Raw genomic sequence first — 60,948 nt, 5'->3', positions numbered from 1 at the left:
AAGAAGTGTGCATGCACACGAAAGCTTATACCCAGAACAAACTTAGTTGGTCTCTAAGGTGCTACTGGACAATTTTGTTATTTATATTTATTTCGACTTTGTTCCTATTGCGATTGTTGCTGTTATTATTATTATTATTATTATTACAGCGTGACCTGGCGGACTGAAATGTTCCCCTACTGGCTTAGGGTTATATTGCCACTGATTTCTCCTGCCAGGCTTGCGGCTCTAGGGAAACCCTCTCTCACCTGCCACACAACACAGCTGCCACCCTGGGGCTCCCACGCACTCTGTATATACAGAGCCGGTGACTGTCCTACTTCCTCACCCGCTCACTCGTCAGAGGAGGGAAGTGACCTGCGCGGCCTCATCCGCAAGGGGCGCTAGAGCGCCCACACCAACCCGCGAGCCCCATCCCTCCCTTTCCGTTCCGGCCGCGCATCTCAGCCTTGGCTCCTCCCACCTCCGGCGCCGCTTCTACGCCCCTCCCTCCTTGCGTGCTGACGTCTCCGGAGCTCGAGCGCCTGCTCGCTGCCCCTCACGCGGAGGGAGGGGGGGCGGCGGCGGCGGCGGCGCAGAGCAGTCTCTAATCGCCAGGCAGAGAGAGAGAGAAAGGCAGACGACAGCCGGCAGGAGGAGGAGGCAGAGGAGGAGGCGGGAGCAGAGTGGCGACGGCAACGACGCTGCTCCTTCGGCTTCAACCGCCTGCGGAGGGATCAGGCACAGCGGGAAGGCGACTCCCTTGAGGGAGGTGAGTACGCGAGTGAACGCTGCCCTTCGGGGGATGATGGAGGAGTCGGCGCTGTCGGCTCTATTGTGTCCGGGGCCTTCTTCGCTCGCCCCCCCCCCCAGCGCCAAATCCCCGCCTCTCCGCGGCCGCTTCGCTTCTTCCGGGCAGCGGCAGACCCGAACAAAGGCCCCGTGTCGTCGTCGTCGTCGTTGTCCGCGCGCCCCGAGTGCACGAGCCGGCCTCTTTTTTTGGGGGGGTGGGGAGAGGAGGTTCGCTCGCCAGCCCTCCCTCCCTCTGGGTCACCTATTGGCTCCGGCCTCTCGTCTCCCTCTCCCCTCGGATAGTCACTTGTTTGGGGAGCCATTAGCTCCCTCCCTCCAGCCCCCGACACGCGCAGCCACACTGGGGAGGTGCGTGGGGTATCCTCCTCCTCCTCCCTTTTTAATAGTGTTATGGGGAGGGGGGGTGTTTCTCTGCCTGACCATCCTTGCTGTCAACTGCGCATTTATTTCCTAGAGATGTTTTTCTTCCTCTCTCATACATAGCCTCAGTCGCTGCTGCTGCTGTTGCTGCTGTTGTTTTTCCTGGAGGTGGGGGGAAGAGTAAAAAACAAACAAAAACCGATTCCCTCCCCCTCCAGGCAGAATTTGGGGAAAGGCTGTCGTACTTGATACCCGTAGTAGTAGTAGTAATAATAATAATAATAATAATAATAATAATGTGCGATGACAACTTCTTGTTGGGCCGATTGTTGTTTACCGTGGAAAGCTCTCTTCCAGGATTTTAAATACTGGTTGGTGGAAAGAGATATTGTTCCACTTGTGCTTTTCCTCTCAAATGAACGGGGGGGGGGGGTGTATGAAAAAACACACACTGCCCTGGCTCTCCCGTTGCTGCGCCACCTTTGAGGGGAGGGGACTAGAACAAAGAGCCACATGATACCATCGCTTGACAGCAGCTGATATTCAGGAACTGTCATTGTGAGGGGTAAAATAATCCGTATGAATATGATATTGTTATAAACTGAGAGAACGGCTGTAGTTGAAAAGCAGTACACAAATGCTTTTAAATGACCGTGTCATTTGTATGCTTTTAATTTTACTTTTTTTCAAAATGTTTTTCAGTTAAGAGAAAATGAGATGCTTGGCTAAACATATGTATTTGGCCATGGGGCCTATTGGTAATTGTTTCTAATTTGAAAGGACTGCAGTTGGAAAACTTAACATTTAAGTACTGTAGTAGCTGCTGCGTAGGGTATCAAAATCTAACCTTGTTTACGTATTTTTGTCACAACCACATTTTTTTTTGTATTGAGATCAAATTGTTTCCTGCTTGGCATGGGGTTGGACTCGATGGCCCTTGTGGTCTATTCCAACTCTATCATTCTATGATTCTATTCTATGAAGCTAGCTCAATTTGAAATAGTTCAAAATATGTAATTTAATTTTCAGGTAACATAGCCACAGCTTTTGGAACAAGAGGTTTGAAGTTTAAAAAAAGTGAAATGATACAGTTTGCTGGACAAATTACTTAGGTCATAGCTTTTTTAATGTTGATGGATGTAATTGGAGGTGTACTCATTGACAATGTGAGTATGTAAAGGTGCTTCATAAGTCCTAGAAGTATTAAATACTAAATGAAGAGAGGGCTATCCTGACCTGGAAATCATTGAATGTGGTTCATTGTAGCCCATAAGAGATGGGTGAAAACATCAGAGGTGCCCTGATCCAGGTAACTGTAGATACAGTATGCTGCTTCATGTCCATTGCTGCCCTTTGCACTGCACTCAACACAGCTCAGTTGAATGCAGTAATGCATGTTAGCCCACAGGTGCTGGCCCATAACTAGATTTGTACCATTTCACCCTTCATCTTTTGCACCTCAGAACAGTAGACATGCAAGTGGAAGCTCAATAACACTAGCTTTGGATTGAGAATATTGGTTTGATAGTTCATGTCCTGATCCTAAATTTATATTGTTAACATGAAAACATGGCCTCATGTTAGGGGTACTGTATCTAGCCTTTTCTTTCAGCCTTTCTCAATGACTTTACAAGACTCCTGATAATATTTTCAATGCTTTTTCTTTACTTAAAGTTAAATTGCAATGAGATAACATGGATAGAAAGCACCCAGAAGTACTTTGCTTCCATGATTCACAACTCTGAAATCTGACAACTAAGTGCTTTTAATACTGCTCTTTATAGCAGTCAGTTTGAGTCTTGCTGTTTGTGTATAAATGGGAGGTGAAAATAAGTTCCTGGTCTACTTTGTAACAAACACAGGAGATTGCTTCTGTGCTGAATCTGGAATACTATTGGGAATAGATAGTAAGGAGATCTTATATTTGCACAGCAGCAAATTGGGTAATCTAGGCCAGAATAATAATTATATGCAGTGTGCCTATTAGGATGCTTTAATGTGCTTTATACATAGTTTTTTTGTTTTTTTTTACCAGAAGTAAGATGGGCTTCTATGTTTTCGCTTTGTTCATATTTGATCTAGATGACAGAGTCCAAATGAAGAACAACACAACAACAGACACATGGGTTAAAATCTGGTGGCCACTGAGAATACATGATCAGAACCAAAAAACATTTAAGAACTTCCGTAAGCAGCACAATAAAGTGAATTGAAATGGAACCAGTATTTTCCCACTGGAACACATCACAGTAGGATATATTCTGTATCTGAATTTAGAATTGAACATTCTGGGTCTGTAATCAGTTTCTGCTGAAATGAGAGGGCAAATTGCTTTTGCTCCTACTAAGTAATAAATTGATTTGACTGTGATTGTTGAAATTTATTCTGTTTTAGAGAAATGCCATAGCATGTTTTTCCTGATGCCTCTTGGTCCACAAGGCCTTTCAGTTGTACATGTTCCATCAATTTAGTCTTTTTAAAAAATAGGGCACATTATTTTTAAGCTTTTTAGAAATTTGAGATGAGATACCCAATGATATTCAGCTTTAGAACTGTGGCTGCATATGGGAAATCAGGTTGGTATCAAGGAATATCAACTCAAAATATATGCAAATAAATTTATTGTGCATAAAAAGATGAACACACATATCCTTATGAAAGATAGTTAAAAATGTTTTTACCTACAACCCTACTAAAGGGTAAAGGGACCCCTGACCATTAGGTCCAGTCGTGGCTGACTCTGGGTTTGCGGCGCTCATCTCGCTTTATTTGCCAAGGGAGCCGGCATACAGCTTCCGGGTCATGTGGTCAGCATGACTAAGCCACTTCTGGCAAACCAGAGCAGTGCACGGAAACGCTGTTTACCTTCCCACCGGAGCGGTACCTATTTATCTATTTGCACTTTGACGTGCTTTCGAACTGCTAGGTTGGCAGGAGCAGGGACCGAGCAATGGGAGCTCACCCTGTTGCGGGGATTTGAACTGCCGACCTTCCGATCGGCAAGTCCTAGGCTCTGTGGTTTAACTCACAGCACCACCTACATATCCAAAGGAAACAGTCATTTATCAAATGCAGATGTGCAAACAACTCCTGGTATCTTATGCATTCTTTCCTGAGAAAAGTAATAGCATGTTTTTATTAATGCCTATTGGTCTGTAAGTGCTTAGACTGGAGCATAAGGTATATGAGAGCATCCGATATGAGTGTAGTGCCTCATATTGGGGGACTTAATGGCAGTGATATTAGACAGTAGTAATTTCAAAAGAGAGAGACTCTAATCTCATGGATTTCACTGGGTCCACTAGCTGTATGCCAGTGCCCTTGATCTAGAGAAGTTGGCAAATATCAGAGTGAGCACCTGAGTGCAGGTGCTATTCGCACAGCACTGTTTTCAGTGGGATGTTAATCCTCTCCCTATAATAAACTTTTGTAGGAAAGCAATTACAGATGCCAGTTTTCACTTGTATGACATAGAAGTCATAGTTTGGAAGGAAAACTAATGAATAGGCAAAATGTCCAGGTTGGCATAAGCTATTTTCCAGAAGTGCTGCTGGCTGTCATTGTGCAGTACCTCTTATGAACCATGGCACATATATTTGCAAAAAGTTTGTCAAGCTGTAAGATTGGGGGTGTTTTAAGAATGGCTGGTGTAATATATTATTATTTATATTTATTGCCAAAGTTCATGGACTCCCAAAAAAGTTTCATGACACCACAAATCATACACATGTCCAGAATAGTGTCCTTTTGACATGGCAATGAATTATGTCTTTTCCAGCAATTTGGGTGCAAGACACTATCAAAAGTATCACTTTATCATATAACAGACAAAATATGTAAACAGGAGCTGGAGTTGTGCACTCCACAATAAGGAGACTGTTTCCTACAATATGACATAAAATAAACTTTGAGAGTCTCATTGAGAATTGTTTCCAGGAGATGTAGATATATACGTTATAGTGGCCCAAAGCTGAACTTTGTTCTCTCTATTTCAGCAATTATTGGCATTATTATATTATATGCACAAGGAACTTTAAAAACTTTGATTCACCTCAAGTGGTACAGGAGAGTGTCTTCTACAAGATGACTTAAAATATGTCAAAATATGTAGAATATAGTCAAAATATGTAGAAGAGAATAAGGAACTGGGGGCTGTGTACCCCATAATATATTTGTCCTATATAAATATAAAACATACTCAAGATATATGTCCTGTATAAGGTGGCATAGATTCTAATAGGCTTCATATTGGGCACAATATGTTTTCTAGTGTATGGGTTCACACCAATAACTACAAAAGGGGTATAAACTAACTCAAGATGGTTTGAGTGTATTTTTGGGGGTGGTCCAAGGATTGTTGTGGGAGTGCTTACTCCACCCCTGTTCCTTGCTAATTTATAGGTACAATCTCCAGGACATTTGAGTGTATTATTTGAGGTGGCATAAAGCTTTTTGTAGGATAAACCCCCCCCCCCCCGTTCTTCCTTTTTCATATTTGGGCTATTATTGACCTTTGATGTGTTTAGCATCCAGAGTTTTAGTCAAGATACAGTTCACTGCTGTGTTATAGAGGTCAGTGTTCTCAATCTGTTTGATTTCTAGTGGCCCACAGACCCACCCTTGCTTATTTTCTATGTATTTCGGCATGGGGTGTGTCCAAATGAAGAATTGGCCAGGAGTCAATATAGTTCTATCTCATTAAGGTCACCTCGCCTGGAGATGTGAATATATGATTTGTGGTGACCTAAAGCTTATTTTGGGGTGCATGCCCTCAGTTTCTTGTTCTCATCTACAAACAGTATTTTGGCAATGCTTTTGTCATTATAATTTAATTTAATAGGCTATTTTAGAACTCCTCCCCCACAAGCATATTCAATATACATCCCATTGAAAGCAATTTAATGTGGAAGATAAGTCACATAAAGATGTATGTTTTGAAATGTGTCTGAATTATGCACATACAAGCATCTTGCTCATACTTGTCTCCTCCAGATTGTGGAAGTGGCTGTGTTTTCGTGGATATGGTATTTTATACTTGATAGATGTGGCATTGTGATTCGACATGGCTGTGGCCAAATAGTAGAAGTATACGATTGTGCCCAACCTAGCTATGTTGATGGTTCTTAGATGTGATGGTGTCTATCTTCCATACTGTTTTCAGTGTAATGCCTTGACTTTAGATCTAAGAGAATTACTTTAGTTGAAGTTCATCTGCCAACACATTTTTTTCTGTGAAATTTCAAATGAGCTACACAGTCATATTTGGTTTTTCTGTGTCAACTGGGGAAGGGAAACTTTGGGGTTCTAGGACGAACTTTTGTTCTGTACAGCAGCTCACTTGACAATAAGGAATTACATTCCCAAGGTTACTAGCTAAGGTGCTTTTGTTGCATTTATATAGCACCATTCTAGTTTTCAGCCTTCTTATTTCTCTCTTCCTGACCTATTTTATTGCTCATTTGTGCCCCTTTCATGCCTTAATAGATGAATAGCTTACCTTTTCTGGGTGTCACCAAATGACCTAGGAACTGCAGAAAAGTAACTCACAACTTACGTGCGTTTAACTTGTGCACATTCAGCTTTATGCACTTGACAAAAAATTTTTAAAAGGGGGCAGGCATCTGGGAATGAAGACTTTGGGAATCCCACTCGCCATTGAACCCAATGTGTTTTGAGTATATGTGATTTTCATTTTATGCACTGTCCCTAGAATGTAACCCCAGCAATAAGTTGAGATTCACCTGTATCTAATACACCTCTTCCTCTGTGTCCTACACTTTCTTGGTGGTTAATCCCTATTTGTCAACCCCTCTATCCTGACAATCTCCAAGACTGAGAATGTTCAGATGTCCTGTAAGACTTTCCTGATTTAACCAGTGTTTAGTGAGTGGAAGTAAATAAGCAGTGGTCCACAAAATAAAGCACACAGTTCCTTTATATAAAGATAGATGAACATGTAATTGAAGTATTTTAATCTTGCTAGGAGAATTTGTAAGTACTGGATCATCAGTGCATCATAGGTTAAATGCATAGGTGATTGAGTGAAATCATTTTCTAAACTTGCCTTTAAAACATTTATAGCCTTTAAAAATATCATTACTTCAATCTTATAATTATACTGTGGTCCGTTTCCTAAAGATAATTACATACTTATTTCAATAAAAAGCACACTTTCTTAACTCTATGATAAATCTTTAATTTTTTATCTCCTCTTTTAATCATCCATCTTCCTTCCATTCTGTCCATTGGAGGGTGGTTTATCCTTGCAGGTGGAAAACATTTTGACTTTCAAGTAGCATGCACTTATGATTCAAAGGCTGTTGCACTGCAACATTTTTCAGAACAAATTTGTTCTGTCTGATAGGCAACTTATGAGGTTGTCGGTGGTTAATGGTATTAACCTTGATGTACAACGTAAGGCCAAGTGGACTGGTTTTATTTCTCCTGGGGGAATTCCAAATGCCATTTGTTTGCAACCTTTTCCTGTGCTTTTTGGGGAAACAAGGCCTGCAAGTATGTATCAAAATTCGAGATGGGAGAATGACTATATGTACCTTGTTTCTTCCTGAATTTAGAAGCATGTTACAGAGTTTGTGACAGTTTTTCTAGCCTCATACAGCCACCAGTTACATTGCAGAGCACCTGAGGCACATTTACCATATGAATTTCTGGGAGAATGAAAAGCTAGTATGCTTCTGAAGCAGAACACTGGAAGAAGGGGATAGGGATCAGGGATGAGAAAGAAATGGAGCAAAACAAGACAGTGAATAAAGGCAGAACTGAGACCTGGTTGAGAAAAATAGGGCCTTCAGCAAGACAGTACTGTTACATTAGATCTGGGAGTGCAGGAACCTGCAGTGTTGCAGATAACGAACAGTTGTGGGATACAGAAAAAGGGGTAAGATACTGGGGACAAGAGAGTGCCCTATGAGGAGTTCAGACAGATCTGTGTGGATGCAGAGAGGAGAGCCCACTGTGAGGTGCAGAGAGAAATGGGAAGTTGTATGATAGATTAAAAAACATACGGAGTTACAATTTTAACTTAATTTTTTTTTTACTGTTAACATAGCACCCGGCTCTCATGAGTTAGTAGAAATCTAAAAGTGGCACTCCAAGTGAATTGTGTGTCTCTGCCCTAAAGTAATGTTTTAAAAAGAAAAATCACATGACACCTGTCTGCCTGGTTATAGCCTTTTTATTTTTTAAAAAAGGGAAAAGGTTGTGAAACAATTACATGCAGCACACAAGGGACTTCAGTGCAGAGGTTATTACTCAAAAGTTTTAATTGGAAGTTCAGCCAAAATCTTCCCAAAGCTCTTTTACAATTATGTACATTACCATTAACCTCTCTGCAGGACTTGTCGATTTCTTGACTTTATTTAGCTGTATTCATATGAGATGAATTTAATGTATGCAGTAAAATTTCACTTAAATAGATCTGCTTAGGCAATTGAAAGTTCTGCATCCTCAAGTTCAATAAAAAGTGCCTTTCAGTGTAACCTCTCTAGCAGAAAATGAAATGTAATGCATCTTGGTTAGATAGCCGTCTAGACATTGTGTTTTAAAACTCTAACTGCACAGGACTGGTAAATGCTGTGACGCAGAACCTTTCAGTTTGGGGTGAGTTTGAGGTTTGCCATGAGAGAAGTCTAAATATGATGAGGAGAAAGGAGAGCATTGTATTAGGTTAAGTGGTAGGATTTGAATTTTGGGTGCCTTTGCCCTGGAACCTGTAGACCTCAAAATATCCTGCCCTAATAGTCCAATAGAATATTCAAGAAATAATATGATGGCTTTTGACGTTCAACAGACTGGTTCCCCAGGCTTCCAGTGGACCAACATATTCTAGAGCAGCTTACTTTAATTGCCAGCATGAATTGATTGATTTTTATTTTATTTAGCAAAATTAATTGTATACTGCTTGATCGTTTTATTTTTGTAAACCACTTAGCAGTTCTACCGGCAAACATCAAAACTGTCAAGAAAATACAAAGTTAAATCAGGTACTTTTAAAAATTCAAAATGGAAATAAAATAAGCAGTTAAGCAATAAAAATAGATTAAAACACATGTCAGTTCTACATATCTGGATAGGCTTGTCTGAAGAGAAATGTTTTTAGCCGGTACTGAGAAGAGTAAAGTGAAGCCTCCTGCCTGATGTCAATAGGCAGGGAGTTTCAAAGTGCAGGTGCTGCTAAACCTAAAGACTGATTTCTTACTAGTGCAGAATGAATGTTTTGTGATGTTAGTCCTGCAGATCAAAGTGGTCAGGTAGATATATAGGGTAAGTCAATCGCTCAGGTAAACTCGTCCCAAGCTATTATATATGCTGATAGTAACACCTTGAAACTTGCCTGGTAACAAACAGAGAAGCAGTGCAGATCTCTGAGCAAGGGTATTATATGTTGACAATGTCTCTCTTCTGCCAGCAACTTTACTGCATCATTCAGCACTAACTGCATTTTCCAGTTCAAGCTCAAGGGAAGACCCACATTGAGTGCATTGCAGTAATCCAGTTTTGAAGTTACTAATGCTTGAACTGGGACGCAGAAGTTACTAATGCTTGAACTGGGACCACAGAGCCTAGGACTTGCCGATCAGAAGGTCAGCAGTTCAAATCCCCGCGACAGGGTGAGCTCCCGTTGCTTGGTCCCTGCTCCTGCCAACCTAGCAGTTTGAAAGCACGTCAAAGTGCAAGTAGATAAATAGGTACCACTCTGGCGGGGAGGTAAACGCCGTTTCCGTGTGCTGCTCTGGTTCGCCAGAAATGGCTTAGTCATGCTGGCCACATGACCCGGAAGCTGTACGCCGGCTCCCTTGGCCAATAAAGCGAGATGAGCGCTGCAACCCCAGAGTCAGTCACGACTGGACCTAATGGTCATGGGCCCCTTTACCTTTACCTTAATGCTTGAACTACTATGGAAAAGTTCTCCCTGGCTGTAGGTGTTGTACAGGCTGCAGTTGGTAAAGGGCACTTCTAGCCACTTAAGTTGCCTGGACCTCCAGTAACAAAGATAGATCCAGACTGCAAACCTGTTGCTTCAGAGGGAGTGCAACCTGTCCAGAGCTGATCAGTTTCTCAGACACGAGAACCACTCACCTACACAGTCTCTTTGATCTCAAAACTGTTTGCTACTTTGATCTTAAAATGACTTAAGAGAACATATCTATGAAATAAAAGAAAATGCTTCAGATGTAATAACTGAGTAACTGAGTTCACTGTGGAAGAACCTCCAGCTGGAAGGCTATTGGCTTAACTGAAACTTTTGCCATTGCCTCCTCTGTTCCCAGAACCAATTCCATTCACATCTGTTCTGTCTCATTGAAGCAGCAGGAGAGGCAAGACGGTGTACATAATGCCATCCATTGAACTGACTGGGACCAGCTGCCATTTGGCTCCTTCTCTCCCAGAACTGTTTTGTTCACTGATTCTGACATCCTTGTCTATGGCACAGTGGGTCAGTGTGGCTAGCTGCTAGCCACAATGTTGGCAGATACAGGCCACTCAGAGATGGCTGTGGGCAGGATTGCAAGGGGTTGGTCTAGATGACCCTTGGGGTCTCCTTCAGCTCTACAATAAAATAGCTGATTACTAAATTTGCTTATTTTCATCCCCATCTCTTTTTGTACTTGTATTGTAAGCCACTATTATCATTGTGTGTTATCATGGCTAGTTGGACAGAAAGCTGCTATTTATAAATATAGTTCATATTTATAGTTCATAAATATATTTGTATTATATTTATAGTTCATAAATATAAATAATTGGTTACTCTTAAGTCTGATAGCTCTTTATTTTCTCCTTAACTTGCAGTGGGACGCTGATATTGCCCATGTCCAGAAAGCAACATGCAAGAAGAATAAGTTGTTAACTGGGAAACAAGACACTTAGCTCTGATTAGATACATATAAAGATGGTTTAATTTTGCAATATGTTCCAAGAAGAGTGATAAGAAGAAAAAAAGAAGGTAAGGTCAATGTGATGTAGATCTTGTATGTTTCCAAGTATGGAGTTGGCATTTCAAATGTGACTTGTACTTGATACGGTAAACTACAAGTGCATGGTAAAAATTCATCCCCTCTCAGACATCAAGCTAGAGAGAGGTTAAAACTAGCTGTTTTGTCAGTAGGTGGCTGAGGAACTCTGAGAACCTTGGCTGCCCACTGCCAAAACAAGCTCCATTCTTTTGTTCTGTTTTCAGGTGGGAAGGGTGGGCTGGCTTTTGAAAATGAGCAGCTGAGGTATTTGGAGTAAGTGGGCAGGCCAGTACTGTAGAAGCCGCTTCTGCCTTGCTACAGCTGTATGCTAGAGAGGGAATTTTTAATTGTGGAATTACTCAGGTGTACCAAGTTCTCCTTTTTCTACTTTGTTTCCCAACCTGCTGGGACACCCAAGTAAGTGGATATAGGATTGCAGCCTTAGTCTATGTGTTGCACAAACCTTCACACAAAATCTCACATTGAAATTTGTAAAAATCTGGAATACATAAGCTAGAATATTTCAACTTTTTTGAGTCCACGGCTCCCTTGACCAACTGCATTCTTTCTGTGGTACCCCTGTGGGGCTCAGAATCCCAGTTATGTCACCCCTTGCCTGCAGAGCTGGCAGCCTTTCACCCTTTTTCAAACACCCTCCCTTGTAGAGTGTTCCCTCAGCCTCCTCTCCTCTCCCCTCTCCTTGGGAGTCTTCTGGGCAGCTGCTGCTGCCGCCCTTAGTCTCTGAGCTGCCCCCCCTTCCCCAAAGGGAGGTGCCTCCTCACACTTTCCTACAGGGGTCTGGGAAGAGGATGCCCCCCAGCCTTAGTGGCTCAATGGAAACTGGCCAAATGTGAACCTGAGACCTGCACCTTACCTGGGAAGCCAGCCCCAGAGGCACCATTTGCTTGCGGAGGTTATACCCAGGGCTGCTACAACAAACAGTTGTGCAAGCCTTTGGGAGGCAGAGATGCAAGAGGGCATCAGAGGAGGGAGGGAAGGAAGGAAGGCCAGAGGCCAGTGTTGCCGTGGCACCCCTGACATCATTGAAGGCACCCCAGAGTGCCATGGCACACTGGTTGAAAACCACTGATGTAGCAGATAACCATGGTTTTCTATTCCTGAAGTCACATGTTCAGACATCCTAGATGGATCAGGCAACTGTTGACTGAATTTTGTAAATAAATACAGTAGACTTGGGCTAAAATCTTTATTCAAATATCTTTCTGGCCTTGTGTTTGCGAAATGCAAACACATAATCAAGATTTGGGACCCAGATCCTATGACTTAACTGTGTCCAATTTTTTGATGTGTGATATTGTGCTGTGCCATATGCAAAAAGTAGGGAGTCAAGACTGATCAAGGCCAAACACTCTTTTGTACAGATTGTGATGGGTTCATTAATTCTTTGACAAAAAGCCATGACATTTGTTCACTTCACTGTCATCTCAGCAAAAATTGCAAGGAGCATGATTAACACTTGTTTTATTTATACACATATGCAGAATATACAATCTACTGAATGTAAGCAACATGCTGCAAACAAATAAAATGCCTACAAGAATAAAAAGTTGCAGTAATACAGATGTTATAAACTCCTTGGATGGGGAGTATGGGGAAATAAGGAGATCTGTGCTTATAGCACTGAAAATACATTAAGTTGGGTGCCAGGCAGGCCCATCTGGGAAAGGAATTCAAGTAAATAAAATGCAATAAGAAGAAGGTCATTTCTCTACTTGCCATTTACCTGAGATGGCAGGGTAACTAGAGAAGACTTTTGGTGCATGGGCAGGTTGATGCAGAAGCATGTTCTTTCAAGTATTCAGGTCTCAACCTCTGTAGGGCTTTAAAGTTAAGCACCAGTGTAGTAAATTGGCTCTACAAACAGACCAGTAGCCAGTAGAGATCTTTAAGCACAGACAAGATATGATCCCAACGAGTCCTGGTTAGTACCAAAAACAGCTGCTAAGATACTAATGGCAGCTTCTGAGCAGAAAACCCCTGAACAAGGTACTGTAGTAGTATAGCAAAATTACTGTAGGTAGGCTGTAACTCTCCAGCAGGGGCTGCATCTGACATAGCTGGTGGAAGGTACTCTATACCATACTGGCCCTGCATTTATTAAGATGGATCTGTGGGCACCCCTATCCAGAACACATGACACATAGGAACTACTACCACCATTTACATATTCTCAGTTTATTCGTCATCCAGGGTCCGTCCGTCCCCCCCCCCCCCCGGTGATCTCAAGTATCAGTTTTAAACTTCATTGCCTAACTTCAATCAGAGGCGAGAGAGCTGAATGTTTCATGCGGCTAATGAGGGACCAGATAGGACCCTATAGTGCAAATTCCTAGGGCTTAGCAGTAGTCACCCAGCACAATGTTCCAGAAGTTCCACAATGTTACTTAACTAAGCACTAGCAGTGGTGATCAGAGGCAAAGTAGTTATGGAGGACAGCTATCGTGGTGTTGAAACGTTAATATGCAATTTTGTTTCACCCTTTCTCTAGTGTGGTACTGTAAACCATCATATTTGCATCCTGTCTTTTATATATATTAGGTTGCTCATTTACTTCATTCTTGTAGAGTGAGCTTCATGTGCAGGAAGCAGCTTGAACCCAGATCTTCCAGCCCATATTTTCTGCAGCACACTGATTGTCATTGCAGATTGATACTTTGTTTTGTCTGTATATGATGCTGTTCATGTACATTTTTGTAGCTTTTTTCAGTTGTTATAAACTGTTTAGGATAAAGTCCTGTGGTTAAGCAAAGTAGGCTAACAGTAGGTCCTGGCAAATTATGATACTTTTGTTGTTCCCTAGGATGGCCGGTTGCGGTGAGATCGATCACTCAATCAACATGCTTCCCACGAACAAGAAGACAAATGAATCATGTTCCAGTGCAGCACCATCTCTCATGGTCCCTGAATGTGCTATCTGTCTGCAAACATGTGTCCACCCTGTGAGTCTGCCTTGTAAACATGTCTTCTGTTATCTGTGTGTGAAAGGAGCTTCCTGGCTGGGAAAGAGATGTGCACTCTGTCGTCAGGAGATCCCGGAGGACTTTCTTGATAAGCCAACCTTACTGTCACCTGAGGAACTCAAAGCAGCCAGTAGAGGCAATGGGGATTATGCCTGGTACTATGAAGGCAGAAATGGATGGTGGCAGTATGATGAACGTACCAGTAGGGAGCTGGAAGATGCCTTTTCCAAAGGTAAAAAGAGCACTGAAATGTTAATTGCTGGGTTCTTGTATGTGGCAGATCTTGAGAACATGGTTCAGTATAGGCGAAATGAGCATGGACGTCGCAGGAAAATAAAGCGGGACATAATAGATATTCCAAAGAAGGGAGTGGCTGGGCTTAGGTTGGACTGTGACTCTAATGCTATCAATCTAGCAAGAGAGAGCTCTGCTGATGGTGCAGACAGCACACCAGCTCTAGGAGCTGCTGCTGGGCAGCCTCTAGCAACTGCTTCTGTTAGACCCCTTCCTTCACTAGATGGTCAACCGACAAGCCCTGCAACGCCATCACCTGATGCAAGCACTCTAGAGAACTCTTTTGCCAACTTGCAAATAAATGGAGACAGTATGGTTGAAAGGAGCCATAGGGGTGAGGGAGAGGAAGACCATGAATCATCGTCTTCTGGTAGGGTGCCAGTTCTTGACACCTCCATTGAGGAAACAGAATCGGATGCTAGCAGCGATAGTGAGGATGTGTCTGCCCAGCCTCATTTGCCTGTATCCTCTGCTCAGCAGAGACATCTGAATGCAAGTCAGCCAGCCTTGGATAGACCAGTGGTGGGGAGTGGGGTGGGAAGCACCAGTGTAAGGTCTAGAAGGCCTGATGGACAGTGCACAGTAACTGAAGTTTAAATCTAGAGCCATGTTTTGAAAACTCAGTCTTGTATATGTACATTTTGTCTGTATTGGCATTGCATTCCAGCCTAGCAATGTATTCAAAGTGTTTCAGGGTGGGAGGAGGGGAAAGGGAATACCAAGCCTGGTCCTTGAACTTGTAAGAAAATCTCTTAATATGTCTTGGCTGGAAGATTCAATGTTTGAAGAAAAATAACAAAACCCTGGGGTGTGTTAATGGTTTGACAGCTACTTAGCAATACCCAGTTTCGTAAATGTCTCACGTTTTATTTTGTAGTATATGCTCATCCCCAGTAAAACCCTGTCCCCCTTTTTGACCAGTGTATATTCACTGTACAACTTGGAAATGTCATCATTCTTCATTGCATTAAGTATCTTTACTATCTTCATGGATTGATGTATGGAAGGAAAACTAAAGCGAACTGGAAAGGAACAAGAATTGGGGGTATGAACCAGATGCTTAATTTTAACATAAAGTAGGTGTGACTTCTAAAGTTCAGATGTTTTACTAAACAAAGAGCAATCATCTTCCTGAATGAAATGTAAAATAACTTCTGTTGCAGAGTTTTACTTGTAAACACTTCATGGTGTCTTCATCGGCTCTTCCGTCTAGTCCCTGTAGCTTGTTTGTTTTCTTGTTCCGTCTGGTTTTTGTTACAAAATTTATAATTTAATAAACTACATTTTATCAACCACCTGAGCTCTGTTTCCACATGGGTCTGCGCCCATGTCATCTTGAAGTTAGTTATCAGAGGAGGAGTGGACACTGCCTTTGGTTAATTGTAGGACTTTGTGTGCTGAAAATCAACATGAAACACAATGTGCTGAAGATTACACAGTGCTTGAAAAAGATGGTATAATATATGGCTCTATAAAAACCCATTCATTTCTCCTGCCTTGCCTAATCTGCCAGGATAGGGAATCTGCAGAAATTTGTAATGTAGTGAGATAGGCAGAAAGCCAATCCACAGCTTGCTATTTTGGTTAAGTACCATCTGTGAAAATACACCTCTCACAGACTTTCTGTACTATTGCTAACAGTGGGCAAAGACATCCTTTCGTGGGGTGTGGATAGATTACTTTGTGGAAAAACCATCACATCCATAGCCCTGCAGTTGGGTGGGTGGTAGTCCAAAGCTGATACGGTGTCAGGAGACAAAGGGAACATTGGGTCCTGTGAATTCACAGCTATGGTAGAACACTCCATTTTGCTCTACACTATCACTAAGAACACCACTGGAATTTCCAGTGGGTGTCTTGGGAGGCCACTGGAAGTGTGGGTGTCTTGCCCATAGCCCATTTTGTTCATCAACAGAGCTATACCTCTACTAGCTCCTTACATAGCCTTTGACCCTCTAGCTTTGTAGCTCAAACAATATATGGAGGGGATATAGATGCGTGCAATTTAGAGCAAAAGAAAACACAATGATCCTACCTTCCCTACATAATAAGACACCTGGCAATTAGAATAAGATGGCCTGCACGTTATATGCAAAGGATAGGCACCTTGTAGTGAGAGCCCTTTTGCAGATACTGTTTTCTGCTATAAGACTGTCAAATGTTCAGAAAGCTACTTCTGTCAGTGCACTGGTTTCTGTGATTTTATGGATGGCTCCTTTGCAATTAACATATGCAATAGCTGACTATCAATAGTGTTCAGTACTGAAAATGGAAGGCTAAGAACTGGAACTCCCCCAGTCCTTCATTCTAGGTTCAGTCTTTGCTTCAATTCTTAGTGGCCGCCACTGAGCACTACCTCCTTTCACATTTAACATTAACCTGCATAGACATTGTAAAGTATCAACAAGTGTTATAACTAGCTATGTGAACTCAGTACCATTTATACATGAAGTAAATGACAAGCAGGCCTCCATAGTAAAGCCACAATCATGGCAGCATGAAGGAGATTCCTGACCTATCCATTAAATACAGCTGAATAGCTACTGCACAAAATAGAAATCTCTTTTTTTATACGCATATCTGTAAGTGCCAGGGTACTGTGTACCATTTGGTCATTATTTATCACTCATTTCTGGTAATACTGTCTTCAACAAAAACACAAACCTAAGTTTGTGCTTCTGCACAAAGCTATTCTTTCCCTGGTCTGTTCTCAAGCTTAACATCCATGTGATCCCCGTATCAGAAGTGGCAGCTAACTACTTGAGTTACACATAAATAGGGGCCTGGATATAGATGCTACCTTCATAAACATCACAGTACAAACCTCATTTTAATCAGCCTGTTTGCACATGGATCTTTTGCAGCTCTGAAAAAATACTCTATCTCCATATGTACTAAAAACAAGAGATGATACTCTTTAAAGTACAGTTCCCCATCCACAATAAAGCAATTTAAATAATTTATCCTAGTCCCATAATGTGAACTAGTTTAATAAAAGGCAGCTGATGTTTTAAGTCAGGAAAAGATAGGGCTCCAAGGAAGAGTATACCTCACCAGGGCTTTTTTTCCAGCCGGAATTCAACGGAACTGAGTTCTGGCACCTCTCAGGTGGTTGCCATTGTGATTCTAAGAAGTGGGAAGTGTTTATGGTCAGTTCTGGCACCTCTTTTTCTAGAAAAACAGCACTGCCTCTAACATATTGCCAGTTTTTCAGCTATCAATGTGTTTCACATAGCTGCGGGACATTGATATATACCGATATTGAACATGCTCTGCTTTTGCACCCTGGCACCATGCCTTCATGTCAACAATGCTGCTGTATCAAGCAAAATGAAGGACGTCTCTAATAACACTTTCATCAGGAATGATTCTATAAGTTAAGTGAATTCAGAGAGCCTAGCTGCAGTTATTTTGGATTCTCTGTGCAAGCCTCCAGCAGGGATTCGCAATCCTTGGCTTGCCTTGATAACAAGCCAAAAATCATGCTTGTTATGACTCACCATGCCGAGAGATGAGCAGGGTCTTACTTCATATCACACCATTCTCCAAGCTAGGAGGTCAGTGGGCGTGGGGGGACGCTTGCTGCTTTCCAAGAGTCTCCAAGGCTCAGTTGTTAGCTGTTGAGCACCTGCTTTTCTCAGGAGAAGCACATACATTCTTTCCCAGTATTGCACTCAATAGGTTAGAAATGTGCTCACCAGTGGTATGTCTGTCTATGAGCACTTCCGTTTTTCTTGATAAATTGAGTTATGAAAAAGCTGTGCTGCAGAAAGCTTGAGTCAAGAGGTTGCCATGTTTCACCCACCACTGCAAATGTCTTGCTGTAACAGACTTTCTGATTTGTCACAGCTTTGTATGCCAAGTGTATCACCAAAAAGAACAAAAATAAAATAAAACAAATCTGCACTCCTCTTTGCTGGATCAACTGCTTATCATTACTGGCTCTGATAAGGTCTATTCCCCACCCCGCCTCCCAGGTGACATAAAAAGAATAACAGTAGGGTCATCATTAGAAAGGAAGAACTACAAATAATAGTATTACAAACAGAAGTAATGACTTGTTTGACTCAAAGTTCTTGCAGATACACAAATACGAGGAAGTTTATACTATAGAAACTACAGCTTTAAATGCATCAGGGATATTGTATACAAAACCAATTTACTGTTTCCACAAAGCAGCTAGATACTGGTTTTGGCACTTGGAATGCTATTGAAAGTTTGCAGATGCAAGTCATCTTGGAGATGCTTTCTTGTATAGGCTGAAAAAGGTAAGGTCAATTAAGTTAACCAGGAAATCCATCAAATATGCCTTTGATCCATATATGCCTAGACACCATCACTGATATTTGCAGATACAGCATAAGATTGTGTGAAAATCCCTTTTACATTTAACAATGTGTCTGCAAACTTTATCTACACAAAGACCTAAGATGAAGGTGAGATGTTCTTGCACTTAATACAAAATCTTATAGTACCTTCAAGAATAACAAATGCATAAGCTTTTGTAGATGAAATCCATTTAATCAGATACAATGTGGACTTGGGTTCATGAAAGCTTATGGCATAATAAATTTGTTGGTTGTTAAGGTGCCTCAAGATCCTTTGTTTTTGCTGCAACAAACGAACATAGTTTACCTTTCTGGTGTAAGTTTGAGATGGTTTAATAAGCTGAAGGCAGGAGCTTTGGGGCTGTGCATGTAGTGTATGAGCTCACTGAGTACCACCTAGATGAAGTTTGAGGAAAGCTATACTGTTACTTATTTTAGTTCTGACCTGGCCAATTCTCAGTGTACATTTACACAGAGCTAAAGTTGCTTTTAGCTTAAACCTATTGTTGATCAAACTGTGTCAAACTTGGACAAGTTCAAGAGCTTTGAACTGGAGACATCAACAACAACAATCAAATCCATTTGAAAAGGATATCATCTTACATCCATCTCAGGTCTTTGCAAGGATAAACTTGGCTAAAACGTTGCACTTGCCTTTCAAAATATTATGCCCGTACATAACATAATGCACATGAAAATAATGCATTCAGTGAAGATGCTTTGAAAGAGTAAGTTTAATTACTACTCCAAGTATGATAGCTCTTACTATGAGAGAGAGGAACATACATATACTCACCGGGATGCAAATGTCTCCCGGCTGATTTGCAGACTTCCATATGCATACAACCTCCCCGTGCAATATGCAGCAAGTTGCTGGAAGGGAAATATATATTTACCCTACCTGGGACTAAGCTCCCAGCATTTCTTTTATTTTTCAAGAACAAATTTCCCTAATCTCCACTTTAGCTGTGATCAGAGTATAGGGGGCTTATAATCAAATGTCCCAGAAAGTTAATGCCCACTGAGTTGATACGATTCTTAACAGTTTCTCCCAAATCCCTGTTTGGCAGCAGCTGTTTGTTTGGAAAAGAAAGATCAAAACCATTTCTTTTGTGTGCCATTTATTTATGTTTTGTTCTCTGAGCCAAAGCCTGTAAATTGGCAGGCCCACCCCAAACAGTTCCAAAAATCTCTTTTTCGGTCATCAAGGCAGCTTCTAACTGCAGCTCTCGTCCTGCAGAAACCACTTTCTTCACAGCCTGAATTACTGCAGGAGGGCCTTTTGTGTATGGTCTGAGCCATGTACGTGTTTCTTCCAGTGACTCAAGTTCATCAGACGAGGACAACGCGGCTTCTACCAGGCCAATACGAAGGGCGGTCTCTGGATCCACTTTTACAGCACCACTCAGCAACTTGAGGGCAGGGCTGCTGCCAAGGATTTGTACGAGCCTGGCAGCTCCTCCCCAGCCTGGTACTAAGCCCATATGCTTGTGGACAAATCTAATTTCGCTCTCCGGGGTCATTAACCTGTCAGTGAGAAACAAGTATTCAGTTGTTAATTTATACTGAAGCTTAGCAGTCAAGCCATCTCAGTTCTCTCTGCCTCATTCCTATGCAAAGCACAATTTCGGATGGCAAGATGCAGACTGTAAGTGTTTTCTAACGTTAGGCAGGCTAATGCTACATCAAGCAAGCAATTTGCAGAGACTGAATCCAAAGTAAGGCAAAACAAATGGATCACTTTGAAAGGGAAGACAACAACCTTTAATCCAAAATGAGAAGCCAGCACTTTTCTATTAGGCTGAATATTACCTTTCAAATCAGAAATATGCAAGGACAGATTCTTATTACCACCTCAGCATGGGTCAGGGGTTGTTTAAGGACAACCTATGCTCATTTTCAACGACTTCAGTCTGAGGAGTCACAATGAACACATATCTTCTTCTTTGGCAATCACTCGTAGCTGAGTAAGATTGTCTTCCATAAACACGGTTTTAACCATGAGTCTGTAAGTGACTGGAGGCCAATTCTGGACCCACACGTCCTTCCACAGTGTGGACATTGGTTCAGGGGCGGGAGTTGATCATGGTGTGGATTTGCCAAGCATGCCTTCCTCTTAGCACGTTTCTCCCTTGAGTTCGAGTGTCTTCAAAGTCCATGACACCTTTGGTAAAGGCTGTTCTCCAACTGGAGCACTTGCAGGCCACTGCTTTACAGTTGTCAGTGTTTATACTACATTTTCTTAGATTTGCCTAAAGGTAAAGGTAAAGGTACCCCTGCCCGTACAGGCCAGTCGTGACCGACTCTGGGGTTGCGTGCTCATCTTGCTTAAGAGGCCGGGAGCCAGCACTGTCCAAAGACACTTCCGGGTCACGTGGCCAGCGTGACGAAGCTGCTCTGGCGAGCCAGCACCAGTGCAGCGCATGGAAACGCCATTTACCTTCCTGCTATAAAGCGGTACCTATTTATCTACTTGCACTTAGGGGTGCTTTCGAACTGCTAGGTGGGCAGGAGCTGGGACCAAACAACGGGAGCTCACCCCTTCGTGGGGATTCGAATCGCCGACCATACGATAGGCAAGTCCCAGGCACTGAGGTTTTACCCACAGTGCCACCCGCGACCCTAGATTTGCCTAGACAGTCTTTAAACCTCTTAATGAACACACATAAAACCCTATGGGCATGGGGCTGAAATCAGATGGCAAGACTGGGAGGGATTGTTTTGCCATGAAGCAGCCCATGTTTTGCTGGGCTTTCATAGCTAAACAAACTTTTGTGGTCATCAGGATTCCATTGGTCCCATTTTTTTTTTTTTGAAAAAGGAATGTCAAATATGCTAAATGGGGCTTACTCCCAAGTAAATATGCACAAATTGTCAGCCCTAGTCCTAGTCTGTAGATTTCTTCAAAGCCCTAGTCCTAGCTGTAGATTTATTCAAAACATTCACATTTTAGTGAAGAATCCAGGCAGCACGAGAATCAAGAAGTGATGGGGAAAACAACAGAGAAAAATGAGATTTTGTTCTATAGTTCAGTAAAAAAAAAAAAAAGAGAGAGAGAGAGAGAGAGAGATGGCAATTCCTATAATGGTCAGGACCATGCCTTTTTTGGCGTCCCGTGTGAATGCTCTTTATTGTGCTTTAAAAATAGAGAGAGAAGCACAATGCTGAGGTTAATGCCACTTTGCAGAGGAAAACTAGTGCAGTTACTAGCTGAATTGGAAAAGGGAAAGCAAAATGATAAAGGGGATGAAGTAACTCCCCTATGAGGAAAGGTCACAACATCCAGGACCCCTTTTTTTGGGGGGGGGATAGGGCAAATAAAAGAGAGAGAAAATGATATGTGCAAAATTATGCATGGTGTGCAGAAGGAAGGTAGACGTTTTTTCTCTCGCGCAATACTCAGGGACACCTCAAGAAGCCGAATGTTACAGGTTTCAGGGCAGACAAAAGGAAGTGCTTCACCCAGCACACAGGTAACTATGATTCGCTACCCCACAACATAGTGGTAGCCACCAACTTGGACAGCTTTAAAAGGGCCTTATACAGATTAATGGAGGACAAGCCTATCAAAGACTCCTGCCTGTGATGACTATATGTTAGCTCCAAAATCAGCGGCGGTGTGCCTCTCACTACCAGTCGCTGGGGAGAACAATTAGGAAGAGCTGATGCTGCACTCGTGTCTTGCTTGATGGATTCCTGAAGGCATCTGGTTGGCCACTGAGAGAACAGGATGCTAGACCAGGCAGGCCTCTGGTCTCTTCCTTATGAACCTGACGATGTTTCTGTACTTTGCTGGAATAGGGCCAGAGACTTGAACAGGCTTGCCACAGTAAATTGCTCGGCAGCAACCGCTGGCCTTCGCAGCTCACGTCTTCCACAACATCTATGAACTTACCTTATTGCGTACTGTCGTTGTGGTGATAAAACCTTGGCACAGTCAGAGCGGATATCGGGGGAGAAAGAGAGACAGTCACACATAGGTCAGGAAGCAGGAAGGAATGAGGGGTGGATAACGGAGGGGAAGAAGAAAGTGAGCAGCAGGGGTGGCGGTTATGAAGAAGGAAGAAGGAGGCTGAGATCAGGATTATGCAGAAGACAGAGACAATGTGCAGACTGAGAGCTTCTGGAGGAGCAACAATATACACATTGGTTTTATTTGCTGGGTAGGCAGAACTCTGAGTTTCTCCCACTGATTTTAACAGGAAAAAAAGATTAAAGGAATGTATGCTGTAACAACCTGAACATGGAAGGCATAATTTTTGAGAGAAGAAGCAACTGCTGCCACCATTCTCCATGCTTCCCTCGCAGGCCTACACAGGAAGAACATTATGTGGACATAAGCCAATATTATCACGTGCGCTACACAAAACTCAGTCATGCAGACAAATAATCTTCCGCACTGAACATGGACTTTTAAGGTTGTCTGGAGAATGCCCTGTTTAATATGTATCTGCTTGAATCTGCTTTCAAATATGGAGAGATTTGTCTGGATTATTGCTATTAATAGGTAACAAACAGAAAAAAACACCAGCAACTAGACAATAATCCAAAACACTGTGGTCCATGCTGCTGGGAAAATGGCAACTCTGGGCTATATACATAGAATTGTAGAGCTGGAAGGGACTCTGAGGATCATCTAGTCCAGCTCTTCTCAACCTGTGGGTCCCCAGATGTTGTTGAACTACAACTCCCACCACCCCTGGCCAGCAAGGCTCTGTCAGGGATGATGGGAGTTGTAGTCCAACAACATCTGGGGACCCACAGGTTAGTCCAACCCCCTGCAATGCAGGAATATGCAGTTGTCTCGTACAGGGATTGAAGCTGCAACCTTGGCCTTATCAGCACCATGCTCTAGCCAACTGAGCTATCAGACACATTGTTTGAAGCAGGATGGAAATTGACCAGCACACAACCAAATTAAACCTAAGGGAAGGGCTGTGGCTCAGGAGTGGAGCCCATGCTTTGAATGTAAAGGGAGCCAGGCTGAATCCCCACCTTCTACGGGTAGATCTGAGACAGGCTGAGGGCAGGCAGACTGAGTTAGGTGGAGTCATGCCCATTTTTCTTAATAGGACAGCCTCCACGGCTTGCAGCTCTAAAGACGTGTTTAAAATGCAAATGATTAAAAAGGCCGCTCTGACTTTTGCAGGTCACTGCAGATATCATGAACTCAGCTGACCAATGGAAGATTAAAAATGAGTATCCCTCACACTTCATGCATAAAGCGATCCCTCTGTTTCTTAGCCTGCACCTTATTTCTGTGAGCACATCATTGGCTCACATGAACACACTGCACCAAGCTCGCAGCAGTGTTTTGTCAGCTTACATTTCTCAAGAAGAGCTCATATGTGAATGCTCGGTGTGAAATTTAGGCCATATATTTGTAAGAAAGGAGAACTGTGAACAGAGGAAACTTCATTTCGCATTAAAACCATCTTGTTTACTGGACCGCTGCTCTGGATTTAAAAAGAAGAAATAAAAAGACCATAACAACGCCTGTGTGTTCCTCTCTAATGATATGACTTGTGATTCAAGTGGCATGGTCTGGAATACTAATGATTTTTACAGTTTTCCTAGAAGAGAAGGATAAGCAACCTAGAAAATGCAAGAATTTGATCTGCCATAGCTCCAAAGCTTTATTCACTGGCAAGCAGGGGGAGTGAGGAGAGGAGGGGAGTGTGATGGAGCCACGTATCTCAGAATCTACTTTGGTATCACTTACGCACACAACAAAGCTGTGTGTATTCTGCCCATGTACACATGTGCTTTGCAAATATAAAATTCAACATAAGTATCTAGTTAGGAGATGTGTAGAGATAAGCTCTCTCACATTTTCAGGCCTGTTGAAGTATCAAGAGTTACAAATCCCAGACACCTCTGGCAGTATTCTAGACTAACTGGAGTGGGGGGGGGAGGACTTTACTGATGTAGAGTCTGCTTCAAGAATATCATACGTAAAGGTAAAGGACCCCTGGACGGCTAAATCCAGTCAAAGGTGACTATGGGGTTACGGCACTCATCTCGCTTTCAGGCCGAGGGAGCCGGCATTTGTCCACAGACAACTTTCCGGGTCATGCAGCCAACATGACTAAACCGCTTCTGGCACAACGGGACACTGTTTACCTTCCTGCTGCAGCGGTACCTATTTATCTACTTGCAGTGGTGTGCTTTGGAACTGCTAGGTTGGCAGAAACTGGGACAGAGCAACAGGAGCTCACTCTGTTCCACAGATTCAAACTGCTGACCTTCTGACCTAAAGTGTCTATAAAGGTCTAGGCTGTGCCTCTTCCATTTATCCAGACAAGGTAAGTGTGGGTTATTCAGGATAAAAACCTGCTCAGCATTTTATTTTCTAGTCCAGTTCAAAGGTCACCTTCTCCCAGAACAGGGTGATCAGTGGAACTGACCTTCAGCTTACAAACTTCTGCTTCCCAGCTCTGCATCTCCCTTGAACTGCAACAGAGAAGGGGGACCTGAGGGCTTCGTTCACATAGAGGGTGTGCCAGCAAGTTCCTCCTTATCTTCCTCGGATTTCTTTATTCTTCCCTTACCAGAGCACTGTGAGACAGAGCCGCAGAAAAGCCAGCCATGTAATGTAGTAATCAGACCTATGTTAATGCCCTATTCTCCGCCTCCCCCCCCATTTCTATATCACTGCTAGTAGCACTGGGCGGAGTTCGAAAGTGATTGAAGTTAAAGCCATATCATCAGTTGGCAGAAGCATTAAACATGAGATATCAAACTGAAGTTTCCCACCTCAGGCCAGCTTGTAATTATACAGTATTTCATGCTTGTAATTATACAGTAATATCTAAACTGTGTGGCTAAATGCAAAGCTATTTTTAATTGATGCTTCCCCCCCTCCCCTTAAAAGAAGTTGAAAATTTGTTTCTGCACAGAGCTCTTCAACTTCTTTTTCCATGCCATACAACCTGATCGTAGTATGAGGCCAAATTATTTTATGTCAACTGCCTAATTACATAGATTCAGACACAAGGAGCTGACATTAGCACAAGAATCGAACACAAAAGGAGGATGGCGGGTAGAGGAAGTGATCCATGGGTCATGGGTGTGTTAGTTGAGATTCCTGCATTGCAGGGGGTTAGACTACATGACCCTTGGGGTACCTTCCAACTCTACAATTCTATGAACACCCAGTAGCCCTGACCATTGGCCAAGCTAACCGGGCCTGAACTCCAAATGGCCGGCATTCTTCTAGCATGCCTGTAACATTAGCTCATCCTCTAGCAGCACATGAGCATGGTGAATGCCCAGCCACCTGGAGAGCAAAGCCAGCCTGTGACACTTCCACTTCCACCTGCTACCCCAGCTACCAGAAAAAGGAACTCCCAAGAGTTACAGGTTAATTCACCACCTGGGAGGGGACAAGTAGGGCTTTTTTCAGCCAGAACTTGCCAGAACTCAGTTCTGGCACCTCTCAGGTGGGCGCCATCGCCATTCTAAGAGAATAAGTGTTCTAGAAAAATGGCACTGGGGACAACCACTGGCTAACTCTCCTGTCACCAATGAGTGAGTTTGTTATTTATTTAGTAAGTGTCTATCCCACTTTCTCCCCAAGGGAGAAGTTCTCCCCGCTTGTCATTTTATCCTAGCAACAAAACTATGTGGTAAGTTAGGCTGAAAAACAGTGACTGGCCCCAGGTCGCCCAGCGAGCTTAATGGCCGAGTGGGGATTTGAACCCTGATCTCCCAAAGCCTAGTCCAATGCTTTAACCACTGTACCAAACTGGCTGTTCAGGTCAGCCTGTTTCGCCCTCCCCTGCTTTCCACCAATGCATGCAGTCTGAAAGAGCAGTCTGACATGCAGGGGGAAGACCCCTGGGTTGTCAGAAGTATTCAATCAGCACCTCACCCCCAGGTTTCAAATGAAGAAGTTTTTTTATTAAAGTAAGAGATGAAGGTATAAGGAGAGGAGAGAGAGAACAGGTAAGATAGCGCAAGCAGAAAAGCAAACAGTTTACTATCTAAACAACCCACACTAGACAACAGAGCAAGGATTACCCATGATGTTGAGGAGATGACCAGGTTTTTTTTAAACCCTGTAGATACAATTCTCTATGCAGGTATGGCTATGTGCACTCAGACAATCACTACAGGCACTTGGGGACTTGACAAGGGATGCCTAAGAGGATGAAAGGTTGATACTTCTCAACAAGCTAGGAAGGAGGAAGTAAAAAGGTGACAGCAGGGAGAGATTTCCTAATTACTTCAGGTAGACAGAATCCGGGGTGGGGGGTGGGGCGTTTCAGCTTGCAATGCGACAGGAAAGTTACTATGTAATTGGGAATCTATGCCATTAAAGAGACAGGCATTTCGTTCTCAGGCTTTTCTCCAAAATGAGCTGTTCAAATATAAAGAAAGGGGGTAGTGAAATTGCTTGACTAAGCCACAGGAAGTAGGGATGGCCACCCATTCAGATGGTTTTAAAAGAGAATTAGAGAAATTCAAGGAGGATATGGCTATCAATGGCTTCTAGTCAAAATGGTTATGTTCCACTGCAGTATCCCTCTGTATAGTGGTAGGTGGGAATAATGAGCGGGCAGAGGTCTGTTGTACTCACGTCCTCTTTCGGGCTTCCCATAGGATTTGGAAAGCACCTGAGGGAACAAGATGATGGGCTAGGTGGGACTTTGGCCTGATCTCTTCTCGTGTTCTTATGTAACCAGTTCTCTTATTGTGGAAGTTAAAAAGATTCCTTGTAATCCAACATTTTCACAACATAGGGCCAAACACTCAAATGGGTGTAGGCGTTCCCTTTAAAATATTCCCTTTTATTTATAAAAAATTGTTAAGTTACCATTCTATCAACATACACTCAAGGCAATCTATTCTATTTAAAGCCAAGAGCAAACAGCGCAAAGGGTTGTTTAAAAAACCCCATGATACTAAAATGCTATGACAGCATGAAAGAAAAGTGCTAGGAGAATGAAGTAGATCGTATCTGCCACTCTTTCCCTGGGCACAATCCAAATGTGTAAAACAGTGTCTGGACAGGGTCCCAAGTCTGCTCAGAGATGCATTTAACCCTACCTGAAGTCACATGCAGTGGTGAGTTCTGCTCCTCCTCCCAGAGCCTTCCCTTGCACTAAGGCAACTGTAATCAGAGGTAACCTACACAAAACGGGGAGCAAGAAAGAAACCATTCAAAATTACAACTACAGTCAAAGGGTTAAATGATCAAAAGGCATGCTATTCCAAGCCAAGACAAACAATGGTTTGTCTTGGAACGTAAGCATGACACATAAACATCGGAAACAAAAGCAATTATCATAGAAACAGTACAAATACCAAAAAAAAAAAAAAAGCAGAGATATTTGTTTTACGGTTCTCTTTTGTAGGCTATCTTGAAAATCTAGATTAATAAAATTACGTTTTAATATTTTTTTATTTTAAAAAAAGGTGAAAGTAAGCATTAAAGTGCACACACATTGTGAAGACTGCCGGGTGGTGGTGGGAATTGTAAGCTTTTATGTTTTTCAGACTTTATGGAGGACTGGCACCTGTTTAGTTTTGTCCATTTATGGTGCCCTGTCATGACCCCTCCCCTGGAAAGCTACCTTATCTCTGCATATATAAAAAAGTTTCTTTTGGGGGGAAACACATAACCAGAGTCAGACATTCTGTTAAATTTTCTAATCTTTTTTATTCTGTATGACACATTTAGAAGAACAACTCAAAAGCTAATACAGTGGTACCTCAGGTTTCATATGCTTCAGGTTACATACGCTTCAGGTTACAGACTCCACTAACCCAGAAATAGTGCTTCAGGTTAAGAACTTTGCTTCAGGTTGAGAACAGAAATCGTGCTCCAGCAGCGCAGCAGCAGCGGGAGTCCCCATTAGCTAAAGTGGTGCTTCAGGTTAAGAACAGTTTCAGGTTAAGCATGGACCTCTGGAACAAATTAAGTACTTAACCCGAGGTACCACTGTATGTGGCTAGTGTGGTTTTGAGCTCTCAAGAGGCCAAAATTAGAAATAGTATATGAAAGCTACAGCCCCCAACATTGACATGAACTGATAATGAAACTCAGTTATAAGACTATTCCTTCAAATGTGTGGTGAAGAACTGGGGACTGAGAGGTTACTGGCTATGAATTTTGGGGAATTCATTTTCTGAAGCTCCTTCTCCCACAAGTTTGCCTCACGGTCTTTCATCCTCTGTCACCTTTTTCTCGTGTGACCTTGGGCAGTGATTCTTCTATGCAGCAGTAAGTCTGCATTCTGTTATAGAAACGTCTGAAACAATGGGGAACAGGATTAAATGTCAGAGAAGGATGGACTTTTGTTTCTCATCTGGAAGTCCTTAGGTCATTCTACAAAAAAAGCCCTCATAAAACTGAAGGTCAGAAATAATCCAAAACAATAGCGGCATGAGAAATACGGCTTCCCAGTTACTAAGAGAGCCTTAAGAAATGCTGGAGAGAGAGAAACCTTTGTGGGGGTGGGGGAACAGATGGTAGATTAAACTAACAGTCTCCTCCTCTGCACATGTTGCTTCCATACCCCTATGTAGGTTGTGGACATACTGCTTGCCAACTTTTAAGAGATGACTTCAACACTTTCTGGAAATTGAGGCAGAACTTTCAGGGGGTGATATGTCCCTGCCCCTACCACCAAAGGCTTTGTTGTCATTTCGGAAAACTTCAAGAGTTGTAAATGTCATCTGCTTATAAGAACCAACGTTTTAGTTTCCAACATTCTCCAGGCTTACAAATTATGCAACATGCAAACATGATTTTGAATTTATTTATTTTTTTGCTAGGGCTACAATTCAAGTTGTTGAACATTTTAAAAGTTAATCAGACAAAACACACTAACCTCATGAGTCTGGTTAAGGTGTTTTGCATGAACATACACATGTCCATCCCATCCTATAAAGAAGGAGGAAAACAGTTAAAATTATCCTGAGGTACACAAATGACCAAAGGGAATAGCTGCTCTGGAATGTTCTACTGATTCCAACTGAGCTTACATATAATAAATTTCCTAAACATTTTGCCTAGGTTCTGTACTCTAAACTGTACCAAAGACATTGTGCTCCAAATCAGCTACTGACTGCTACCAATGGCTCCATAAAGATGCTAAATAGCACTGGAGACAAAATAAGCACTGGGACATTCCACAGCATAACTGCCAGGACTCTGGTGCTCGGGTCCTGTTTACAGGTTTCCCACAGGCATCTATCCGGTTGGCCACTGTGAGATCAGGATGCTAAATGAGATGGCTCACTGGCATGATCCAGCAAGCTCTTCTCATGTTCCTTAGACACATAGTCATCCAATGCTACTCTATGGAACTAGCCCTGCAGGTAAGTACAGAACCAGTGCAGAATAGCATCTGCAACCACTAACCTACAGAGCTAATTCAGGATGAATCTATAGTTGATGGTCTCAAATGCTGCTGAAAGATAAAGCAAGAGTTACTTGACCTTCTCCGATGGTCATCCATCAGGGCTAGCAAGGTCAACTGGGCTGCAAAACCAGGTTCTACCAAAACTGGTAAGGGCTAGAATAATTGGTTTCATCCAAGAACATCTGTACTAAGCACTTTCCCAAGAAAAGAGGTCTTTGCATTTAGGTGGAAGGTGTTGCCTGCCATTGGATCCAGGGCAGGCTTTATTAGGAGTGGTTGCAGCACCACCCAGCCACATAACGATACATTAACCACTTGCTGGACCCACCCACTATTTCCTCCCATCCAAGCGGGTTAAGAGACCAAGTCAGCATTGCTACAAGCCCATTGTCCACATTGTCAGGCCCCAGTGGAATGACTGACTAGAGAAAGTGTTTGGTGACCAAGTGGGAGTGACTAGGTTAATGGTGTGCTTGTGTGTGCTGGTGAAGATGTAGTATGGGTTAGGCGATATTAAATTAGTGCATATTATATGATTTATGCAGATGTAGCACAGAATTTGGGTGGGATGGTGAACAGTGAGGCGAGTGTTGCATTTTGGGTCAGGGTGTGCCTTGGCAAGGGAGAGGCTGAAGAGGGAAGGGGCTCCTGACTAAAGACAATTCAAAATGTGCTGCTGTGTTTTTGCTTTGGGCATTTTTCTTTTTGTTGTCTTGTATTATCTTGTAGTTTCTCAGGCTGTTTGTTATATAAGCATATTGCATTTGTTATTTTGTACACTGCTTAGTGGCTGAAATAGGGACTCTGCAGTCTCTAGATGCCGATTCCTAGCTTTTACAATACAGAGGCTTTTTTATTTTGCAAAACATTTTTTAAAAATGAATTTGAGACCCTTAGCCTTTTCTGTTTTTATTTCTATCTATTTGGCACATATTTTTGTTCTCTTCTTCATCTACCTAAAGATAGCCTGAGTGGCTGTACATCTCTCTCTCTCTCTCTCTCTCTCTCTCTCAATTTTATTGCAGTTTTGACATGGTATTGTTGTTGGCTTGCATTCACTTTTTAACTGTTGTAAGACACTTCAAGACAGCTCAGGGTGAAAGGCAGATAGCAAACCCTATATATCAATAATATAATTAGGAATACAAATTCCATTCATAAATGAAATAGGATTGAATAAAGCTGAAGAACAAAGACATTTTCCACCCTAAGCAGTGATCTCACTATTTAACTTAAAAAACACCCTGAGCAGTGCACAAAGCAGGCCAGAAGAGAAGTCTAAAATGTTGATGAATACAAAGATGCCTGTGTTTATGGAAGGGGAGGGGGGGAAGAGGAACTATTCATAGTGAAAAGTTTCAAAACAAAGCCACATTAATGATCTCAGAGCATTTCTGCTTCTACAAAGTAAGACTGTCAGCTGGTGCTAACTCTTGAATGGCAACCAGAAGGCGGACTGGTGTGTGCAGGCCATTATTAATATCTTATTAATTAAATGCCATGGAAGGCAGAGACTGAAAAGGCTTTGACTCTTGGCTTCAGTTAAATGAGCCTAGTAGATTGAAGAGGAGCCCTTAATAAATAAGACCAAAAGCACCTATCTGGTTCAACATCCTATTTCCCATGGTGGCCAATCAGATTCCTCTGGAAAGTCCATAGGCAGGTGAAAGGAGGCTGCATATATAGCCGTTGTGACTAGTAGGTAGCCACTCATGGCCATATCTGCTGCAGAAAGACATATTCAGTGGTTTGGGTAGTTCTTTCAGAGAAGATCTCCAGCTAACATTTAGCTGCTCTGCACCGCACAATAAGTTAAACTATGGGTTACTGAGACCACACAAACATGTGAACTCCCAGAGAAGAACTTTGCTTCTCCCCAGTCCTTTTTGCTGCAATGCTGTGTTAAGCTAACCAATGCCAAGTAGCCAAGTCATCAGAGGGATGGCCTTTTCAGCACTGCTGGAAAAGACCAGTGACATTTTTCGTATGGGCAACACCATTCCCCAACAACAAAACCTGTTTGCGACCCTGTAATATGCTGTACAATAAGCCTGCAACTCACACACATTTAACTTGTGAGCTTTAAGCGCTTGGCAATTTATTTATTTTTTAACAATTAAAAGAAGGGAAGAAAGGAGGCAGGCATCTGGGAAGAAAAGACTTTGGCAGTCCCACTTGCCATTGTACCCAACGTGAAAATAAATTACTGCCAGGCAAGATATAGTCTGAAAACTCACACTCAAGGTTCTTGAAAGACACTGGGAGTTCTGAGCCATTATTTAGAAACAACTCTCCTATGATTCAGATACCAGAAAGCAAAAGAACCTCTCACTGTAGTTAAACAGAGGGTGATATGCAACATTTGTCATATTCAGAGTAGGCTTAAATCCACTGATTTCAAAATGACTAATGCTGGATATCAGGGAATTCAGCCAAGTGAAAGGAATTTCAAAAGGGAGAGATTACAGCACATGCTTAGCTCTCCTATTGTAATCAATGGGACATAGAATGTGAAATAACTTTACACAGCTAATTACCAAAGTGATTTGGGAAGTCTGACATGCTTTCAGAGAATGGAATTTAACAAATACTTTTTAAAAAACCCTGAAAAAACTGGGCTAAGTCTGCTACTGAGAAAGTGTTTTAAGTAAATCAAGTCAGACCTCCCTGTTTCATACTGTGAGGAATATACAATGTGTGGTCCATGCCAACAAACCCAGGAAACAATTTTATTGAACCAAATTTGGGTCACAGTAATTGCACAAGTTTATGACTCACACCAAGGAGTAAATTTATTTTATTTCTCACATTTTGGAAATGAGATTTCCAAAGGATAGAAACATACAGCAATCAGTTAGGAGAGCACTGTCTTTTATTCTTGTTGTAACAATAAACAAAGCCAGTCATTTCATTTCGCCCTGAGGAAAGTGAGAGCACTTTTCAACACTGGCTTGAAAACACAGCTTTTAGTTGTCCTACGTCGCTTTATGGATCCAAATCCTTTTTTAAAACCTAGTATTAATCCTGCCATTATTTAAACAAAGGCTGTGGCTGAATTCTTGCAATGAGTGAGATGTGATTGCAGGGAATAAAATGGACAAATATCCTCTGTGGCCAAGAACAACAACCAGCTTGATACTGGGAATTTCTGCCTCATCCTATGCAGGTTTACTCAGAAACCCATCCCAGTATGGGACTTACTTCCGAGTGTGCATAGGATTGCTGCCTGAGGAATAAAATAAACCTTGCAAAAATCTTCTCAGAAGTTGTCCCATTCAGTTCAATGAAGCTTGTTCCCAGATAAGTGGGTACAGTGGTACCTAGGTTGTTGAATGGCTTGTCTCCTCAACAAGTCGGCTCCTGAACGCCGCAAACCCGGAAGTGAGTGTTCCAGTTAGTGAATGTTTCTTGGAAGCCAAACATCTGATGCGGCTTCCGATTGAGTGCAGGAAGCTTCTGCAGCCAATTGGAAGCTGCGCCTTGGTTTTCAAACGGTTCCTGGAGTCGAACGGAAGCCCGGAATGGATTAAGTTTGACAACCAAGGTACCACTGTATTTGGAATGCAGTCTAAATAGCTTCCTTTTAACAGGAGTCTCCCTCCACATAGATTTCATTCCCATTAACTGAACTGCAGGTGAAGGAGACTGATCCACTTTAACAGCTTGGGAAACCAATCAAGCTCATCTTACTGTCTGCAACCAGTCTCATTTCTCTGAATAGCCTGAGAGATTTTTAAAAGTTTTAAAGAAGAAATGGAATAAGCTGGAGGATTTCCAGTGTGGAACTTCTGAGTAATAAATCAAAGACACAACCCCTACACTTGTACTACTTGCAATTTGTCATTCACTTCTGAAATGCTGACAGCACATTCAGCATCCAGACACAAAACAGAATAATTGTTATTGTTTTCTTATGATGATTTGCAGGGTCATCTTTCATTGAGGAACAAGTGGCTCAGAACATTAAACAGTGCATGAGAAATAGATTTCTACTATCACTTACCTGTGGGCTGGACAGCGCCCTGACGGCATTCAGATCAGACCCTGAACAAAAAGTGTTTGCTGCACCACGGACAATCAGCCCTTTTCCATCCGTCCAGTTTTCCAATTCAGCAACCCTCTCCTGTAGCTCTAGCATCATCACACCTGCCATCAAAAGAAGGAGCATGTGAGGGTCACCTTTAGAATGCATTTTATTAGAAAAACTAGTTTGAAAACTTCACAATTAAATGGTTCTATGATAGTGGCAGAAAGTGAGGAGGAATTAAAGAACCTTTTAATGAGGGTGAAAGAGGAGAGCGCAAAATATGGTCTGAAGCTCAACATCAAAAAAACGAAGATCATGGCCACTGGGCCCATCACCTCCTGGCAAGTAGAAGGGGAAGAAATGGAGGCAGTGAGAGATTTTACTTTCTTGGGCTCCATGATCACTGCAGATGGTGACAGCAGTCATGAAATTAAAAGACGCCTGCTCCTTGGCAGAAATGGCTGCTGGGAGAGCATGATATAATGACTTACACATCTTTTTTTTAAAAAAAACAACAACCAGAAAAAGAGACAGGACTAACCACAAAATCATGCTGGCCACACACACACACACACAACCTCCCAGAGGAAAAGCATTATAAGTCACTGCTCTACATGCTCACATGTAGATGCTCCTTGCACTTCTCTAGTGAATTTTCGTCTCTCTTGGTAAACTTGTGGCTTGACACTTTTAATACCCCCCAGATGATTTAATGGATTCTCAATATGGTATATTTATTGATTTGAATCATTTATTAATTTATTTATTAGTATCCTATCCAAACTCTTGAAAGAATGTAAGCGTGCAGTGGCCAAACGCCAGCCAATGGGAGAATGTATCAGTATTCCAGGGTCTCCACTGTTATAAGTTTCTAGCTGTAGTTCACAGTGAGAGGACTTGACCTATGATTTCCTAATTCCTCCACCCCTGTGGTCATATTTCAGTCTCCATGGTCAGCAGTGATTAACCCCTTTAATGCCAAATACAGCACACAGGTCTATAGAAAACTACTTGTCCAGCTGTTATGCCCTTTCTCTGGAACACTGAGGATGTCAGAGCAACTTCCAGAAGCAATACAAGACATTTTGGGTTTTTTTATCCATGCTGGCATTCAGTAGTAATTTCTAGATCAGAATTCGGTTAATCCACCTGCATTTCTATATCGGAAATCCTTATGAATATTGCTTTGGACTTGGAGCTTTAGGAAAAGACCAGGCTATGAATTTAAATAAACCAAGAATTAAGTACATTTGGGCAGATATATAAAACAAAGAGAAAAGAACTGGGGCATCTGGCTTCAGGCTCACTGAACTGTTGTGACAAAAGGCTTTTTCAACATCTAAAGTGTGGTATTACAGAGTCCCTGTGAAGAACACGACCCATATAAAATCTCTGTGATTGCAAGATAATTCCCATCACATCTGAAGGCAAGTGTTAAGGAGTCATTTCTGCCTTTGCACATACTTAAGAGGAAGCAAACACTTATTATTAAATGTATTAATAATTAAGAAAGCATTCACTTATTTGCTATACTAGACACCCAATAGCTATCACTCTCTGGGCATCATACAAAGAGGAGAGAGAGAGAAAAAATATAAACATACATAACAAATTGCAAAAACCATCCACAACACATTGCTAATACCTGTAAACGCATTCATAAACCTTGAATTGTTCAATGTCAGGATCCCAATCCCATCATCTTCTTTAGAAAGGTCAACAGATCCACCTGCAAATTGCTGAAGCTTCTTCTTTACTTTCTCCTCCTCAAAGCCATGAGTATGGCTATGGAGAGACATACTCACTTGTGGCAACAATCTGCCATGAGTAATTCGATGAAAACTCTTCCATAGTAAAATGGTCATTTCTGGAAAGGAGCACAGAGGAGAAATCAATCCAGGTTGATGATGCCTAACTGCATCTTATTTTTCAGACCTATCTAAACAAAATAAAAAAATTCCTTCCAGTAGCACCTTAGAGACCAACTAAGTTTGATACTGGTATGAGCTTTCGTGTGTATGCACACTTCTTCAGATACACTGAAACAGAAGTCACCAGACCCTTATATATAGTGAGAGGGTGGGGAGGGGTATTACTCAGAAGGGTGGTGGGAATGGGTGATTGGCTGATAGGTGTCATCCACACCTATTCAGCTACCTGAAGGTACAGGTATATCCCTATATGTGCCTGCCTGGGTGTCAACATCTTCAGTGAGGGGCCTTCCTCTTGGCTCCACCACCCTTACAGACACATTTGGTGGGGATACGAGAGAGGGCCTTTTTGGTAGCAGCTCCCACAGAAGGCTAGGCTGGCCCCCTCTCTGCTTTCCTTTTGTTGACAAAGACTTTTTTGTTTGGGTAGGCCTTTGGCCACTAATTGGCTGTTGCAGCAGGGTCTTTTAATGGCCGGTTTAGTATGTTTATTTTCTGCTTCTCTTGTTGCATTTTCAAACAGTTTTATGTTATTTTGATTCAGCGCTGCTTTTAATATAGAATCTTATTTAATAGTAGCTATTATTTTTTACTATTTATAACTAACTGGTTAGTTTTTTTAGCTGTATCTGTTTCTAATTCATGTTGCAAGCTGCCTTGGGTCCAGCACTGAAAGAAAGACAAAATATAAATAAAAATATTTTTTAAACAAGTCAAAGGGCAGGCAGCAAATGTGGACATTACAGCCAGGTGATGCTGAGGAGTCATGAAAAGCAAATCACACAATACAAGGTATTATCACAGAATTACTTTTCTTTCCCCGCACCCCACCCCTCTTCTCTAATGCTAGTCACTGGCACACCATGATTTGGGTCAAGCACAAAAAGATTGATATTTTCAATAGATTAATCTGAAAAACACAACTGCCCCGGAAAGTCTGATGTCTATTAAGATATTAATATTTTATTTTGAATAGAGTTCTTAATTTATGGAATGTCTGACATTTTATCTTGCAGGCGTTCAGCAATATAAATGGCCAATTAGCATTTTCATAATGCCTCCTTGATTTATTCCTCATGAAACCAACCACGTGTGTTTTGAAGTTCTCCAGCAATAACTAGGTCACCCCTTGAAATTTTTGCCATAAGTCTAGTAAAGCATAATCACTAATAGTTCGACACCAACACCAAGAACTCAGTCAGACATCAGCACCCCTCCCTAGCCACAGTCCCCACCTTCTCTACTAAACTATGGCTACTTAATGGCTTTGCTATATTGAATGCTGGAGAAAAACCAGCAACTTTAATTGTTATGTTGCTACTGCTACATATAAACATTCCCCTATAGCTTCCAGTTACTACTATAAGATGAGCAAATTTGATAAAATGGGATTAGCACTCATGTACATCCCGAGTAGGGACGCGGGTGGCGCTGTGGGTAAAACCTCAGCGCCTAGGACTTGCCGATCGCATGGTCGGCGGTTCGAATCCCTGCGGCGGGGTGCGCTCCCGTTGCTCGGTCCCAGCGTCTGCCAACCTAGCAGTTCGAAAGCACCCCTGGGTGCAAGTAGATAAATAGGGACCGCTTACTAGCGGGAAGGTAAACGGCGTTTCTGTGTGCGGCTCTGGCTCGCCAGAGCAGCTTCGTCACGCTGGCTACGTGACCCGGAAGTGTCTGCGGACAGCGCTGGCTCCCGGCCTCTAGAGTGAGATGAGCACACAACCCCAGAGTCTGTCAAGGGCAGGGGTACCTTTACCTTTTACCTTTACATCCCGAGTAGGTTCACAAAGTATTCATATGAAAAACCATAGTGCCTTGGTGATGCCTTTTAAAATATCTATTGGATTTATTCTAACCAGATACTCCATTGTTTGCATGTATTCCACTGACATCTCCAATTTAAATAATGCTAATCTTGTATCACTGTTCCTTGATTTATTATTTTAAATTGCTTTTATTTTATCTCAGTTGCCCTGATAGAAGCTATTGGGTACTTTCTCTCTCTCTCCTTTTTTTTTTTAAACTTGGAGGGCCTGTTAGGCATTTCATTAACAAAACAGATGAGTAAGTCTGAAGGTATATGTTAAAATCAGCATTCTTCCTAGTTATTTCCCCAACAAAGTGACTTTCTACCTAACCTAGTTTCACCTGCAACTGCTAAGGTTTTCAAATCCTATTCAGGAAAAGCAAACCCTGAAGCATTCGGGGGGGACGGGACTCCTCCCCAATACAGAGCCATCTTTAAAGGATATGAAGATTCGGGCCCAAATACTATCCACAAAGCTACCCTACGATAATTGATTTGTTTCCACAAACAGGAGAATGATTAAGGTACAGTATTTGTAAAGGCAACATCTTTCTGTTTCAGAGTTAGGCTCTGAGGCTTCCTGAATTAATACCTGGCAAAGTTCCCCCATCCCTGCAAGATTCATGAGCCCCAAACACCAAAGTGCTGAAAGTTTTCTGCTTTTTAGTTATTAAGAGAGATTATATTATAACCCAGCAAAACCCTTACTTTCCTTTCCCTCTGGTAATGCTAAGAGGAAAAGTTCTCAGCTTTTAGACCAATAAAAACTGGAATGGGCAAAGGTATTTTTTCCCCATTCAGTTTTACCTCTGAACAAGACACGCTTCGCCTAACCTAAATGAGAAAAAAGGAGATGAAGATAGCAATCACCACCAAAAATTACATCTGCTCTCTTTATTGTTTTTCCTTTTATCTAACTTAACATATATTTCACTTCCCTAATTTCATCCCATTTCTTTTTCCCCACAGGCATCATTACTTTGAAGTGCTCAATTTTTTGGATGGCAAACCAAGTGCTTTCAGATTTACATAGAATTCATTTGTTCTGTCTCTTTCATGTTCTATCGAGATTTTGGATTTTCTTTAGCCAACTGAAAGCCCACACATCTCTTGGCCTGGTTTGAGGAAACGTTAGAGGCAAAATATTCCACATGGAGTTTTATGATTGTTTTTATGATGGTAGTGACTCCCTTGTTAATTAATAAAATTATTTACTTTTGATGTTATTTATTTTCAAATGAATAATTTCTTTCTTTCTTTCTCTTTCCCAAGAGGGCTGATAACATCAGAACATCTATGTACACCATTTTTTTTTTTCAGATGAATGCGTATTTACTTTTTACCCTAACACTTATTTTGAGTATTTATAAATTGCCTCTATATTTTTAAAAGAATCCAACATGGTTCACAGCACACATTTTTAAGAGCCAGATACAACCCCCCCCCACACAAATTTGCTTCTCTACCCACATAAATTCATCTGAAAATGAATAATAATCTCCCTTCTCTCCAGAACTATAATCCTAGCTAAAAATAAATATTGAGTTCATTTGAAGGATAGGTGACAACCGATTTTTTTTAAAAAAACAAACACGCAAAATATCTTATTTAGAATTCAGTCAAATATACATCAAAAGCTATAAACCACAATGGAGATTTATTAATTATTTATTTCATTTATTATCCACCCATAAGCCTAAGGTACCAAGGTAGGGCACAAGCATTTAAAATACAGCATTAAAAATAGTTTAAATGATATGACAATCACAAGAATAGGGTGGGTCCTAAAAATACGCATCTCAAGTGTCAAAGGGCAGGGTAAAGAGGTGCATATTCAACATTCAGTGTAAACTGTGCAGTGAAGGCATCAGGCACGTTCTGTGAAGAGGGAGTTCCACAGCTTATGGGTTGCCACAGAGAAGCCCCTGTCCTGGGCTGCTTCCCCTCCCCCCCAAAAAAAAATCTGGGGGAGCAGAACTACCTAGAGGGTGCCTTCTGCTGATCTTAACATTTGAGAGGGTCTGTAGGTAAGAAGGCGGTCTTTCATATATTTGGGGCCTACCACATTTAGGGCTTTAAACACCAACATGTGCACCTTGGATTGGGCCCCAAAACGAACCAACAACAGATGCAGTTGTTCTAAAAGGAGGCTTACTGTTACATGCCACCCTGAATTCCAAGCAGTGAAAGATGCCAGAGGTTCCAGCGGTTACTCAGGATTTGGTATCCTTGGAATATTTATTTACACATATATACAACCTGGACAGAGGTTGGAGGGGTTCACAGAATTAACACCCCAACAGATCTTGCTTCTCCGCTCTGAATGAATGAATCTTTATTTGCATCAGCCATTGGCCATAGCAATAAAACAACAATACGATACACAGTGGTGCCTCGCAAGACGAAAAGAATCCATTCTGTGATTCTCTTCGTCTAGCGGTTTTTTCGTTTTGCGAAGCAAGCGCATTGACGGATTAGCGGATTAGCGCTATTAGCGGCTTTTAGCGGTTTATCAGCTTATTGGATCAGCTGGTAAGCGGTTTAGCTGCTTAGAAAAGGGGGGGGGGAGGAAAAAAACCTCGCAGGAACTCGCAAGACATTTTCGTCTTGCGAAGCAAGCCCATAGAAGATTCGTTTTGCGAAGCACCTCCAAAACGGAAAACTCTTTTGTCTACCGAGTTTTCCGTCTTGCGAGGCATTCGTCTTGCGGGGCACCACTGTACATATAACAGAAATCAAGTCAATTATATAAAATACATTTTAGGGTTTTAATTCAATAGTCAAATAATGGATCTTATTCTGATTGCCTCAGCTAAAATCCTTGCAACCTTTGCTGTCACCTGCTCATCTTGATCTGCCAAGAGAAAGAACACTGTGGCAGTGGCTGGGCAACCCGGAATGGGCAATAAAAGAGGGGTGATAATCTCATTCCTCAAGTCTTTATAAAGAGTGCAAGCGACTCTGCTGTGTTGCCAGGAAAGCCTCAAAAGTCCAACACAGAGCTAAACATGTATCGCTGTCCTCAGCTTTACAACATCCTCCTCGCTCTTTTGCTCACTCACACAATTCTCTACAATGTAGCAGCCCTTCCTTCCTTCCGATTTGGTTGCTCCGGACAGCTCGTCCCTCTGAAGTGCATATCAAGGTACTAGAAGTAGCCCTCTGGTCTCTGTTTACAAAGGACTCGCTGGACCAGTTTCTTATATTTGCATCATATACCTTAATCTTCACCACCCTAAAGTCAGCAAAACTGAAAGGTCTCGGCTGATTTTCAAGAGTTGTTCTGGCTAAGCCTTTGGTGTATTTTCAAATGTTATGAAATAGTAAATGCGTTGGCTCTTTAACTCTGTCTGTATGTGGCCACTACACAGGATCATGGAAGCAGGAAGCCCAAGAACTGAAGTCTCATAAATGCAACCAGTGCTGAGGACTCAAAGTGCAATTTTTCTAGAAAAAGAGGCGCCGGAACTCACCATGAACCCTTGTTCTCTTAGAGTGGTGCCGGAACCCAGTTTTTATTTTTATTTTTTATATATAATTTTTTATTTGCTTTTTTTCCAAGGTCAAAAAACATCATCTTTAACACGACAAAAGCAGTTTTACAGAAGAAAAAAGAAATTGTAAAAGAAGAAAGAAAAGAAAAAAAAGAAAAGAAAGAAAATTCATTTTTCCATATCTATTTTCATAATCAACTGGACTTCCCCACATCTTCCATCCCCTGCTTTCTTTACAATAAAATAAACAGCAAATTGATACCTTATTTTATATGTTTTTGTACTTTCATTTAGTTATATGGTCTGTAATTTATATTTTTCAAAGTCCTAACTTAATTTCCACCATTTACAAATCTCAATACTGAAGCATGTTTTTCCCGAAAACTTGGCAAATTCTCAACATTCATATAACTTATAATGTTTTTGTAGATAGTCCTTAAATTTTTTCCAGTCCTCTTCCACCGCTTCTTCTCCCAGATCTCGAATTCTGCCGGTCATTTCGGCTAGTTCCATGTAGTCCATCAGCTGTGCATGCCACTCTTCCAGCGTGGGTAGTTCCTGTGCTTTCCAATGTTTAGCTATAAGAATTCTTGCTGCTGTAGTTGCATATAAAAAGAAAACTCTATCTTTCTTTAACACTCTCTGGCCCACAATGCCCAGGAGGAAGGCCTCTGGTTTCTTGTGAAAGGTGTACTTAAACACCTTTTTCAACTCATTATAAATCATTTCCCAGAACGCCTTCACCCTCGGGCATGTCCACCAGAGGTGAAAAAAGGTACCTTCAGCCTCCTTACATTTCCAACATTTATTGTCAGACAGATGATATATCTTTGCAAGTTTAACTGGAGTCATGTACCACCTGTATACCATTTTCATATTTTCTTTTAAGGCACTACATGCCGTAAATTTCATACCGGTGGTCCATAACCTTTCCCAGTCTTCAAACATAATGTTGTACCCAATGTCTTGTGCCCATTTTATCATAGCTGATTTAACTGTCTCGTCTTGAGTATTCCATTTAAGCAACAAGTTATACATTCTTGAAAGCACTTTAGTCTTAGGTTCCAATAATTCTGTCTCTAGTTTTGATCTTTCCACCTGGAAACCAATTTTCTTATCCTTTTTAAAAACCTCTAAAATTTGGGCATAATGAAACCAGTCTCGCACCTTTCCCTTCAATTTTTCGAAGCTCTGCAACCTCCAAGTGTCACCAACTCTTTCTATTAACTCACAATATTTTGCCCAGCCACTCTCCATGTTACGTAGTTTAATGGCCTTGGCCTCCGTCGGTGATAACCACCTTGGGGTCTTATTTTCGAGTAAGTCCTTGTATTTAGTCCAGACAATAAATAGAGCTTTCCTGACAATATGGTTCTTAAACAATTTATGAGACTTTGCCTTGTCGTACCACAAATAAGCGTGCCACCCAAAAGCGTTGCTGTGCCCTTCCAGATCTAGGACATCTGTGTTTTCTAGCAGAAACCAATCCTTCATCCAGCAGAAGGATGCAGCTTCATAGTACAATCTTAAGTCCGGCAGGGCAAATCCCCCTCTTTCCTTTGCATCTGTTAATATCTTAAATTTTATTCGGGGCTTTTTGCCCTGCCAGACAAACTTCGCAATGTCCTTCTGCCACTTTCCAAAACATTCCACTCTGTCCACGATCTGGAGGGTTTGAAACAAGAATAACATTCTTGGCAATACATTCATTTTAACTGCTGCAATCCTTCCCGACAAAGGAACCCAGTTTTTAAAGAACACATGATCAAATGCTCTGGGAGCTGTTGCTTAGTACTTACTTTGTGCTAGAGCCAGGAAGCAGTTTCTGTCTCCACCAGGTGAGCAGCAATGGATGCCCAGTTCATAGTTACAGGAGCGGTTTATGGCAAATTGTAAAATGTTTTTATTGTTCTGACTACACAGGCTCACATCAGCAAGATCAGTCACAGAGATTGGCCGTAAAAACCCTCACTATAGCCAAACCATTTCCACTTAAAATTCACACAGTCTCACAAAGGTGAAGTAAACCTATATTCCTTCTAATACATCTTTGCTTTGAATGCTCAGCTCCAGACTCGGAGGTTTTGTTACAATCATGTGGTTAAATAGATTTTGTTAAACACAATTAGAAAAGCCGTGCCTTATAGATATAGACACATGCATGCAGGACATTCATATGTAGCAGCAGGAGTGGGACTGTGCTACTGGCCCAACCCCCAACACTGTGTTCCCTTCATCCTGACTTTCACACGTTGAGCAAAGAGGTCTGAAAGAGAACTGTTGGCACAAGCTCTACACAACTGGGAAGCCCATGCAATGTTGGGGTGGGGAAAAGAAGCATAGCCCTGTTCCTGCTGCTACATTCAAGTGCCCTAGACACAAGTCAGTGATTAGAGCTACACTGAAGGTCCTTTAGGACGCAAAGTGGGAACATATTGATCTTTAGACCACAGCAGTGACAGAAAACACCAGGCCTCTCTTGTCTTCAATGCTGTTGGATCAATTCTAATTGGCGTTTCCCACACTCATCCCAGTTGAGCACTACACTTTAACCACAGAGCATGGTACCAAGCAACTGAAGGATCTATTTAGCATGGTGGCTTCCCTTCTGTGAGTTGACTACCTTTACTGACAGAAAGGGATGGAGGAAGGAGAAAGGGAGATTCTCTGGTCCAATGCTTTAGACTAATCAGTGCAGACTGTGACCTATAGCCTGAAGGGTTGGCAGATGCTGAATCAATGCGTCAGGAAACTGGAGGAAATGTGCCAACAGACCCTTAGAAATGCCTTCTGTGCCCACTCTCATATAGCTGCATCATCTCAGGGTGGGATTTTTAAAGGAAAAAACAGAACCTGGATCTAGTGGAGATAAGCACAGCAAAAAAAAGAGCAAAAAGCAAGAAGCACTCCCCTCCCTTAGTCGCGGCTTTCTTTTGTGCTAGAGCCAGGAAGCAGAGAAAACTGAATTGGGCACCTGTCCATGGAATCTATGTTCATGACCTCAGGGGAGAGGAAAAACCCAAGCCAATAACCACACAGCACACTTTTATTTGAAATGGTTCCGCCAGGCAAATATACATTTGTCCCAATTTTGGAAAAATGTGCATCTAAGTATATTTGCTAAATGACACATGGGTAAACTACGAATGTACAGTATATTTGTAGGATAAGAAACTGTTGGCAAAGTGATTCTTTAGGCAGAGGTTGGCCATAAAAAGACTTTTGGCCCTTTGTAAAGTGTCATGCACACCAGTGGGGGTTGATAAATAATAATAATAATAATAATAATAATAATAATAATAATAATAATAATGTTCACAAATTTTAACTGCTTTTTTATTCATTATGATGACATATCATAAAATCAGAGAATTGGAAAGGACTATGAGGGTCATCTAGTCCAACCCCCTGCAATTCAGGAATCCTGCCCACAGTCATCCCTGGGTGGACTCAAACCACCAACCTTCTGGTTAAGAGCCAGATACACTGACACATTGCGCCACTGGAAGGATTTTAATGCCTTTCCAGTTGCTAGGTAGACTTGAGGCATCTACAAGCGCAGTGTTATCAAATTATTATCAAAGCTGCTTTTCTTCATAGGGTTTCTATTTTACATTCAATATTCATTGGGTACTTAGAATGAATGAGAACACAGGAGAAATGACTTTGGAATGGTAGCTTTGAAAATAGTGATGTTCAAAGAACAAATGTAGTCAGAGAATCCATAGAATTGTAGAGCTGGAAGGGATTCCAAGGGTCATCTAGTCCAACCCCCTGCAATGCAGGAATCTCAACTAAAGCATCCATGACAGATGACCCTTTACAGTGTTTTATACATTTCCCCAATTGGGATCTCAAAGCTTCTTTTTAAACAAGATTGCAGTAAGGATTTATACAGTGCACAACAAATACCCTACATACCACACAGTGTCTCACCCACCTCTCTAGGTTAGAAGCAGTTTTTAGGTAATAACACATATTAGCCTTAAAAAACCCTCACATTTTTTAAAAAGTTACATCTCTGGATTTATGGCTCATTCAATGGATGCAAACTTTCCCAAATAGGAAGCAGATATAAACCTTAAGGAAGAGATCTAATCTACTCAGGTTTGAACATAATTTTTGCCTTAACAGCTGTCATTGTCCATCTCTATTCCCCCACCCTGCATGATATTTACATTTACGGAGGCTTCTCAAACTTCTGGGGGTTAAAATGAGCAAAGACATTCATAGCACAGCAAATCTGGAAATAATCAATGCAATATAGATTAAACTGGTAGTCAGTTTGGTAATAAAATTCCAAATTAGAATTTCTTGCCTGGCACTGATTTAGAATTCTGTGCACACTCCACACTGACATTTCACTGTCAAATCTTTGTACATTAAGCTTTAGGAAGAGAGATTGTGCAACAGCCTCAGGATATGCTTGAAGAAAACCAATTTTTGTACCATCAACTCTAATTGCCTTTAAACTAATGGAAAAGAGCGAAAATAGTTAAGAGACCATGAAAAAGGGGAAAACTAGAAAGTTTATGTTGCAATCCTTAGAAGTTCCATAGCACATTTAGACAGATAAATACCTTTTTTTCTTCATTTTAAACACGAAATATCTTACAACCTCTTATTTCTCCTTATTGTCTATTATTCAGGTATATCCCAACTTAACAGGACAGACTCAAAAAGCAGCGAAGGGGATCTCTCTCTCCATCACACATAGTATACTCTATCCAGGCCACCAAGAGTTCAAGGACACATTAATTTAAGGGATAAACATTTGGAGAGAGGAGGTGCGGTAGACAATGGGGTGTGGCCCAGGAAGAGTCCCAAGGGGCAGACAGAGAGGCTCGGAGAGTTATGTTTGGTCATTGGGCATGAGGTTAGATACAGAAATATACCAAGCCAGACCATTCATCCACATTGGACTGGTGGGAAGCTTCTAAGGTTCTTAGGTAAGAGACATTCTCAGTCCTACCTGGAGATGCCAGGGGGTGACCATGGGACATTCTGTGCGCAAAGCAGTGCTCTACTGCTGAGCCATGCCACTTTCCCAAGAAGATTCCCCATTCCTGCTCAAAAGGGTTTCAAAAGTCATCTAATTCAATCATTGGGCAAAACTCATCCATCACGCCTGTACCAATCACTCCACTTAATCCAGATTGCAGTATACTAGACAGAGCACTTTCTGCCCTAAGCATGTTTCCTTGGCTGTTAAATCCTACCAGATTTAATATGGGTAACTCTGAAATTAGTACACTTATGGTCACAGCCAGTATTTCAGAACCTTACGCCTTCAGATTCCGAAATTACATCAAACCCTTTACTTTTGAGATTTTGGTCATGACACCATAAAAAGAACAAGCCCAAGAACTGTCAGAGGCAGCAGGACTCTTCTTTCCATAAAATATGGAAATAAAAAAGTACGTAAGATGACTGTATCACCCCCTGCAGCATATTAAGAGCTTAATTTGAGCCAGGGTTAATGCCTAGATTCCTCTTAGAACACATTTCCCTGCCAAACTAATTATCAATGCATGTGGTAGTTGCACAAACCTGCCACACAATAAACGTTCATGTAGAATTTTGTAATGTGCAAAGCTGCCAGAAGGAACCACGACCAAGCTGTACTCTGTTTTGGGGGTGGGGGTAAATGCTATTCCAGCTAACACTGGTCTCCAGCAGGTGGGTCGGGACCCACATGGTTGCATTCCAGGATGGGTCGCAACAGCTGCGCTACCACCGTGCAAATACAGGGCAAGAGAAAACCAAAAGGCGTCCTCACGCCCCTGTTTTAGAGATGTGGGTCTGAAAGCACCCTAGACTACTACCAGGCTAGAGTCCCACGCACCCTCCTTTCCCAACCAGGCACTGTTTATTTACTTATGTAACCATCACGCGTTAATACAAAGGGGGAGACAGGAAAGAGAAAGCCAACCAACAAAAAGCAGCAACTTAATTACAGGAAAAAGGGAAAGAAGCCAACAATTAGCGTTCATAATTCCCGAAGGGAGAATCGAAAGCTCATTTCCCCAGAGTCTGGCGGTAGGGTTCTTGCAACTAAGGGGTATGTATTTGCAGAGACTAGGTCCACAGCAGCAGCAGCAGGAGGAGGAGGAGGAGGAGGAGGGAGGTGTCTGGGCTGCCGCATTCCCGTCCTCAGGCGAACGTGCCTCGCCAGGATCACTAACCTGCAGTCCGCCAGCAGGAAGCGCCGCAGCGAGAAGGGACGCTTCGTGTGACCGGGAAAGGGTTCCTCCAGGAAACTACCCCCCCTGCACAGAGGTTCCGTGGAACGGGACGGCGCAATGGTAGAGCTTATTTGTTACATACGGATCTAAGGAAAGATCCTCGCAAGCCTGCGGTGAACGGGGTCGGGACCAGCTGTTTTCAACCCTCAATTTCTCAAGCTAAAGGCTTAAACTAAAGCTAAAGGCTTCTCCGGTGCTGCTGCTCTTCAGGAACAGATCGGTGATTAGAAGCACGCAGCCGCGTTTCCAATGGAGCACTTGCAGGCATGGTCGCACGCGTGCACGCGCCCCCCTGTGGCTTCGCCTTGCACACGCAGAGCCGCAATAGCCCGGCTGCTTTCATTTCTTTTGCCTTTCAGAGTCGGACCCTTGACCCTTCTAGGCTCCAGGGCCGGATTTATGTACATAAGCTAAACAAGCTATAGCTTAGGGCCCCACTCTCTTGGGGCCCCCAAAAAAATTTAAAGGAAAAAAACCAACCACCTGGATGTACATTTCCAAAATATAAGATAAAAAACAAATAAAATAAAACCTACATACAGCAACGGTGTTTTGTGTTGTGTAGGCTCCTATGATGTAAGTAATGGGCCCCACCTGTTAGCCTGCTCACTAAAATATCACTGGTTTGCTCATTTCTATATATAGAGTGCTTGCATAAAATATGTATTTTATGATAAAATATATATTTTGTTACATGCAAATGGCTTTAGATTCCTATTAGGTCCATAAATTACCATATAGCACATATTCAACACAAAAACCGGTGACAATTTGTTGTTGGCAAAGGACAGCTGGATATATAAAGGGCCCCATACCCTTCAGCAAACCTAAATCTGGCCCTGCTTGTAGCCCAGCAGTCTCCTGGTTTAACTGGGAGCAGGTCCTTGCTTTGCTGCCTGAGAAATGCAGAGATGCCTGTGCTTTCCGAGATATAGCTTCCTAGGTGGAGATCGCCACAAAATTCAAGCTAGGACCATACTAGCCTGGACAGCAGGAACTGACCAAGCAGCACCACTGATACTGCTCATTAAATGGCCAGGGAAGTATGAGAATATAGGCCTCCTCCAGATGACCTGTTTTTTGAGCATTCGTCCTGACTGGCGTGCTGAAAGCTGACGCAGAGGTTAGATTAGATCTCATTTTTCTTTATAATTCGTTCCTATTCGTTTGGAATGAGCATTCCAGACAAGGAGCATTCATCCGGCATTGTTTTGCAGGGTGTTTATCTGTCTTCCTGTTAATCATTAATTCAGCCCACCATTTTTAATGCATTTCTCTGCCAATTCCCCAACTGCCAAAAATCATTTTTTTAAAGTGGATGTGTTGTGCAAGGGCAACAGAGCACATGAATCCACTTTGGTTGTGCAAACCTACATTTCCCAGTTTGTGCTTGGATTCCTCCTGCAAAATACTGACAGTCTGGAGGTGACCTGACTGCCACCACAACCAGGCAGTATTTTACTGATGCATCCAGTAAAATTGTGTTCTCAGCCAAACAGCCGATGTCGTGGTTTGAAAAGCCAATAAACTCCTAATTGTGCTCTAGCTTGACTCTTTTCAAGGGGCACTAGTTAAAACACAGAAGAGAAAAGAATCCTTGTGTATAATCTGCTGCACTAGATAAAATCAGACCCATTTGAAAATTTGTAACACACACACACACACACACAGAGAGAGAGAGAGAGAGAGAGAGAGAAGAATGGTGGATGACTAACCAAACAGTATTGATCCTGAAACAAGAGCTGGTGTTTTGAAAGTGCCAACTTTGGGGAAATTCAGATAGCGAGAACTTGGTAAGCATCAATGCTGTTTAATGATTCTGTTCTTTCACACCCATTTTAATGGGGTGAAATGATCATATTATGGAATTAATCAAATTGCTTGTAAAATCCACACAGGTGTTCCAAACACAAGAAAAAGAAATCCATACCTATTATATGCAAGAAGGCTAACAGTGTCAGCTAAGGAAATGTTAATATTACACTAGCTATATGGAGGGTCTGCCATATACCAACACATTTCATAATCGTAGACTGCAGTAAATTAGTGTAGTGTTTCTCTAGGTAGTATGCTGTCACCTAGCAGCAGAACAGGGAACAGCATGCTTAATATCACCAAATAGGTACTGTATAAGGAGTGCCTTTTACCAGTTTTATCTTTTATTTCATAAAATTTATATACTGTTTGTTTTAAAAAAACTAAAACCCTCAAAGCAGGTTACCAAATGAATAAAACAATAAGATTATTAGTAAAATTAATTAAAAATTAAACCAATAAACTAAAAACGCTGGCATTCTAGATATCTGGGTCTAAGCAAACATGTTTTTAGCCAAAAAAAGTACAGAGAAGATGCCATATCTGAATCGGGATCACTTGGTCACTGTAGTCCATCTATCCGTAACCTCAAGACTGGATTGCTGTGATGTGCTCTGTGTGGGACTGCCCTTGAGCCTTGTCCAGAAGCTGCAGCTGGTAGAAAATGCTGACAGCGTGGTACTCCTCTGCTAAAGCATCTGCAGTGGCTGCCCATATGCTTACTGGGCCAGGATCAAGGTTCTTGGGTTGATATACAAAGCCCTGAACAACTTGGGCTCAGGATAACTTAAGGACCACCTCAAACCTTATGGTCCATCACTGAGATCTTCCAGAGCAGTGATGTTAGTTGCTCCCCATGGCCTCAATTAGAAAATGGCATTGCCACTCTTCTAGCAGAGATGTAGCAGTTGTCCTCTCTTTTTATTTTCTGGTGTCTTTTAAAAATCCTTTTGAGCTTACAGCTGTTTAATTTTTGATTAGTCAGTCACCATAATGATTATCTGTATTTTTTTTAATTGAATGTTTTCTTTTTTGATAGTATAATATACGACTTCGATATTTTATGATATGGTGGTATAGAAATGCTTTTATAAATATGAATACGAAATATGTTGAATAATCGTATTGGGTATCTGCAGAATTTGAAATGGAAGCATTTTAGTGTGTTTCAAGTACAACAGCTCCTTGGTCATACATGTCTCCTTCCCCCAAGGAAATAAACAGTAGTGTACTGCTCAAACTTCGAATGATGCTCCCTTAAACTTTTGAACCCAGAAATTTTATATCAAAATGCAGGACAAGATAAATCTTGGGCTAGGTTGAGTTGCTAATTTTCCAGGTGAAAATTACCTACGAAACCTTGTGATGCCAATTCTCAAAGCCATTTCCTGATTCACTGACTATGATTATATTGTTATGTGAATAGAGACTTGATGACACCCACCACTGGGTAGGACAATGTCCACACTCCATTCTCAGTTCTCTTGCATACAAGCTGAACCTGAAGCTGTATAGCAATTAGGGCTGCTAACTTTTCACATGTCCAATATACTTGTATGGAATATAGGTGATCATTTCCATTTACATGCTTGGGAAATGTGGTATAATTTTGCACATCAGTCAATTGTTACATGCACAAGAACAGGCCATGCCGCCTTTTATTTTAAATGTGCAGCACTACTGTTTTGCAATATCACAATCACAAAAAGGCTAAGCTCATATGTACAGTAATCATGAATAGGACTGACACACCCAGACTTACATGTGGCAGCTGTCAATCAGAAGTCCTGCAGCTAGGAGGAGAAACAACACTTGTGGAATTTAGTATGGTGATTGCTACAGCACCATCAATGTGAATGACACTTCCAGGGTGCACGGGGACAGATCTCTAGAAGCTTACAGTCTATAATTCACATGGTTGTGTAGGGCAACAGAGGAAAATGGAGTCTTCATTTGGGGAAAGGGGATGCCTGAGTTATTCCACTTACAGTAGAGCACTGGGATGACTGGGTTGTGCCAAAGTTTCCTTCGAAAAGCTGAGTTTTGAGGCAGAACCTGAAGGAAGTTCTGTGAATGAGGAGTGAAGCAGTTTCAGGCATGAAGGGCAACAAGGGAAAGAGGCAGAAGAGGTACGAAACCTTTGGACAGCAGCGGGTGCTAGAGCTTGAGAAGCAAAAGCCACAGGTGGAGATGTCTTGGTGTAGGAAGAGCAGAGAGAGAAAAGAGGGCAAGTTAAGCTCTGGAGGACCAAAGCTCAGTGGTAGAATATCTGACTTTCATGCAGAAGGTTCCAAGTTCTTTTCCTGATGGCATCTTCAGGAAGGAGTGGGAATGTTTTTTTCTGAGACCTTGGAGAGCTCCTGCCAGTCAGTGTAGATGGCACAGAACTATGTGGACCAAGTGCCTGACTTGGTTTGAGGCAGCTTCTTATCTTTCTTCACATCTGTGAAAGGTACAAAGTCTTTGGGAGGGGGTTTGTTTGGCAGACCCAAATGTGCACAGACATTCCTAAAAGTGTGGTTTTCTTTCTTGTTGGTACACCGCCTGCAAAAAAACGAGTGGGACCCCTTCACACAGAGAATTCCACACTGTTCTTCAGGAAATGTAGAGTTACGGTAACTCAAAGCCAGCAGGCCCCTCTGTTTTCTGTTTTTACATTCAAATGCTCTTGGGAAACTGGCTTCAAATCCCACAAGGCCGCTCCAATTCTCACTTTTGTTTCCATAAATTAAACGTATGCTTTCAAACAAAACCTGCTAAGAATAGCAGGTGGGCTGCTTTTCTGTCTCCATGTGCAGCATTTCCATGTATCATGTTACTAAGAGGTACAAAATAGAAGCATCTTTAAAAGAAAAGAGAGATCCCCCCCCCAAAAAAAAATAAGAAAACAAACAGCAATAAAATGCCAGTGCTGATGGAAATTCACATACAGAGCAGTCTTTTGAAGGCTTCCAGCTTTGAAACAAATAGAAATTACAGAGCATATAATTCATATATCCATACTACAATTAACTTGTTGAGAGATATCCCCTCCATAGCATGGTGTGGGTCACTGGGAACTGATGGGGGTGTTATTTCTGTATATACGTAGCTGGAGAGTGGCAACAATACAGTGTTAAACCTACCATATTTAGCCACACCTCTTATTACACTATGATGAGCCAAGTGTTCTGAGAGAGCTACTTCCTGTTAGAATTCCTGCTCCATGATTGCAGTCATGGGATTGTTGTCTTTCACATGACAGTATATGTTTTGACTCCACAGAGTGGGATGTGATGGAGACAAGATGTTTGTGTTACTGTGTTCCGTGAAGTGCGATTATTGTCCTTTGTCCTTTTTCTCTTTGCTGTTTGATGCTAGAGAGAGAGGGAGCCATGTTGCAGTGCTCCGTGTCTGTTTATATGTAAATAAAGTAGATTAGGCAAAATGCTGAGTTGCTGAGGTCTGTTACGCAACTGCGCAAACTCTGTGGATCCCTAAGTGCGCCGATGTCGGGTGGCATCGGTCACTGTGATGTTTGGGCTGAAGAAAGCTTTTGAAGCTCCTGAACCATCAACCAGGAGGGAGAGAACATGCCAGTCGGGCATGTGTCTCTACCAGGGTCCTACTCAAGTGTAGGCTAAGCTCCTGACACTTCCCAGTGGGGTGTAGTGGTTAAGAGCGATAGACTCATAATCTGGGGAACCGGGTTCGTGTCTCCGCTCCTCCACATGCAGCTGCTGGGTGACCTTGGGCCAGTCACACTTCTTTGAAGTCTCTCAGCCCACTCACCTCACAGAGTGTTTGTTGTGGGGGAGGAAGAGAAAGGAGAATGTTAGCCGCTTTGAGACTCCTTCGGGTAGTGATAAAGCGGGATATCAAATCCAAACTCTTCTTCTTCTTCCCACTCTTTGGCCCACCACTCTTCTTTGGGGGGGGGCCTTCTGCTGCCCTTCACCATCTGGCCATCTCAGCCCGAACAGCTGACAATAGTGACACAAGTTCTTTTTGATGATTCAAGGTGTTCTCTTCTGCAAATTAGCATCTCTGTGAACCTCTTTCCCCATCCTAATGCCCTCCAGATGTTAGATGCTACAACTACAACCACCCACCCCTAGCCAACAGAGGTGGATGGGGCTGATGGAAGTTGTAGTCCAAAGGAGGGCACCTGGTTGGGATTTTTCAATCCTACATGTCTGCAGTTGCTCCGTTGCAAAGGATCAGGTACTTAGGCTTCTGCCAAAGTAGCTATCTCTGTAGTAGAAGAAATAACATTTGAATAATCTATGCTCTTGCATGTTCTCTGCTCATTTCTGTTCTATGCAACAGCTATGAGTTATCATGCAAGTATACATATTAAATGATGATCACTGTTGCTTTCTGTTCCATCTTTCTGTTTAGGCATTCTTTTTTTTTGGGGGGGGGGGGTTCAAATTATCAGTTTCATTCTAGATGGCAATATTTAGGGAAATTTTCTTTGTGGAAGTTGTTTCTGGAAGAGACATTATCTACCTTCTGATTCCCATGCTATGCACATTCATATTTTGTTGTTTCCCATAAGGTCACTAGGTGGCACATAGCTCTTGAACAGTGTATTTGGAAGCAAAGCCTGACGATGCCAGATCGCTGTGAGTTCATTCACTATATACTTTAACAGTACTGATCATTTATTAGTTTGTAGAAACTTTTAGCAGCTTGCTTGAAAAAACCCTACACAGGTAAGATAGGACACTGCTGCATTATTTCATCACAATGAGATAATAAAAAGAAATACTCTTTTAGTGCTTTGTCTGCTAAATCCATTTCCTGTTTCTCTCTTTCCCTAAATTATCTTTGTTCCTCAGTGTAAAATGTACTTTTCACAAGGGGAGGAGTGCAAGAGGAGGAGAGAATGTGCAATACAAAATAGGGGTCTTTTTAATTTCTTCGACTGTGTTCAGATATTTTCAGTATATGAAGGAGCCTTGGGCATGTGCACTCCTTCCTTCCCTGTCATCCTCACTGCAGCCATGTGAAGGAAATAGGAAGCATTTGCTTCTTTTTTCAGCTAACCACAATGTGATGTTTCCCCCCCAAACTGAAGCAAATAGTTTTTCAGCAGGGAGACAAAATGCCATCTTTTTATGTATTTCCTTTTTTATTAAATACAGAATAAAACAAAATCATTGCAGAAAACAGGTAAGAAATATCAAAGCAAAGGAAAAAAGGGGGTAATACATTCCACATGTGACATCAGGTGTGAGGCAGATATAGAAATGTCTGCAAAGGAACAATCAAAGTCCTTACAGTGAATTCCTAGTTATTTCTTTAAAAGTCCTGCTAGCATTGGCCATACTATGGCGTTCCTGATCGAGACCTCCATAGTGCAGTTGGTCAGAGCTAATTCTTTTAAAAAATAAAATATTACCATGACAAACAATTCAAAAGTGCAGTTGGAGGGTATTACAGTTAAGTATATTTGTTTAATTGACACGGAAATGAGAAATGGCTATTGCTGAAAGGCTTTAACTGGAAAATTCCACTAAAGCTAAAGAAGTGGTTTCTGTGCTTTAGCTGGTTGATAATTAACTGCTCTTATTCTCTACTAGCATGAGTGTTTAACCTTAGATCAGGTATTTCGTTGCAAATCTCCATTTTGAAAGGGAGTTGCCTTTAGTCTTTTTTCTCAGGCTCTATGAGAATAAGATGCCTTTCCAGGTGCTGCATACCTTAACGGGCTGGAATACAGGCTAATGGAGCCTGTGAAAGAGAGAGCTAGGTTTATCAGCTCTGATTATAAGTTTATTTCTAAGAAGATGAACCTGTGCAGGACTTGGAATTATTTGGATGCATCATTTACTGCATTTTGTTCTGTTTAGGAGAACGTTCTGCAAGTAAAGTTTTGAACAATCTAATGGGTCTGGACAATGCTTCATTCCAAAAGGACTCAGTTTTTATGCATCCAGTCACTTCAAACTGCACAATATTAATATCTGCAATAATTACATCATACTGTATACAAAGCAAATAAACAAGAGAAATAAATGGTGGCCCACCAATATAAACCAAGACATCCATATATCCTGTGGTAGCATGGATTGTGAATGTTGAGCATCTAAGGCCAAAGCATTGGAAATAAAATCTCACCAGATTACATAAAAGCATTCTGGATCCTCTAGCCCCCTGGACACACTCAATTTACGTGTAATCTTTTCTGCCCTAGCCAAAGTCTGTAAGTTCTAGTTAATTCTGTCCAGATCTAGTTCTCTGTCTTAAACAATGGTTTTCTATTTGGATGCCATGGAAAACTACTTTAAGAAACTAAAATACCTAAACTGAGTTTAAGAGGGGAAGAGAAAAAGGAAGGGAGAAAGGAGCATATATCATATTTAAGGTGACAAACCATGGTTTACTGGACTGGGAATGCTATGTCTGAACTATGCCTAAGGCTGTATTTGCATAGCTTTTCTCACAATTTGGCATATCAGTGCCAGGAAGACAGAGTTTCTTAAAGGAGACTTGCCATGCAAGCCTATTCTGGCCTTGCTGTGACTTCTCTTTGCCACACCATGCTCAAGGTGCATGTGGCTTTAAAAAGTGCCATACAATTGTGCTCCTAAATACATAATACCCCCCCCCCCCGCAATTCAAACGTTGCCTCTGTTCAGCAGCAAATTTCCTAGCTGAAGCCTGCTCAACCTCTACAGCCAGAAAGACAATGTTTTCAGAAGAGTTTTGCCATTTCAGCATCAGGCACCTGTCCAATTTCATCAGAATTGTGTCTGCTACATTTTAGCAGATCCCCCCTCCCTCTAATGATTAAACTACATGCCTGCTCTTCATTTCCCAGTGCTGACCCTCTGCAGCTGTACAGCTGCACTGTGTAAGCCGTACCATGGAAGCCCTGAGCTTTCTCTCTCTGGACAGTTACCGTATACTAAACATTTATTTCATTTCACAAAGAGGGCAGCTTCTCTGTTCTTCCCATATATAGTCATGTCGGGGAAGAACAGGAGCACTGAGGCATTAGTTATAATGACAGGTTTACAAAGTGAAAGCAGAAGGTAAGTCTTGGAACAGTATAGGGGGAAGTAGCAGAGGAAAACTGCCTTAGTACTTCAGAGGCTTGTCTGAAGCTGGCAAGAAGCTGGCATTCAGCTCTCTGTTCTTGTGATTCCCTTCACGCATTGGCAGCCTGAAGCGGGCACAGCGACAAAAATCAATGAATGAGTAATGGTGCAGCATTCTGTTTTTCAATGTTGAACTGGACACAAAACAAGGCATGGATTTCAATGAAATATTATGGCCTCAAAGCACAGCTCATTGCTATTGAAAGCTATGGGACTTAGTTATAGTCCAATTGTTAGTTATGGGATTGCAGGGGGCAATGATCACCTAAAATTCCTGGGTGCCAGGTTCTCCCCACAATTGCTGAAATTAGTAAATGTGGGGTTTGATCAATGGATTTAGCAAGACCTAAAAAAATCCAGCCAGCTTCCTCAGGAGCTTGGCCTAGAGAGGTGCCAGCAAGGACAGGTGATTGAAGAGTCATTACCCTGATGAAAGGTGAGACATTCAGCATTAGACAAGAAGGCAGCTTCCGTTCCTCTAGCTGTGTGCTAGTTAGCAATAAGCAATAGCAGAGTTGGGAGGGGGAGTTTGTCAGGGCAACAGAGGATGTGATGTCACCACAGGGGGAAAAGGTGTCCTTTAAAACTGGTTTTTGAGCAAGGGTTTTTGGGAAGAAGATGGGAGGGGCCAGAACGCCACGTGATGCTGGCTGGGAGAGGCAGAGAACGGGGAGCATGGCTGGCTTCTGCTCCGGATCCAAGCTTGCTGAAACTATGAGAGGAGCAACAAGAGATGCACTTGGGGGTGTAATGTTCTGCACTCCATAAAACTCAGGTGCAAATATGTGTGAATAAACCATATTTCTTAAAGACACTCGCCTCCGTTGTGCCTCATTTTCTCCAAGGGAGCAAACCCTGGGTAAGTGTCTCTGGTCAGACCTCACCTGGAGTACTGTGTCCAGTTCTGGGCACCACAATTCAAGAAGGACACTGACAAACTGGAACGTGTCCAGAGGAGGGCAACCAAAATGGTCAAAGGCGTGGAAACGATGCCTTATGAGGAACGGCTAAGGGAGCTGGGCATGTTTAGCCTGGAGAAGAGGAGGTTAAGGGGTGATATGATAGCCATGTTCAAATATATAAAAGGATGTCACATAGAGGAGGGAGAAAGGTTGTTTTCTGCTGCTCCAGAGAAGCGGACACGGAGCAATGGATCCAAACTACAAGAAAGAAGATTCCACCTAAACATTAGGAAGAACTTCCTGACAGTAAGAGCTGTTCGACAGTGGAATTTGCTGCCAAGGAGTGTGGTGGAGTCTCCTACTTTGGAGGTCTTTAAGCAGAGGCTTGACAACCATATGTCAGGAGTGCTCTGATGGTGTTTCCTGCTTGGCAGGGGGTTGGACTCGATGGCCCTTGTGGTCTCTTCCAACTCTATGATTCTATGATTCTATGATTCAAGGCCCCTGGAAACTCTTGCTACCATTCAGCAGGCATTGGGTTCTACTGGGAGAAAAGATGAGGCAGGCATTTAATAAGTAAGAAACAAGCAGCTCTCCAGGGTTTCAGGCAGGAGTCTCTTCTAGCCCTACTGGGGACAGAACCTAGAACCTTCCGTTTGCAAGACAGATGCTCTACCATTGAGCTATGGCCCATCCCCACAGGAAGGGAAAGGGATAGGTAACTACAATGCTTGTTGCAAGTGTATTGCTAATGGATATCAAGTCTCATATTACACATGCAGTAATACCATGTGAAGTAGAAATAGCCTTGATCCCCTTCTACTGATGGTTAAACAGTCTGCTCTGAAACTAATATTCAATTTATGCAGCAGAAGTGTTGCAGATAATAAAGTGATAGACACTGAGGAATTGAGGCTGGCTGATACATCCTCTGCATTTTATTTCTTTGATGCCATTATTCTGCAGGCCTTTCAGCAGGAGGCAGCAGGAGGATGTCATCCTGAAAGGACCGCACACAGAGATCATTTCTACAAATAAGCCAAGGGCAAGGAAAGGAGCAACAGGAGGCAGTGGCTGGGCTAAATCCCTCAGGGAAGGAGGGGCATTTGCCAAGGAGGAAAGTAGGCAGGGAAAGGGTGAAGTAAACTTTTTTGGGCCCCTGATTCACATATTTGCTGGGACAGAAGGAGTTGAGATCCCACACCTGGGGGCACCCGCCTGGAGAAAGCTAATCTTTGGCACCTTCTCCTTTTTCTCAAGGTGATTGCTATTTGTATACACAGAACACATAATCCCACTATCACTTACAATACTTCATACTTCAGAATAGACCACTCTGCCAAGGGCATTTTCTTTATGCGACCGAAATGTCAATGTCTCATAGTAATAAATGCTATTATTTATATAGCCCTCTCACACCAGGGAGGCTCCTGTCTTCTTGGCCCTGGGAGGATAAGGCAGCCCAGCCTTCTAAAGAAGCGGCAAACTCGGGGTCAAAGTATGTATCTCCTCTACCCTTTGCCTATTGAATACAATGAAAAGATGTTCAAAGGCTTTCCTCAGGAGGATTGGTCTAGCTGGCTCCAGCCATTTCTGTTGCATGCAAGGAATAGATCATATGCAAGCCTATCACACACATCCATCAAGATCAGTGGGACTTGGGGAGCATTGTGATAAGCAGCTGGATTAGTATCAACCACATGCAGAGACCTCCGTTAGTCAATTGCTCTCTCTCTCTCTCTGTGTGTGTGTTAGAAAGAATCCATTCTGAGAGACTGCTCATGAAAATCAAAAGTAGGGTGGTCACTTGCACATTGCATACCCCTCAGCTGTCCTGATTTAAGTGGGACATCCCATTTTTGGGCACTATGCTCTTGCACAAGTCACCTGGCTCCCTTGAAATCACAGCCCCAAAAGACGTGTGCCCCTGTTTCCCCCTGGGCCTTGTTGGAGGGTATGACATTGTCCAAAAAGGAAAAGAAAAGAGGGCACAGATTTCTGTTTGCATGTGCCAATTTACAAGCACACTATATTTATGCGCTCTCTGTTTGAAAACATCGCAGAGCCTCCAGGCAAAGCTGCAAGAGTTAAATTGCTAGGATGCCTAATGGAGCAAAAGGCCGCCTGATGTGCTCTTGTGTCTTTAATGCAGCAGATCAATTTGCAGAAATGTATTCATTCCATTTATATCCCACTTTTCCATGTGAAGGCAGCCAATGTAAAGTCTGACACCTAGTGTGCATAGCCACCCGTAGTCCTTTAACTATTCTGGCCCCAAGTCATTTAGGGCTTGAAGGGAAATGTGGGCTATAGTGGGTGAAGGTCTTCATGAAATGGATATAACTATGACCCTGAATATCAAACTACCATTAAAGGGACAGCTAGAGATGCCAGATTAATGGCTGGCAGCCTTCTTCTGTTTTAAATTTTTTATTTGTGATTTTCAGTTATATACATTTCAATAGTTTTACAGTCATTTTAACATTTCAAAACTTGACTGACTTCCTCCTCTTTCTGCGGTTCCTTAAATTTATATTTATCATTTCCTGCATATTCTAAAGTAACTTAACATTATTTTATTCACCTACTTTAGATATTTACTCTTATGAAATTGCAGATTATTATGATACCTGTTTACAATTTATTTGTACATATTCAATAAACCATTTCCATTCTTTTATTAAAAAAAAAGTGTTGTCTTTATTTCGCCATTTTTGCATAGTCCATGAGTTTTTGTATCCAATCTTCTTTCATCGGGACTTCTTTCCATTTGGGGGCAAATAACATTCTTCCTACTGTAATCGCATACATGAATAAATTTCTGTACTGTTTAGTTAGTTCTACTCCTATAATTCCCAGAAGGAAAGCTTCTGGGTTTGTTTGTTTTTACAAATGTTAACATCTTTTTCAATCCATTATATATCATTTCCCAGTAAGCTTTAACCTTACTGCAAGACCACCACATATGACAGAAAGTACCTTCTTTCTCTTTGCATTTCCAACACTCCAACCGATTTTAAAATCAAGGGCATGTAAAAGCTACTCATGCATTAGCCACAGGAAGGGTTAACATGTGAATCCTGGAAAAAAGTGACAGGCGGGGTGCCACAGGGGGCTGCCCTGGGCCTGTTGTTGTTTGAACATCTTCATAAATAACATGGATGAAGGCATTGAGGGGATGCTTATCAAATTTGCAGATAACAGCAAACTGGGAGGGGTAGAAAGTGTCAAAGAAGACAGAACTGGGAATCAAGATGACCTTAACGGATTGGAGAACTGGGCCCAAACTAACAAAACAAATTTCAAGAGGGACAAATGTAAGATTATGCACTTAGCCAGGAAGAACCAGCTGCACAAATATAAGATGGGGGACACTAAAATGAACTAGAGGTTCTTAGTAGACCACAAGATTAACATGAGTCAACAGTGTAATGCAGCAGCAGCAACAAAAAGAAAAAAAGAAAGAAAAGCTAATCCTATTCTAGGCTGCATCAACAGAAGTATAGAAGATGGAGGATGGAACAAGCTAGCTTCC

At 42.1% G+C, this 60,948-nt stretch overlaps 2 protein-coding genes across 6 annotated transcripts; one reads left to right on the top strand and one right to left on the bottom strand.

Annotated features, from left to right (window-relative positions):
- The first annotated feature begins 217 nt into the window (after positions 1-217).
- Positions 218-15,699, top strand: RNF146 (ring finger protein 146). Of its 2 annotated transcripts, XM_082216157.1 has the most exons (3): positions 218-751; positions 10,966-11,119; positions 13,951-15,699. In XM_082216157.1, exon 3 carries the CDS (start codon positions 13,952-13,954, stop codon positions 14,999-15,001), a length of 1,050 nt encoding a protein of 349 aa, XP_082072283.1. In that variant the 5' UTR covers positions 218-751; positions 10,966-11,119; position 13,951; the 3' UTR covers positions 15,002-15,699. The 2 variants fall into 2 exon arrangements, with proteins under 2 accessions (XP_082072283.1, XP_082072284.1); XM_082216158.1 differs by lacking the exons at positions 218-751; positions 10,966-11,119 and adding an exon at positions 11,524-11,546.
- Positions 15,700-19,836: 4,137 nt separating this feature from the next.
- On the bottom strand, positions 19,837-47,865 carry ECHDC1 (ethylmalonyl-CoA decarboxylase 1). Of its 4 annotated transcripts, none has more exons than XM_082216172.1 (6): positions 47,691-47,865; positions 35,777-35,998; positions 34,108-34,250; positions 29,571-29,623; positions 27,784-27,864; positions 19,837-20,259 (listed from the first exon to the last, which is right to left on the bottom strand). In XM_082216172.1, the coding sequence occupies exons 2-6, from the start codon at positions 35,994-35,996 to the stop codon at positions 19,854-19,856; spliced, it is 903 nt and encodes a 300-aa protein (XP_082072298.1). In that variant the 5' UTR covers positions 35,997-35,998; positions 47,691-47,865; the 3' UTR covers positions 19,837-19,853. The 4 variants fall into 4 exon arrangements, with proteins under 4 accessions (XP_082072298.1, XP_082072295.1, XP_082072297.1 ...); XM_082216169.1 differs by lacking the exon at positions 47,691-47,865 and adding an exon at positions 47,549-47,683; XM_082216171.1 differs by lacking the exon at positions 47,691-47,865 and adding an exon at positions 47,321-47,495.
- Positions 47,866-60,948: the final 13,083 nt, after the last annotated feature.

The sequence above is a fragment of the Podarcis vaucheri genome (genome assembly GCF_965113315.1).
Source record: "Podarcis vaucheri genome assembly, chromosome: 3".
NCBI lineage: Eukaryota > Metazoa > Chordata > Lepidosauria > Squamata > Lacertidae > Podarcis > Podarcis vaucheri.
Note: the sequence above shows the minus strand (reverse complement) of the source record. Positions and strands in the feature narration are given on the sequence as shown.

What these genes read in the sequence shown, in the direction of transcription:
- RNF146 (XM_082216157.1), top strand. Translation starts at nt 13,952, where the DNA reads ATGGCCGGTTGCGGTGAGATCGATCACTCAATCAACATGCTTCCCACG.
- ECHDC1 (XM_082216172.1), bottom strand. Translation starts at nt 35,996, where the DNA reads ATGACCATTTTACTATGGAAGAGTTTTCATCGAATTACTCATGGCAGA. An exon ending in GTTTATGAATGCGTTTACAG is followed by an intron (nt 34,251 to 35,776) that starts GTATTAGCAATG and finishes TTTTGATGGCAG; the next exon opens with GTGTGATGATGCTAGAGCTA. An exon ending in ACCACTGCATGTGACTTCAG is followed by an intron (nt 20,260 to 27,783) that starts GTAGGGTTAAAT and finishes TCTCACTGACAG; the next exon opens with GTTAATGACCCCGGAGAGCG.